The sequence below is a fragment of the Callospermophilus lateralis genome, chromosome 9, assembly GCF_048772815.1.
Source record: "Callospermophilus lateralis isolate mCalLat2 chromosome 9, mCalLat2.hap1, whole genome shotgun sequence".
In the NCBI taxonomy this organism is placed as follows: Eukaryota; Metazoa; Chordata; class Mammalia; order Rodentia; family Sciuridae; genus Callospermophilus; species Callospermophilus lateralis.
The window spans coordinates 3,656,403-3,728,327 of record NC_135313.1 but is presented as its reverse complement, the minus strand read 5'-3'; positions in this window follow the sequence as shown (position 1 = coordinate 3,728,327).

The window sequence follows — 71,925 nt, the reverse complement described above, 5'->3', positions numbered from 1 at the left end:
GGCTGCAGGAGGGCGTAGTAAGTAGCACACATTTGAGAGCGTCCTCATAGTCTCCAGAAGACCAACAGCAGAGACTCCCCATGAAGGGGGAATTGAGGGGGCCCACACTACAGAACTTCCCCACTTCCACCATAAGAAAAGATTGTCAGAAAGCTTTTCCTGAGATTACTAAACCTCTTCTGGCTAAATAAGCAAGAACTTTGAACTTTGGCCATTGATAATTAATTTCTAAAGCACAGCTTAAGTGCCAGGATTCAAAGTATATTTTTCAATGTCAGTTCTATGAGAGTGAGGAAATAGTGATTTATACCTGCCCAATAACATTCTTTTCTCCAAACTGAAAAGCCCCAAGTCCTTCACTCACTCAACAAGGGAAAACACGATTGCCCCATTTATCTTATTTTCCAAACAGTGAGCCATTTTGTTAGCCTCTCCATGAACTGGTTTTTCCACTCTGAGCACTAAAGGTTGATGTGATTTTTTAATGAGAGCCAAATTGATAGCAGTGTATTTAAATGTGTTTATGTTAGTACATGGTGACACTTAAGGCCTCTTCCCATAGCACCAGTCCACTGTTGACTCATACTTACTGCTGCTCCGGAACAGACTGGGTCTTTTCCTGTGATGAGCCTATTTGACAGGCACATCTCTTGATCCCTACTATTTTAGTGATTCAGACTATGCCCATGTCCCTGTTGCTTTGCTTTATGGTTTGTTTTTGTTTTTGTTTTGGTGTGTATGTGAATATGTCATAGAGAAATCACAGCACAGTAGCCCAGTCTGAAAAGACATTTCCTTTTTTTTTTTTTTTTAAAACTGACATTTGTTTACATGCTGCTCACCAGTATGTGCACCAGGTGCTGTAGGAGGTGTGCTGAGCCTGGTGTTCCCAGGAAGCTGAGGGACTGTGAAGAAGGTGTAAAGAAACCCTGGAGTTGGTGTCAGTCGCAGAATACAGTGCAGGAGACCTACTTGCTTCACTGGCTCCCTGTCTCCTCCCCAGGTTGCTTCCCACCAGAGCAGGCCCTTGCAGTCAGCCTTTGTAAGTGGAGGTCTCCAGACATGTACAGGGTAAGGACAGCAATATACTCCTCCAGCAGTCTTCAACTTGCTGTCACTGTGAGATGGCAAATTCCATATTGTGCATGGGGATGTGGGAGCAAAAAAACTTGTTTACCCAGAGAAGACCCTGCCCTCGTCCAGGTTATGTTTGGCTGCGTGTGTCTACTCATTCTCTCATTCCTCCAACACACTTGTGGAGGCTCCTACTGAATGTAAAATCTTGTGCTTGTTTCTAGGCAGGAAAGTCTCCTACTTTCAGAAGCTAACAGGCAGCAAGTTCTTCAGCAAACTCTTTGCCCAGTCTTTCTGTGGACTCTCGCAGAGGAAGCTGGTGCATCTCTAGCAGATTTCCCCATGGAAGCCACTATCTGCCCCCTACAGCCAGGACATAGGTTTGCTCCAAGAAGCAGATGGACACAGCAGCCATGTCGCAGTACAGGCCTAACCCTGTAACTGACTAGCGAAGTAGACATGGGCAAGTTATTTGACCTTTTAAACTGCACAATAGAGCTAGAGACAGAACTCCTCCCAAAGGACTGTTTTGACAGTTAATGCAAAATATGAAGTACTTTGTATAATTGCATTCAGGAAGGAATTACCTGATTGTGTCCCTTATTGTAAAAAAAAAACATAAAAAACAAAACCCTTTACCTATTTAATCTGAAATCACAAATGACACTTTTATGATTGTTTGCTTAATTACTACTTTGAGCCAGAACTAGCTAGCTACAATGTCTGCAGAGGAAACACAGGTCCTGTCCCAGTGACTCCACAAGCTTAGGATTCCCTGTGGCTTTGTGCATCCAGATCAGTGGGCAGAGGCTGCAGTGTTGTTTGGATTATGCTAATAAGAGACAGAGGCAAATAGGGCAGGATCAACAAGGGCCACGTCACAAAAGGACGGGCGATTTCTCCCTGAGTCAACATCTAAGTCCGAGGTCTTGCTCACTGCTCATGAAGTCATGCTGACAGCCATGCGCAGGGGTGAAGTCATTGCAGATGTGTGTGGACACAGCTGTGAAGGATCTGGGCGTGAAAAAGAAAACATTGACGCACCGTGTACCTGAGATCAGTCAAGACCCACGGGACGGCCCACCTCCCTCAGATTGGGTGGCTGGCCAGCACGGGTGTCCAGGAGCCTCTGGCCGCTGCTGGTGGACCAGGGTGAAATGGGATCCAAGGCCCGGCACGTCCAGGGAACAGGTGCCCATGCAGCTCATATGAACTGCGTTTTTCGAGGGGCCTGTAATCCCTTTAGAGAGATGAAATGACTCTGAGCTCTCTGAAGCAACTTCATTAATCCACATGACCACTGAGTCCTCTCGTCTCTCTTCCTCCCCTCCCTCCCTCCTTCCCTCCCTCCCTCCTTCCCTCCCTCCCTCCTTCCTCTCCTCCCTCCTTCCCTCCCTCCTTCCTTCCTCCCCTCCCTCCTTCCCTCCCTCCCTCCTTCCTTCCTCCTGTTTCCTTTCTTTTGCTTTCAATCTCACTCATTCTTCCCAATCTTTCACCACGTCATTGGAAGAACAGCCTTGGAGGAAATCTTGGTTGGCATGAGATATTGGAAGAGAATAACCTTTTTAGATTGGTTCAGAGCAAAGATAAAAGGCTCCGAGTTTGAGATTGGTAATGTGATATTAAAATCAGTACAAAAGTAAAGAGCCTTGGCTACAGGCTGGCTTCTGCCTTCCTCCTCAAGAGAAAGATCAGACCCGGTTTCTGCAGTGTGCAGGCAGAGCTCTCGTTTCCATTCTTGGCTGTTTGTTCTCCATCGTAGGCTGACCTGCAGAGCCAGAGTTTCCCTTCTGCCATCCCTTTAGATATGTGTATAACAAAGTTTCCAAATAGCTTGAGCCCATTTTTCGAATGCTGTAGGGGCTGCCCCTGCCCTGACTGGCCCAGAGCAGTCCTGTAAGAGTGGCTGTAGCCATTTCCAATGCCCTCGAAAGCTCCAGAAGCTTTGGCCATCACCAGTGGACCTTACTGAAGGTCTTGGAGTGCAGTGCCTGCTCTTCATCAGGAGCCAGTTTGCTGCGGATAATGAAAGTTTTCAGGCTTTTTGTCCTCCTCTGCCTTAACCTCAGGTCATGGTCCTCCATATTTTTCACACCAACTTTACCATCTTCTGAAATATGTCAGATGGAAATAAGAGCCTGTGCATCACTCCTTACAGCTCCCCAAAGCGGCCTAACCCTTGGTCTGGGCTCAGCAGCGGGGGGTCACATGTGGCCAAATGCAATTGAAAGCTCTGGTTACATAAACAGCTCAGAGTGGAGACTGGTGACAGCCACTGGCGAGAGACCCTTAAATTAGCCAAGTTCAATTCCACCCCCATTTTCTGAGAACTCACTGAATGCCAGGAAGAGGAATGTCTTTACAGCTAATAGAAGGTGACCTGCCCTGCCTCTTCAAACAAACAGGCCTCCCTCTGTCACTCGCATGGTCCCCAGTCCTGTCCTTCCAACCCCTCACCGGGCCCCTTAGTCCCAGCGGATGTCAGCCAGGTTCCACATTCTGCTCATGTGCTCTGGCTCTACCTGGTGTGGCTGAAAATGCAAATGTCGAGACTCTTGGGGGCTAAGCAGGAGACGGGGAGGGCCTGGTGTCCCTGAGGTGAAGATAGTGAGGGTGAACCGTGAGATGTCACCGTCACATGGCGCCTGCTGGCTGCAGAGGCCACCTCCTGCAGGAGTCCATGTGTGGCACCCTTCAATGGGGAAAGGAGGCAGGGTGGGCCACCCCCACGCTGCCATTGGAGGCAGGGGCTTCCGGCAATGCTGTGTTGGTCAGCCCGGGAAGGGATTAGCACAGGACACTGATGAAGAGGGCTGCGTCATCAACAGGAGACAGCGCTGTTCGTCTCACGGTTGCTGCCCTGTGACTAAGCAGGAAGACCTCAGGCCTAGGAACATGCCACCACCTTCTGAGATGGCCCAGAGACCAGGGGAATCAAGGGGCAGGATAGGCCCTGGGGACCTCAGGGTAGGAGAAGGCAGAGAAAGGCCAGGGGAGAACCCCAGGATCCACCTGGCAGAGACCCATGAGCAAGGCCAAGTGTGAGCACGATCCACGGGAGCAGAGCAAGACTTTGTTTCCATTTGTAGAGATTCCCCACGCAGCTGCCCAGGCTCCAGGCCCGGCTGAGCAGTGCAGAGACCCGCCTCTGATGGAGCCCGAGGGGCTATTGGAGTGAGGAGTACCACATCTCTCCTAACTGCCCCCGAAAGCTCAGGGGTCAGAAGGAACCTTCCAATAGGGTTTTAGAGAACAGAGCTGGGCAAGCCCTGGGCTGGGCAGGCTCCATTCTCCCTAGTCAGGCAAAATGCTTCCAGGGCCTGAGTGAGGGCCTGCCAACCCCCGCCTGCCACTGTAGAGGGCTCAGAGGAGTGGGTGGGGACGTCAGGTGGAAGCAGGCAAGGCCCTCTGCACGCCAACAAGGAGGTCTCATGCCACCCAGGAGGAAAGCAGATCTGCTGTCCTGTCTCTAGATACCTGCCAGTCACCTGTGAGGAAGGGGACAGCGGTGGGGAGGGGACAGGGTGTCTGGATGGGCCTGCAGCGTCACTGGCTGAAGAGCAGGGCTGCCTGGCTGGCTTTCCTGAGGGGGCTGCCAGGTGAGCGAGGTCCCCTGAGCCAGCTCATGGTCTGAGCTGTGCGAGGCTGCCCTGGACAGGCTGCCCTCCCCTGCCTCTTCCTTCTGTCCACGCAAGTCCAGTTCGCCTGGCCACTGTGCGGCCCAGGCGGCTCTCTGCCACCTTGCCCTCTGGTCTGAGGACCTCACAGGCCAGGGGCCTCCCTTCAGCCTCCAGCACTGAGGACAGCGAGTTCTGAGCTGGGCTCTGCAGACAGCAGAACCAGATGTTTCCTTAATTTCGTGCAAAAGAAATGAGTGATGCCCATCTTTTCCTTCATGCAGATCAAACACGCAGCTTGCTCGTCGGTCTTGGTGGAAATCCACACAATGCGAAGCTGTAGACGTGTTTTCTGGGTGGGTGCAGCTGCTCCGGCTGTAGGCCTCCTAGGTCATCAAAGGCTGTTTGCAGAGTCTGACAAAGTGATAAATTTTGCTTATTTTAATCCTTTCCCTTTCCCCCCAGCAGGTTAATTGCTTGGTGTTCTTTGTTAAACTAACACTTTGGATGGGTTAAGAGCCACCACAACCACTTGAATAAACAGACTATTCAGGTAGGAGCAGAAACACCACCAGACACAAGCTATGAACTTGCCTGCTTGGCCTGGCAGGTGGGTTGATTGACATTTGCAGGGACATGGGGATTCGCTCAGGGATTTAAAAATACCCGTTAATTGCCAAGTGTTCACTCTGTTTTTTAGGTAGGAAAAATAGATCCCTTGTTATTTAAGGTTTCTGAATTGCCAAAATCAGCCTCTGAAGCACTCTGGCCTTGTCTGAGTGCTCTGCTGGCTTGCTCACTGCTCTCTTCAGTTCAGTTTCTCACATGAGCAAGGTGCATCTGTCCTCTGCACTCATCTTGCCCCATTTTCATTCACCTGTCTTAGCTTCTATGTTTTTTAACTTTCATAAAATGATTCAAGGAGTTGTTGCATTCTTCCTGTGCTCCAGCTGAGTCATCTTGCCATGGAATGATGTGTTTGACCAATGATTTTACATTAAGTAAGTCAAATAATAATCTACGTGAAAGGCTGTGGGCTTGGTAGCAACATGGAGAGTAATGTGGATCAGGGATTGTCATGTCCACGGTCCAGTTGTGCCCGGACAGTGGGACAGGTTGCAGACAGGCCAAAGAAAGTGCCTTGAAACAGCGTGAGACACATAGTTTACTAGAGAAAAGGGGGACCAGTGGCTATTCCAGGAAGAGCTCGTGGGGACAGGCCAGAGAGATGGCACTTCTGTCCCTCAGGGAGCAGCGCCTCCTCTCCCACACAGAGCTTGGTCCAGCGGCAGCTGCAGGATGAGTGACGCGTGTCCTTTCCACAGGCCCTCAGTCCTGCCCACTCCCTGCAGGAGCAGCGACACCCTGAGCGTGGGCTTGCCTGGTGGCTTGTCTGACCAGCCTCCCAAGGAGCTGGGGTCCTTCAGATGACCTGGACCTGGACCTTCCACCCCGGCTGCGCTCACTCCTCCCTCAACTGGGCTACATTTTGGGAACAGAAAGGAGGCACCAGGGACATAGTGTTTTTCTGTCCCTTTCCTCTAAGAACACTACAGGAGGACACTCACTGTGTCGGGCTCTGCAGAGGCTGACCTCCAGCAGAACTGGAGCGCGAGTAGCTCGTTAGGGGGAACAGAGGAAGGTGGTGGCGGACCCCAAAACCTTGGCCAACTAATGGTCTATTTTCCTCTAGTGAGTCTCAAAGTTAATCATGATAAGTTCTAACTTTCCTCTTTTCTAAAATATTTTGGCTAACTCTGCACAGATTTTAGCATAACCCATAAATTTGTACCAAAAATGTCCCCTGATAATTTAATGTGGATTGTTTTAGAGCAACAGAGTAGTAAGAGAGAGTAGGCATCTTCACTCCATGGAGTCTAACAATTCAAAACGTTCTAGGACCTTCCACGTGCTTGTCTTTAATTTCTGTCAGCAATAGTAGGTAATTTTTCCTGTATAGCTCTTCCACACCCTTTGCCAAATTTGAAGTGCTTTGTATTTTTGATGCCACTGTGATTGTTATCATTTTCAAAATTTTAATTTCTAGTTGTTTGTTGGTAGTATGCAGAAATACAAATGACTTTTTTATATTGTGTTAAGCCACTGGCTAAACTTATACATTAGTTCTGATGTGTGTGTGTGTGTGTGTGTGTGTGTGTGTGTGTGTGTGTGTGTATGTGTGTGGATCATGGACTATACATCTAACACTGTGATCCAAAATGACCCTTTGGCTTTATAAGTTGGTTTATCTCAGTTATTTGTTATAGTGATGGACATCTGACTGACAAAATCCTTTAGGATTTGCCACATACCTGGTTGCAGTTTACTTCTTCCTTTGTAATCTGAATTGTTTTTACCTTGTCTTGTCACACCAGCTGAGACCTTCAGTATAAGACTGTGAGAGGGATGTTCCTGTGTTGTTCTTCATTGCAGAACACACATCTGGAACCTCACCGCCAAGTGTAAGTTAGCTGCAGTTCCATGGTAGGTTTTCTTTAGCAGGATGAGGACATTTTATTCCCAGTGTTCCCAGTGATTTAAAAAATGAAGGGATCTAAGTGTTGACACCTGTTTTATTTTTTCCTTGTAGTTACTGAAATTGCAATGTTGTTCTTTTTAATTTCTGTTAATATAGCAAATTTTTTTGATTTTCTTCTATTCCTGGAACAAATCAACTTGTCAAGATGCTTCATCTCATTGTGCTTTAAGAATGTTACTTCCTCGTAGGTTTTAAGGGTTTAGCATCCTTGTATATGACTCGGATTGATCTACAATTTTCTTTTTTTTTTTCATTTATTTGTCTGCTATTTTTATTTTATTTTATTTTATTTATTGGTTGTTCAAAACATTTCAAAGCTCTTGACATATCATATTTCATACATTTGATTCAAGTGGGTTATGAACTCCCATGTTTACCCCGTATACAGGGAGGGGGGATAGTAGAGGATAGGAAAGGCAGCAGAATACAGCAGTCACTAGTATGGCAATATGTAAAAACGTGGATGTGTAACCGATGTGATTCTGATTCTACAATTTTCTTTTACTGTGGTACTTTCATTGAGTTTGGGCATGAAGTTAAGGCTGGCCTCATACAGTGAGCTTGGAAGTGTTCCCTCCCACTGTGCTTTCCTGAAAGAGTTTGCGTGGGGTTGGTGTTATCCCTGTTTCATTTTATTTTTGATTAAAGCGTGATGGTCCACACTCTGGGGATAGAGTGTGATGTTGCCGTACATAGCCAGGTCATGGGAGGATCATCTCAGGGCAATCCCCACCGTCTCAGAATAGAACGGTGGTCACCAGAGATCGCACTATGGTCTGGATACTTTAAACTTTATGGAGACATTTTGCAGGGACAGAGGGGACAGAAGAGGCAGCGAGACAAGGAGAAGCCGCTTGGCAGGTGTGAAGTTTCTCTTCGTGAGGAGGACCAAGCCGTGGTGCTCCAATGCACAACTGAGTAGCTACAGTCAACCCTAACGCCTGCCTCGTTTAAAACTGCTCAAAGAGAGGATCACTGTGAGTTCTTTCTAGTATATTTCATATAATCTATCTGTGGGATCATCTGGAAACCATTTGAATCACAGATCTGATTCCTTATGTGATGAGGACCGTCGAGAGTTCCCGTTTCTTCAAGCACACGTTGTGTCAGTCACACCTTCTGTGGGATCGATCCTTTTCACCTAGGGCATCGTATTGACAAAACATCATTCCATTTCCCTACTTAATGTCTGAAGGGTTTGCAATGAAGTCCCTTCTTTTATTTCTGACGTTGAGAGCTTATGTCTTCTTCTAAACAAATGTCATCAGTCATGCGAGAGATAGTCTGGTTGTGGGACCTCTGTGTTCTTTAGAAGAGTTTCCTTTCATTTCCAAATATTTGGGGACATTTCCAGATATATTTCTGTATCGATTTCTAATTTAATTCCATTGTGGTTAAACCAATAAACAAAACAAGCACTATGATTTAGGTATTCTAAACTTTATGGAGACATTTACAGCCACATGCACTGTCTACTGTGGAGATGGTCTCCGGAACCTGACCTGCATGACCTCTGCGGTTTGGGAATGCAGGTTCCATGAAGCTCAGTTAGGTCAACTCCAAGTCCAAGGTCTCCTGATTTTCTGTTTGTTCTACTGTTTGCTAAGAGAGAAGAATTCTAAAATCTTCAAATATGATTTAAAGATGTCTATTTATTCTCTTAGTTCTGACAGTCTTTGATTGAGGTGTTTTAAGTTCTGTCATTAGTCCAAGAACAGGTGGCCTGTCATGAAGTAAGTCCTTTATCATCATGAATCTAGCCCTTTTGTCCCTGGTACCCGTTCTTGTTTGAAGTCTCCACCTAACAACCTGTGTCTTTATGTTTAAAGCTGCTTTTATTTTTTACTTTATTACTTTTCTTTCTTTCTTTTTCCTTCCTAGGCAGCATTGATCTGCCTGGGTCTTGTTTTCCCACTCAGTCTGGCCGTCTGTTTATTGGTCAATGTCTGGACCCACACTCTGTGTACGTGGACACCATGTACAAAGCTCTGGTAGAGCTTTCTGTGCCCAGGGACTCTCCTCACTGCCCTGCCAAGATGGCGGCCACCAGCACACTGGACTGCTGAGCACTGGACTCAAATTTGCCTGAGGATTAATTTAAAAAAAAAAAAACTGAAATTAATCAAGTTTAAATTTGAATAGTCACATTCAAATAAGGATGCCTAGTGATTAGGCAGCCTTAGATGATTTACATCCAACATGCTTGATATATTTGGGTTTAAAAATTTCACATTTATGTTTGTTTTCTGTTTGTTAATCTGATACATGGTTCCTTTTTATCCACCTTTTAAAAATAATATATGATTTCATTTTGCATCCAATATTGTATCACTATTTATTCCACTTTGTTTTGTTTTGATTCCTTAGGGTTTAAAATGCATTTTAAATATTTCTGCATTTAGAGGCTATTACATCTTTCAAATAAAATACAAAAACTTAGATGTAGCTCTCCTTATTTTTACTCTTATTGTCATACATTTTGTCTATACATATTATGGACCACACCAACAAATATTATTTTGCTAATGTTCAGTTGTTGGTGAAATAAATTGGAAAAGTGAGAAATAAACCATAATAAAATAATAAATAATAAAATAATAAGCCATAATAAAAATGAGAAATGAATCTCTGCACATGTTCACAGTTTCTGATGATCTTCATCCCTTGGGTAAGTTCCACCTGGAGTGATTTTCCTTTGGCTTGGAGAATCTTCTTTAACATTTCTTGTGGTTAAGGTAAGCTAGTGATAAACCCTCTCCTTAGTAGTCTGAGAAAGCTTTAACACACAATCTATAAAACTGGAACTTGTTAAGGTTTTACCTCCTCCCACCTTTAGAGATGGGATACAGTTGTCTTCTGCCTCACATCATTTTTAATGGGCCCTTCCTTCTGGCTACTTTTAAGATTTTCTCTTTGTTGCTACTTTTTTTAATCAATGTAATCGTGATGTTCCAGGTGGGCTTTATTTGAGTTGACTCAGATCAGGGCTTATTAGGCTACTGAGATCTGGGGATACAGTTTTAATTAAATTTGAAATACTGCTGGCATTTCCTCAAATACCACCTCTTTGTCCTCTTCTAACCCCACTTACACACACGTTAGTGGATGGATATTGTCCAACAGGTCACTCAGAATCTGGTCAGTATTTTTTGCTTTGTGATTTTGGATAGTTTCTGTTGTGTGTCCATGTACTCTGGTCTTTAGCAGTTTCTAGTATTCTTTTAACCCAATTCAATATAACCTTATATTTTATGGATAATTTTCTCTGAAATATTTGTTTGGTTCTTATTTGCATCTTTTTTGTGTCTTATTTGTATCTTCTCTTTATATTCATGTTTTTCTTTTAGTCTTTGATACTATGAAGCACATGTATTATAGCCATTTTAAAGGTCCTTATTGTAATTTTATCATCTTAATCATATCTAGTTCTGTTTTTATTGACTCAGATGTATGTACAATAACTTTCTGTTTACTAGTGTGTCTAGTACTTTTTAATTAGGATCAGACGTTGTCCTTTCTTAGTGTTGGATTTTTAGACTTCATCCTACCTGGTATTTTTACTTCCTGTTTTTCAATGTCTGGAAATTGTTGTTTCATATATCGTGTCCAGTTTCCTACCTGTTTGATGTAGAACAAATCTCACCTTTCTTTTAACTCCCCCATAGCCAGAGTTGTATTTGATTTCTAATATAAAATCCTAATAATCATTCACCCAATTTTATGCCTCATTTTAAAAACTCAGCTAATCTCTTACATGGTTTATATGCTATGTAGGCTTCTGGATCAGAATTTGAGTGACATTTTAATAGGACGCCATCTATTTTTCTAAAGGACATTAAGAGATGACTTTGATTGTTTTCAGACTTGCCATAAACATTTGGGGCTAGCTGTCCTATTTCTTTGCCCTCTCTTTATCTAACAACTCACTCCACATTTCCACAGTATGGACGCTGCGAAAGAGAAGTCATCTTTTTCCGGTCACACCTCTGGCACGTGGACGAGTACTTTTAGGTAGCTATCTCTTTTTCTCCTAACATATCCTGTCCTGGTGAATCAACCTTATCTGGGCAGCACTTGCCTATGAGCAAGGCTCCGCGTTTGACCTCCAGCACAGAGGAAGGAAGGAAGACGGAGACCGCATGTGTCTTTTTGTTGTGACCATTATTTTTGGGAAAGTTTTACATGATTTTTATTGTTAGGAGGGCGACTCTTCAGTTTCAGCTGTCAGGCCTGGAAGCGTCTGCTCCTCCGTTGAGGCCTGAACGGGGTCCTGGGCTCGGGGGATGGTGCCTGACGTTGGCCCTCCCTCAGGAACTTCAGTCCCAGGAGAGCACTCACACTCCAGGGCAGGGACCCAGATTCCACTGGGGTTGGCGAGTCTGAGACCCTGGAGCTGGGGGCCTTTGGGGAAAAGCAGCCTGGTATGGGGATCCCCGCCAGAACGTCCCATGGAGGCCCAAGGGCCCTGAGAAGGAGGCCTACTGGGAAAGACCATGGTCAGAGTTCCCCAACCTGGTGTTTCCATGAGCCCCGGGGCAGGTGGTGGTGGGGAGCACGGGCTGAGCACAGGGTCTCAGCCTGACCCACTGGAATTGTGGAGGATGGCATGTAGCTGCAGCCTCTGGTCTCCCAGGTCCCCTCTGTGGTGGCCCCTGTGTGCTGACTCCTCTGCACCAGTCCTGAAGGTCAGCTCAGGTGAGAAGATGGCACACGCACCTCAGGAAGGAGGCCCTAGAGGCACCCATGCTGGACGCTGGTTCAGGCTGCACTGTGGGGCTGCACCTTTCCACTGCTGGACACTCCAGACCAGGCCACTCTCTACGGGTCCCACAGTTCTAACAGTGCAGCATGAAGACATCTTTTAGTCACCGCCTCTCGCGAGAACTGCAGCCCCTGTCCTAGAACTAGAGAGTCAGTGTCAGGATGAATTTGCCCCAGAGGAAAAGTTACCGCATGGGATTTTGTGCCCACAAAGTGAAGGGTCTGGTCAGTAGGGATCCTGTCTACCACTGTCACCTGCAGGGCTGCTTATCCTTGCTGCTGTGACGTCCAGTCCAACTGTCCCACCAGGTGAGGACCAAGAGGAGCTACTCCTGTCCTTGCTCAGGAGGTGGGACACAGGTGGGAGAGAGCTGAGCTGTCACATTCTCTCCGCTGAGTGAGGGCAGAACCAAGCCCGGGCACACGGAGAAAGCAAGACTGGAGGGTCTGTGAGCACAGCTCCGCACCCCTGCATCTGTCAACCTCTGCTTCCTCCAGGTGCCCTCCCCTGGGCTTCAATAAACTGTTTGCTGCTCACCAAGAGCCCGGGCCTCCCCAGTTCCCGCCTTGCCTGACGCCACTCCATCTGCCTGGGGTCGCCTGTCCTTTGTTCACTTGCCGAATGCCCTCTGCTTCCCACCCACTGCCCACCAGGCGGGGGGGGACCTCTCCTGACCTCTTCTGTGGTGTCCCTCAGAGGCTTCAAACTCACCTGGGCCTTCTGTTTCTTGGCCAATGGACATTTTCCAAGTCAGTGAATGAAATCAAAGGAGTAAGTGGATTCTTTGTGGCAGGGCCAGCAACCCACGTCTTTGCAGTGACTGTGCCTGGCCATGTCTAGGGTGGCCTGATGGTGAGTGACCTTCCTTCATGATCCTGTGTGTGCCCCTTCTGCTGCCGGACCTGGTTCTGTCTGTGATGTCTTGTGTGGGTAAAGCTCACAGAAGGCACCTGGCAGGTGTTGCTCAAGTGACATGGTGAGGGCAGACAGACATGCACCCACTAGTTTGGAGACTGATGGTGATGGATTGGCCACCTGGAGATGGGTCGTGACGGGCGACCTGGGCCTTGGCCTCTCCTCTGCAGGTAGCTGGGATGGTCTGTGGGCCAGAGTAGCATTTCCCTCCTTCCGCCCTTTCCTGCGTGGAGGGCAGGCGGAGGGCTGTTGGTGAAGGACCCCTGGGAGGCAGGCAGCCACACTCCCGGGGCTCTGGCTGGCAGCGCCTGCCCGGTCCTCTCCCCTCTGCCACCTGGAAGATGCCTGGGTCGCGAGGCTCAGACTTTACTAGGCCATGAGCGTTTTCCAAACCAGTGAGGAGAGGCACCTGAGGAAATGGTGTCTATCAGGCAGGATGGGGCCTCGGCGGTGGGGGTCACAGAGAGCAGGTACCTGCAGGGGCACCTGTGCCGCACGCCCAGACACTGCCTGGCTGGACCTTTCAGTCGGGCAGGCATTTTTTTTTTAATATTTTTTTTAGTTGAAGATGAACACAATATCTTTATTTTTATTTATATATTTTTATGTGATGCTGGGAACCGAACCCAGGGTCTCATGCATGCGAGGCAAGTGCTCTACCCCTGAGCTACAGCCCCAGCCCCAGGCAGGCTTTTTGACTGTTTTTTTGTTTTCCCACAGAATTTTTAAGCTGCTTGCGGGAACTGGCTGCATTAATCAAACAGTTGTTTTCAGAGACATGGTTTACGTTTGCCGGAGCCACCGAGGTTTCTATAGGCGTTATTTTAACTTGCTGAAAGTAAACTGTGGGCCAGAAATCGAGATGCCATTGGTCTCATTTCATGGCCAAGACCGAGGACAAATTCTTGGCCCCGCACATTTATATTTGGTCTTGTGACAAAGTAGGAGGAAGAAACGTGAGGGAATTTCAGGACACGAGAGGAAGAGAGGAGAAGTCCTGAGTCTCTGAGACCCAGGAAGAGTCAGGAGAACAGCGGGCGTCTCCTACAGACCCGGAGGCTCGGCTTCCAGTGACTCCTGGCCTCTGCAGGACACCAGGGCAGGGAGGGGCAGCAGCTGCCCTCAGGTGCGCAGGACACTGGTAGCTGCTTGTCTGTAGGTTCCTAAGTACCAGGTTCAGCCCGAATCAGGGAACCCATGGTCTATCACTGAGTGTGCTCATTTCATCCCAAGACGTCATTCATGATTTCCCCAGAAAGTAAAGTAATATGTGAATCTGTAAAAAAATGATGAGAAAATAGAATAAGCTTAAAATGAAAATGAAGTCATCTGTAAGCATACAATTCAGACAATTTCTAGAAATATCGTGATAGTGTGATAATATAATTTTTATGGATTCAAAATGCTCCACATTTTGGTTGTGCTGTAATTTTTTTTGGCTATTTAAGATTTTGTTTGTTGGAGCCTTTTCATTATTGTAAAGAAAACTGCATTAAACATCCCTGCACACAAATCTCAGGCTGGGTGTGTGTGTGTGTGTGTGTGTGTGTGTGTGTGTAAATATATGTTATGTATATGTTGAGTGTGTTAATTCTAGTTTCTAGAGGTGAAGCTGTGGGAATCCAAGAATATTAATTCTTTCAGGGATTTTGATACATAATACCAAACATATGTCTGCACATTACCCAACCAACCTGTTAATTTACCAAGAAAAATAAGCAAACTCATTGGGTAGGCCTCTAGGTTCTGGCTGTTTGATGTATGTTTTTTTAAAACTTTCAACCAAATTCTGGCTTAAAATAGGAATGAAGTGAAATAAAATGTTTTGACACCCGTGTGTAAGAGAGTCATCGCTCCTACATTTTATATCTTATGAAGCAGCATTTTTAGCTTGCTAAGCATCACAGTGCGAGACCCTGTGACAAGAAAGCCATTTAAAAGAGCTGCATATTGTGAGGTCCTTGGTCACCGGACTGGGCAGGTCTCCTCTGCGTGGTGGCCACACAGACATCTGGACAGCACACAGCTCCTGGAGGCCTCTGCATCACCCAGCCCTGGGCTTGCTTTCCAGCGTCAGGCGCACAAAGGTTCATTCAGTTGCGATGGATAAAATAACGTGCACAGTTTATATTATGCTAACCCGAGGTTATCATCGACTGCAGGGCTGCCATTTCCCCTTTGGTCCTTTCTTCTAGATAAATCAGACTGCACCATCAGCAATGAACTTGTTAGCTTCCACTGAATAGATCTTTTTTCTCGGTCTTGAAATTCCTACGACTTTATGTAACTTCCCTGTTAACAAAGACGAAAATAAATAAATACATTCTGCATGTGAAGAAAGAGAGAAAGACGAGTAGAGAGATGACGTGCCCCCTCAGAGGGCTCTTGATTAAACACAGGAAGGACGGGAACAAGTCTCCCCAGGATACCAGGGCGTATGGCAGCCCCTCCGCCCTGTTTTTCTGAAAGGGGCCCTTTCCACATGTGTAAGTGCTGGTAACTGCTTCAGAGTCACAGCCCCTGGCTGCGGGGCCCACGAGGAGCCAGAACGTTTGGACTCAGGGCAGTGGGACCACGCTCTGGGGCTCCCCTTCAGGCTGGTGCCGTCCCCGTAAGTCATGGAGAGCGCCTGTGGTTTACACACACACACACACGCACACACACACACACGCACACACGCACACACGCACACACGCACACACGCGAGCATCACAGAGCTGAGGCCGTCTTTCTGTTCGGGCCTGGAATTTGTCAGAGGTGGTGGAGTCGGTGAGTCGGCCCCAGCCCTTATTTATAGGTCTGGCCTCCGCAGGAGGCATCATGGTGAGAAGGAGGGCCTTGGACTCGCCCCGAGATGTGGGAGCCAACGACACAAAAGCCCTTTGCAGGACCTCAAGGCTACTCAGCAGTGGCCTCCAGTCCCGCCGCGGTGACCTCAGTGTGCCTGAGCCCCTGGCTGCTGGAATCCACTCCTGAGCCAGGGGCCCCACATCCCCGGGGGGCCGGTCCCACTCATGGGGAGGGCAGAGGTGCTGGGACTCTGTGGCTGGTAGGTTCAAGCCCTGCAGCCTGGCTCAAGCCTAAGCCAGCGTTGGCTCACAGTGGGGACATGGCAGGTCATGTCCGGGTATGCCTGGCGGTCCCTGCCGTCTGCTGAAGCTTGGCAGCTGCCTGGAATAAAGCAACAGACGTCACCAGCGTCCAGATTCAAAATTACATTCCCTACCCACGAGCTGGTCTTCCCGTGAAAGGGCGCAAGGAACCTGTTTTCCTCCAGATTGCTTTCGACAGTTCTCTGGCGCATCAGGCCTTTTATCTCCAACAGGACTGTGGACGGAGTATGACCTGATTCACATCTCCAGATAAATCTCTTCCCAGCAAACATCCCCCAGGACAGAGACAAGCAGGGCCCACACTGTCACTCCTGCGCTTCCCTTGGCTTGTAGAAGGCGTCCTCTGGTTCCGTCTGAGCTCCTGGCCTGGGTAGCGGCCACCCCTGCACGGAAAGGCCTTGCCTTGGGCTTCCTGGGTAGGTCAGCAGGGTCAGCGAGCTAATGAACCTACTTATCAGACGCCCGAGTCTGGTTCCCCCCGTGCCTCACGACTGCGGTCGTTCTTTCTGGCTCTCGGCGTTTCCTTAGAGATGATTTCCTCAGAGCTGATTTCCTCATCTCCTCCTGTTTCCTGAAGCCAGGCCACAGGAGCAGAGCAGCCAGCTGGGTTCAGGGCCAAGGGCTACCGCGGCTCATTTCCATCTCGGGGTAGGGAAGGTCAGTCTGGAGGAAAATGCTCCAACAGCCAGGATTTTAGGAGGTCCAGGGGCAGCCTCTGCTTGCTTTTCTTCTGGGGCTGGGCAGGTCAGAAGGGCTGTGGCCCGACTGCCCCTACCCGCTGCCCACCAGGCAGGGGAGGGACCTGCTCCTGACCTCTTCCAGGCTCCAGAGTCTTCCTGAAAACTGAAGCCATCTCTTTTGAACTCTACACTCATAAATGAGCTACACTCATGTGCGGAAGCATTTTTTTTAATGACAATAAAAATACAGAAAAAACGTAAGGCAGGATTTGAGTTCACTTGAGTGCTGTTGTCTGCTTCCGCAGCGTGCAGAGAGACGGGGACTGGGGCCAAAGAGCCAGGCTGGCCCTTATTAGTGATGATGCATTTATCAAGGTTCTGACTGTCAGCTTGGAAGGGACAGGGTCTGACCCTGAAATAATTAAATGGAGGGGAATCGAGGACCCTACCTCTGAGCGGGATAGGGGTGCAGCCCAGAGGGGAGTGGCCTGGGGATGGTCAGGATGCAGAGCTCCCAGCACAGGCTTCTGGGCTTTGAAGTGGCCTCGTGGACAATTCCCCCAGAACCAGTCTTCTTCCTCAACGGGATGATTGGAATCTAGCAGATCATCTGAGCCTCACGGTGACGGCCTTGGACTCTGTGTTGACTCACCTAATTTTCAAACTTTGGCCAAAGAGGTTTTGTACCTATGTACAGTGCACAGGTGAGCGAGAGAGAGAGAGAGAGAGAGAGGATTGAGTCGTTTTAAAAAACCCAGCATGACATCAGGGATGACTTACCTGCTGCTCTCTCTTAAAGAGGCTGTGGAATGACCCACGACATGGCCCTGGGAAGCATGAGGGTACTCAGCCACAGAACCTGAGCAGAGAGGATGGGTGAAGGGAGTCCACTCTGGCTGTGGCCTCCTCACAGCACCCAATGCACAGGGGAGGGAGAGCACCCCACGGAGACCTAGGACCAGACTCCAACCCAGTGATGGGGGCGTAAAGAGGGAAAGGGCAGGCAGGATGTCTAGGCTGGGCCACTCCAAGTAGAGCAGCCTCTGAGGTCTCTGCACTTGGTGGCTGTGGCAGGAAAGTCAAGCAAGCAAACGTTGGTGCCACCGCCAAGACACAGACAGCTGACCCCTGGCTCCACCTGTATGCACCTCAGCACCCCACACACACCCTTTTAGTCCCAATAATGGGCACTAGCTTGCAGAGGAGAGCCACATGGCATTTAAAATGCCCCCTTCCCCACCCAGACCTTCAGAGAACTGCCCTGAGACCTAAGCCTTAGCTTCAGAATTGTCTCCACCCTGGTCCTGCCCAGGCTCAGGCCTCGCTCCACCACAGTGAGGAACTATCACTTGAACCCAGCTAACCAGCATGGGAATCGGTAACTAATTCAGCACTCAATAAGTCAAAGGGAGAAAATAATCCAATAAACCAAACCAATAAGCAAACAAATCCAATAAACACCCAAGAACTCATCTGCTGAAATCCAACATACCTTAATTTCACACACACACACACACACACACAACACACACACACACACACACACACACACACCTCTACGGAGAATTGGTATTACATAAGAATTCAAGAATCCACTGTAGCTCTTTAAAATCTCAAAGCAAAAATCATTGTTATGCTGACACAATAAAGCCATTCAAATTAACGTCTGACCATGCCTGTGTTCACTGTATTTTTTAAAATATTGTTTTGGGAACACCAGCCAACATAATTAGGTAAGAGATAACTTGAAGAGAGTATAATTATCTGTCTGGAAATACCAAATAATCAACTGAAAAAAAATTGTTGGAATTGGTGGAATTCAGGGCATCACATGGTCTTCAAATTAATATGCAAAAATCAGCAGTTTTCCTATAATTGAAAAATAAATATTTGCAAAATAGAGCAGAAGGAGCAAAGCCGTTTGAATGACCATGACACTCGAAGAGAAGGAATAAATTTCCTAAGACACAGCAGGACCTGGACAAGGAGAATATTTTATTCTGTTGAGAGATGTAAGTGCTACTGAGGGACACTTTCTGTGGGTAAATGAGATAACATATCTTATCCTCGGAAGCGTAGACTCAATTGTGGAAGGAGATAAATCACCCCAGATGAGGCGATGCAGTCCATGAATTATTAAGTAGGACACCAACAGGATGCCTTGGACTCCCACCCAACGGCACTAAATCACATGGGAACCTCAGAGTCTGAGAGGGTCAGGAGGACTGCGGAAGAGAAGAGTGTTGAAGGCTTTTATCCTTCCCGGGTATAAAAATTCCAGAAACACCGAGCACTCTGCACTGGAGCTCCAGGGCCCAGAACCACTGGGTGCAGGCAGGAGCCGGAGGGGACTGGGGTGAGCCTACAGAGGCAGAGGGCAGCGTTAAGGTGAAAAGCCACAGCAGGGGAGAGAAGTCACAGAGCAGAGTGTGCATGCCAGGCCACTGTGCAGGGGAACCGCCGGAGTGCCGGGTTTGGGAAGGAGAGATGAAAAAACCACAACAATAATTAAATCTCTGCTGCAGGGGTAGCTCACAGCAAGGAGAGCAAAGGTGTCTGGGGAAAAGCAACGTGGTGTTTTGGAAACAAAGATGTCCGTTTTTATACAGGTGATCCACACCACTAAAAAGGAAAAACAAAAAGGTTCGTTGAGCAGAATCCCAGAAGTGTCTTGACAGATCAATACACGAGTGGATGGGTAGAAATAGCTTTAGTAAAAATCACATCACACGACACATTTATCAAAAATGCATTCGATTGGGTTCTAAGGAACTGCTGAATTTCAGGTAAGTTCTTTATTGCTTCTTTACTCTGAGAAAACCAATTGATTTCTGAAAGACCCCTGGAAATTAAGAGGAAAATGATGGTGATAAGCATTCAATAATTAATAAGTACAATCACCACCCCTCGTCTCCATCCTCACAGCTCCTGTCCAGTGGCTACTGTAAAAGATGGTGAAAGGAGCGTCCGTTGTCCTCCACCCCGGCTCTGACCCCCAGGTTTTAGTGACACCCCCAGGTTTTAGCACCACTGTCTGTAAGTTTTATAGCATCTGTGATCTATGGTGTCACAATATTCCCCAGAACGATTTAGTCCTGACCCCTTTTGGGCACAAGCTCTGTTTGCCCAAAGGTGACACCCTTTGCTTGAGCCGCCTGTGTGGACCCACTGTTTGGGCAGCCAGGGTGTTCAGGAGAGCCTCTGGAGGCAGGAGCTCCCCAATCCCTTCAGTTCAGGAATCTCTGTGTGTGGCCTTTATTTTTGGAGGGTAATATGAGTTCATGAAAAGAACTAGGTGGCACTTCTCATTTTCCTTCACGGTCCTGTAGGCTCCCCACCATGGGCATGTCCAGGGGAAGGAGGAAGCCCAGGTGAGCACTTCCTTTGGATAACAGCACTTAGGCCTGGACACTCATGTGATTCCCACGTGGCTCTTTGTCATTATGTGAAATGCATCACACACACACACACACACACACACACACACACTGTATAGTCTATAATAAGACGATTACGATTATCTCCCTTATTTTCTCGATTCTTGAAGCCCAGGGACTCCAGCAGGCTATCCTACTAATCTCTTACCATCAACTATTCCTGAAACATGGGGCTGCCATCTGCTCTGCAGACTCCAGAGTACTTTTATTTCAGGTAAGTTTTTAAAAATGTACTTGAATACTTTGAATATTTTTGCATTTGTTCTTTTCTTTTATTCACACTCACCCCTTTTATTAGTCAGCCTTCCATTTCTGTGACTGAATACTGATAAGAACAAGTTAAAGAGGAAGGATTTATTTTGGTTCATGGTTTCAGTTCACGGTCACTTGACTGCGAGGTTTCGGGCCTGTTTGGGGCAGATGATCATGGTGGACGGGCGTGGCTGCTCAGCTAGAGGCAGTCAGAAAACAGAGAGAAAGACAGAGGGGCTGGGGACAAGATGCCCCTTCCAGCACCTGCATCCTCCGGCTGCAGCCCCTCCTGCCATCTCCACCGCCCCCAGTAGTCCACTCAGTTGTGAGCCCACCAGTGGATTAGAGCCCTCACGATCCAACCTCTTCCCAAGGCTCCACCTCTGAGACTGCTGACCTGGGGACCAAGCTTCCACCATGAGCCCTGGGGGACATTCCATCCGAACCAGGACACCCCATTTTTTTGTTCTATCTGGTGTGTTTTATTTTGTGTACGGCTTCAAGCTGGTCTGCCATGTCCTTGACGGAGCCTTCAGTGATTATTCTTTCACGTCCTCTAGAGGACTTGTAATTAGTTGTGATTACTTCCTCAATTTGGAGGAGTTATGCATGTAATAAGTGCACAAACACCGCCTAAAGGAAGAGAAATCGTTCTCCAGTGACTGGACTTCCCAACACAGCTCCGACACAGAGGCAAATTCCACGGCATTTTAGGTGAAAGTATGAACCGTAAATTTTGAAACCAATGAAGTTGTTCTTCACATAGAAATTCAGCAGAAAGTCATTATGAACCTTGCAATGAGCCCTTGTGAAAAGACCTGGTAAGTCAAACTTGAAATGACTGAAGCGAAAGGACTCCGATGAAGGGAAGACGTCATGGAATCTAGAAAGGTCAAATTCACCAAAGTGAAGGGTGGAAGAGTGGATACCGGTGGCTAGGCAGGGAATGGGAGGGGAGCAGGGGAGATACTGGTCCAAAGACACAGAATTTCAGTTGAGCAGGAGGAAGAGGTGAGGAGGCCCCATTGTACCGTGTGGCCACTCTCGTTAGTAATGATGTATGCACAATTAAAGGTTGCTGGGAGAGTCGGTTTCAAGTGTTCTTTCCATAAAAAATAATAACCATGTGAGGCAATGGATATGCTAATTAGTGTTTAGTATTCCTCAAAGTACACACATTGCATAACATCATGTTCCACACCTTAAACATATAGGATTTGTATTCATCAATTTAAAATTTTAATTAAAAAAGAGAAGATTAGTGGTAAGCATTGAAATGTAGGATTAAAGGTAACTACGTAACTCTGTATGAAGCACTGTGAAAATCAGTTCACGAGACAAGATTATGAAGTGAGACTTTAGACTGAGATTCCTTTCACTTATTGGGAGGAAGAGTCTGATAAGCATCAGCAGATGGTATCCTGGTCTTCCCATCACTGGTTTGGCATAGATCTTTGGGAGAATTTTGTCTTTTAAAAATGTTGCTTCTGGGATAGAAAAAAGGAAATGTTGTCTCTCCATGTTATCAGAAGCCATGCACTTAGAGAAAATAAGGACAAATTATATAGCTCTAAAATTATCACAAGACAAAAAAGTGCCAAACTTGAAATGAAGGGATGAGAAAGCATTTTGTTCTGACCAAAAAGGACAAGAAACGGAGATAATGTATAAAACTCTGTTACGATAACTCACTAGGTGCCAGGTCTATGAAGAAAACAGGGTCCTCTCAGCAGATGCAGGAAGGCATCGAGTTTGACCCCTGTCCGTGATCAAGTAGAACTCTTGGCAAGCTGGTAAGAGAGGGAGCCTTCATAACTCGTAAGGATGAGCACAGGAGAGAGGTCATCTTGTTCCAGGAGGGAAACATTAGAAGCACTTATGTTGAACTGAAAAACAAGAAAACATCATCTATTATCAGGCTTCTAATTGGTATTTATTGAAACCATAAAATGTATAAGGAAAGGAAAAAAGATCCCCCAATCCCAAATCACATAAAATACAAAGAGAAAAGAGTGGGAAAGAAAGAAGCTCTATTATTATGTTCAGCAAAGATGAATTTAAAATGTAACCATAAAATAATATGATGACACAGCAAAATTTACAAGGGCCTGGGAATAAATCTAACAAAATATGAGCGTGGCTTTTATTGAGACAACTGTCACAGCAGTAAGAAGCCCTACTAAGGGGAAACATGTTCTGGGGTCACAGTGGGAAGACAGCCTCATAGAGATATCAAGTCTCTCTAAATTGACTTATGAAGTCCATGAAATCCCAATCAAAACGCCCCAGGGTTCTTAATAAAACTTATTAGCTTTTATCATAAAATCCATATGGAAGAAAAAGAGGGCTAATAGCCAGGCCTGACTCTGGAGAAGGAAGAGAGGGGGCCCGCCTGCCTATTCACCCCAATTTGATAAAAGCATAGTAATTAGAACAGGATGAGATCCACAAAGATGAACAGAGAGGCCCAGAAAACACTGAGAACTTGGAGTTTGGTCCATGTACTTATTCTGCCAGAATCTCCCAAAGCATCGTGTCGACACAGAGGCAGAAAGACTGAGAGATGCAGTATTTATGCAGGACTTTAACTACCTCATAGGGACAATGGATGCATTCCTGACATCTTACCAGTGATAAATTCTAGGTATGTCAAATGAGCAAGTTGGAAAAGCAGAACTTTAAGGTTCACAGAATCAAAAATAGGGACAATGGCCACCACTGGCAACAAAATGGACAGACGGGGCCCTTCCACCCTTTGTAAGTGGGGGGAATGAAAATGCAACCATTTCTCTGAGAGACCCATAAAGGGTGAGCCCTGCATTCCTGCCTTCGTTAATGCGGGATGGATCCCATGGAAAAGTCTTACGTGGAAGGATGTGGGTTAGAACATTATTTGTAAAAAGAAATATCAGCAAAACCCCAAATGGCTATTCATGGGCAAATGGACAATTATGCCACGTCCATACAATAAGCTGGTACAAAACAATGATTGTGAAAGTTTTAGAGCTAAACATTCCCCTATGGCATAGAACAGGATGGGGCATGTTTGGCTTGGATCTTTAATACCCCAAAACACTCTTGTGAAAGGTTATGAGAACTGGAACCCCACTGGTGGATTAATCCACTTGAATGGACTCCAGGGTGGTAGCTCTAGACAGGTGGGGCATGGCTGGAGGAGGTGGGCCACTGGGGACACGTCCTTGGGGATTACACCTGTCATTGGGTCCTAGCTTGCTCTCTCTCTCTCTCTCTCTCTCTCCCTCTCTCTCCTTCTGACTGCGGTGAGATGAGTAGCTTTCCTCCACCACACCTTTCCACCATGATGTTCTGCTTCTCCTCAGACCCAGAGCCATAGAGTTAGGCAAACCTCTGAAATCATGAGCTCAAAATAGACTTCTCCTCCTCTAAGTTGTCCTCATGGGTCTTTTGGACAGCGATGGAAAGCTGAGTGACACAGGGCAGCAACGTGTGAACAGCATTAAATCTTTGAAAACAGTTGTACCTGAAACAAAAATAGAAAATGCAGCTGAATGACAATAAATTACGATGTTGACAACTGGTACCAGGTTCCTCCTGGCGAGAAATTTGTCTCTGTGTAGGAAAAATGCCTGAACTCCCTTTAGATCCAGAGGCAAAACCCAGACGGTGCAGGCTGGAGCAAAGCAGAGCATCCTGGCCCTGAAACCAGGATTAAGTCAGCGGCTCCGAATCACAGAGTTCACGCAGCTAAAAGCCGAGTATTTCCGGCCAAAGGCTTTAATGTTTGCACCCTTCACTATTATTAGGTATCACTTTTGCAATTAAGAAAATAATTGTCAAGAAGTTTCAACCTTCATGCTAAGTGAAATAAGCCAATCCCAAAGAACCAAACGTTGAATGTTTTCTCTGATGTGCGGATGCTAATTCACAATGCGGCAGGGGTGGGGGTGGGGAAGAAGAGAGTTTCTTTGGATTAGACAGAGGGGAGTGAAGAAGGGGAGGGAGCACGGGGGAGCAAGGACAGGAGAAGGAATCGGACATTATCACCCTATGTGTGTGTATGACTATACGACCTGTGTAACTCTACATCACCTACAACCAGAAGAATGAGACCTTGTACTCCATTTACGTATAATGTGTCAAAATGTGTTCTGTATAACTAATTAGAACAAATAAAAATACATTTATTGCTTGATTATAAATATGTACAAATAATAAATTGATAATTGAAATTTAAAAAAAAAGAAGTTTCAACTATTAAAAAGAAAGGAATGTAAATCACAACAATGAAACACCATTTTACACAAATCAGACTGTGAAGGTGTCATTAAAATGACAAGACCCCTTATGGAGAGAGCTAGGGCAATAGATGTTCTCCTTGCTGCTGGCAGAACTCAAAGGAGCACAGATTTCATGGAGGGAAGTGAAGCCCTAGAACATAGTCAGACTCTTCACGTCGAAGTTGCACTTTGAGTACATTGTGTTCTGCAAAGATCAGAGAGGTGTAAAAACAGTTATGTGCAAAGAAGAATGCTGTTTCTTAAGTTAGTAAAGTGGATAGCGAAGATCATTGTGTGCCCAAAGATAGACATGGATTCAAACAAAACACATACACCATATGGCGGGATACCACTCAAATGTCAAAATGAAATTTTTCAAAAATAGTCCACTTTATGGGAAAATGTTGAGGATATATTACTAGGCTTTAAAAGTGAATTTCAAGATAGCATTATAGCTCAACTCTTTCGTGTGTGTGTTCTTGAGTACAGAGTACACATATGGAAGAAGAGAAAGAGGAGAGGAAAGAGAGAGAGAGTGAGAATTAATAAATAGGAAAAAACTCGCCCAAGATGTCAAATACACTGATTATTTCTGGATAGCTAACATCATTCCTGGATTCTCCCCTCTTTGTGTGGTGCATAGATATTAGTTTGACGGTGATTTTTTGATGTAAGGCAAACATTTGGGGAGAGGGGAGATGTGGCTCTGCAGACCTCCTGTGACTCTGGGAGCACCGTCCTGTTTGGAGAGCCAGAGCAGCCAGCACCGTGCTGGACACCTGTGACCTGTGCACAGCCAGTGAGCCCTCCCGGTCCAGCCTCCTTCCTTCACTCAGATGCCAGACAGCAGAAGTAATTTAGAATCCACCCGTCTGACTCCATCCTTTGTGCTGCCAGGGAATTTAGAAGAGAGGAAGGGAAAATGTGTGTGTGTGTGTGTGTGTGTGTGTGTGTGTGCAGGCAAACCAAGGAATCAGAAACACTGAAACGTAACTGTCAACTTCTTCTCCAGGAACACACATGGCCCAGATAAATAACTGCAAACACATCACATGATGTTCAGATTCATCACGACTAAGAAGTAAACTAGAATCCCACCAGGGCTTGAACTACAAATGAACTACTGGGGAGGAATACCATTTTTGCTGTGAAAATAAAGGCACTAATTTGATAAGGAGATTAAGGGAGGGGAGGGAAGGAAAGGGAGGTTTCCTTGTTAAAAATTTACCATCGTTAATGGAATCCATTCATCACTCCCATCTGCTGCTGGCTATGAGAACAGCCAAACAAGGAGACCCGTGCACACCTCACCCCACAGAATGTTCTCACCCTTCTTAGTGATGATGGCTAACTCGAGTTTATACTTAGCACAGAGCAAAGATTTACAAAAATACCAAATTTGGTGCCCATTTGCATAAATACTTACACAAGGACGTTTCTGGAAGTGAAGTGGTCACAGTGGAAAGGCAGGACCCCCAGGAGGCCAGCGCTGCTGCATCCTGTCGAGGGCTTTCTCACCCTCACGGTCCTGTTGGCCAGTCACCTGCCTGCCCTGTCAGGACTTCCACCTACTGGTCTTCGGCCACCTGTGTGGCTGGGAGCCATGAGTCATCCTTAGCCGTCCTGTGATTCCTGGAGTCCTGACCATTTCAGAAGGGATGTCCATTTCTTCAAGAAACGAAGGAGAAGAAGGACTAATTTATTTGAGGCTATCCATATGCATTGTAAAAGTATCAGATTAGGAAAAGTTTGAGTAGGTAAAAACAAAACTTATTTTTCAGCACATTTGAGCGCCTGCTCTCTCCTGCCCTCTTGGACTTGCTAGGACCTGCAGTCAGGGATGCAGTTAATACTCACTCTGACCTAGGATGTGGCATCCAGGGAGACCTCCAATGGCAAAATCCAGCCTGGCCGTGTTGCCGGCCATGATGATTACCAGCACCTCTTGCAGCGGGCTGATTCTGTCCAAGGGTCCTGCCCAGGACATTGTCATCCTCCTGAGAACATGGCAGGGCCACTCTTGTCTGCTCCCACTCTAGGTGGGCATGCACAAGGGATTTGCCTTGCCATGGGGTCAAGGTGGACCTCACTTCACCTAGGTCCTGGGAGGTACACAATCCCCCTATGGCCGGGCAACCTGCAGCAAGAGTGAGACACACTCCTTTGCTGTGTGAGCCACTGAGACCTGGGGTGGGGGCCTGCTTGTGGCTGAAGCCCAGCCCAGCCTGCTGGTTAACTGGGAGAGCCACATGCGGGCTGGGGCTTGGAGGGGTCAACCAGGACAGGGCACAGGAAGGAAGGAACAGAGCAGAGCGTCCAGTTGCAGAGCGTTTCCACCTGATTGTCCCTCTGCAAGGCCCACTGCTCATCTCGTCCAGGCTGCTGGCTACACCTGGTGGAGTGGCCACAACCATCAAACCCTCACCTGTCCAATCTATCCCAGAATGCCAGTTGGGGGTCGAGAAAAGTGTGACCTTGGCAATAAAAATAGTAGAGATCAGGAAAACTCAAAAGACAAGAAATTTCAAGATAATTTGGGAGCAGGAAAAGATGGAGACTAAAGGAACTCAGAGAAGCAGCCCTCAAGAGGCTCAGCGCCCAGGCAGTGGTGGTGGGAACTCATAGGACTGAAATGAGGGGCCCTAGGAAGAGGAGACAGAGGAGGACCTCTGCGATCAAGCACGCTGCCCCTCCCCCTCCAGGAGGGTGGAGGGGCTGTGGTCTGGGGGCATTGAAAACGGAGAATGTCATAGAGGAAAATCGGAATTGAAAGAAAAAGCTCAACCCTTGGCATCAGGACTCTCCATTTGTCTTTCCCAGTTTTGTTTCCAAAACATTCTGTGTCATGTTTCTGTCCCCAAAAGGAAGGCCTAGATATGGCCACTGGGACCCTCGACACAAGCAATCAACTTGCCTCTCTCAACCCACGGAGAGACCCACCTCGGCATGCTCCGCAGGCACCTCGGACTTCCCATCAGTGTGCTGGTGTCCCACGTTGGACATGGAGGTGGACAAGGACTCTGACCCCTGGGGTGGCTCCAGTGCTGAAGCATGAAATCCCTTTAGACCAGGGAATGCACCCAAGGGAGCTGAAGGACACAGATGGGGCAGGGCCAGAGGACACTTCCAAAAAGCAAATTTGAGGTATTTGTGCGACATAAGGGAAGCCCGACTGTCAGAGGCAACCCAAGTCACCGACAGCTGCTCATGGTAGCTAACTCTTATTTCTAGCTTATTTGCTTTAACTGTCACAGTTTTGCTCACCATATAGCAGAATGGGGAGCATTTGCATGGACGCTGTCTGTCCTTCCTCGTAGGCCGATGTTTGGGAATTCCAGAACCAACGATGGAGAACTGTTGATGTCTAAGTTTTCCCCATGTCTCCCACTTACGTTTCTTCTTTCCCTTCACAGAAAGCCTCGGGGTGCATCTCCCTCGGGGTGCCTTCCTCTCCCCAGGAGCAGGACCCACCCAGGGCATCCCAAGCACCCTTCTCCAGTGACCGGTTCTCCAGGGACCAGTGCTGCCACCCAACCAGGTCCCAGGGCTGTGCTCCCCAAGGATGGGTCACCTTCTTTGCACGAAACCATTTGTGTTCAGTCCTCACCAGGTCCTCTATTCACCTGTCCACTGGGGTGTGTCGCACGGCCTTGTGTCCGGGTAAAGCTGTGGGTGTGAGTTATGTAGTTTTATCTACGGTCCTCATTGATCCATCTAGGTGTTTTGGGGATACAGGAATATTTAGATTTAGGTGAGCACTGCTATCTTATAGGGCCACAGAATTCCAGAAAATAACACGGAGGGATATCTTCTTGGGGTGGGCAAAGACATCTCAGGCAGGAGAGAGGTTAATTTAAGGGGGAGCCTGCCAAGCGCTGGCCGTGCGGTGGCGAGCCCTGTCACCCACTGCTGGAGGGGGAAGCTGACCAGCCACTCTGCAAAACTGGCAGCATCTGTCAAAGCTGAGCACAGAGCTCCTGTGCCCAGCGGCCGATTTCAGTCTCGCTGCCTCCTCACGACATGGAACACCTGTGTCCACTCTTCGTGGCTTTTGGAAACTGGGAATCCAAATATCCTTGAGTAGTACAGATGCCTGAAGTCCAGTGCACAGACACACGCCCACGACACACCAAGGGCCCTGCTGACAGGAAGAAATGGCCCACTGCCACACGCAGCCACGTGGAGTCACAGACAGGGAGTGGGGGGATCGGAGAAGCCGGGCTGTGGGCTCCATGTCAACGCAGGCAGCAGGCAGCTCCGGAGCCCGCAGCAGGCTGAGGAGTGGAGCGGCCTCCTCTGGGAGCCGTGGGCCTGGGGGCTCTCTGCTGCTCCTGTCAGGTGGTGGGGAGTGCGCGCTCACTGTGTGAGAACGTGTCCTGCCGGACCCTTCGGACCTGCTTGCTATTCTGGATGAATTGTTTCCTGCAGTTAAGTTTTATTAAAATGAATCCTTCCTAAGAATTTTTGACTTGAAATAGAAAGATATTCTAATGGGACATGATCTAGAACCACGGCTAAGCTTTTCATTAGCTGGAGCCTGGTTTTGACTCTTGCCCATCAAATGAGACGCCTTCATTGGTACTTCTCCTGTGGACGCTCACCTGGGTATTGGGTCTCTGTGGTGGGAGGAGGTGGCTCCCTGTGGTGCTGCGGAAGGCCCTGGACTCAGGAGCCTGGGACCCCAAGCTCCTCACTGGCTCTGAGAACCTCAAAGCACCTAACATTTCAGAATCATCCCAATTTCTTGCTCTGCAAAATGGAGTCGCTGTGCATCACCCTGAATTGATGGGCAGGTCACATGACCTGATGTGCAGGGTGGCATTTTAGGGGTCATGGCCATCTACACAAAAACCACGATCAGAAAAAGGCTGCCGGGACTGAGGCCTCGAGATCTGCGCTTTTCCTTCCTCTGGTCACATCTGACCTTGAACATCTGCCTCCCTTTTTGAATAAAGGCGAATAAGGTGCCCACCCAAAGAAGCGGGAACAGAGACAAGAGCACTGGTAAGAAGCAAGGACAATGACAGGGTTGGAGTCCAGGGAAGGAGGGCAGGGCAGGTGTCCAGAGGCCTTGCTGCAGCCTTGGTTGCTATGGTGACATTTAGATTCTCCAATCGGCTGTTCTTAACTAGTTGTATAAATTCAGGTTCTGTTTCTGTTTTCCCAACACAAAAATAGAATTCTTGGGTAGTGTTTTTTTCCGGTGAAGAAACAGGTTGAGTGTTCTCACTCTGGTACCCAGGCAAGCTCTCCCCAAGGGGGTCCCGGGCTGGATAGAGATCTTGCTGACGTAGCTCCCCACCTTCAGAGAGGTAGGGGCTTCTGGGTTGCTTGCATCCATTCCACAGTGTGTGAAGGAAGACGTGAGGACCATTTGGAAAGGCACATATGACCCCCGTGAGCCCCTCCCCGCAATAAGCAGCTGGGTCATGTCCCAAGTGCACTTGGGGCTCCATGTACCCCCTGCTGTGACATTTCACCCAGTGATGATTGTGCACAGGTGGAATTATATCTGGATTTTTACAGAATGGTAATTATGTCTGATTCTATCATGGTACATAGAATTAATATATTTCAATGTACTAGGATAATAAGTTATAAAAGTTCTCCAGGGGGTTCTGAAGATACGAACAGATCGCCCAAGGCCTTGGCTGAGCGTCTCATTCCCCTCCTAAAAGCCTGCAGTAGGAACAGCCACGATGCCGTCCTAGGGGACAGGATACACAGTGCTTCACCTACAGAGTGGGACGGTGTTCAGCACCAGGAAGAAATGAGCTCCTGATCAGAGACGGGCACCTCACACACAGCTTGCAAAGTGGAAGACACCCACTGAACAGGCTCCACGGCGCCATTCCACTGTGTGGTGTTCCAAGGGGCAGAGCTGTGAGGCGTAAAGAGGATTGGGGTTGCCAGGGCTGAGGGGCGGGCGGCTGGTTAAACAGAGCACAGGGGGCTTGCAGGGTGGGGGCGCCACTGTGTAGGACACAGGAAGGGTGGATGCGTGTCATTGCACATTGTCCAAACCCACAGAGTACAACACCCGTAGTGAGCCCCCGTGCAAGCCACAGAGTGTAGCGGCAGTGCCACGCCAAGGCGGTTCACCTGTTGCAGCAAACGTAGCGCCCTGGAGGAGGCACACTGGAGAGGCTGTGCATGGGGCGGGGTGTGGGGACTCTCTATGTCTCCGCCCAGTGTGGCTTGATCCCAAGCTACTCACCCACACTACTCCTGCGGCCTTAGCTGGGCCCCGTGGCTCCTCCCTTGGACCACAGAAGGCACCTGCTCCTCTGAGCTCCAATATCCCTCCTTCAAGGGAGGGATCCTGGACTCCCACCCACACGGGGTTGGAGCCTCTAGGAAAGTCTGGACTCCCCCCTTTGCATGTGTCCCAGAGGGGACTCCAGAGCCGTGGTGGAACCATCAGCTTCATGCTTTCTCCACTAGTGACTCATGAGCCACGTGACACGGATCCCCACACCGTGCTTGATTCTGGAAAACACCCAACCCAAGTGTGTGGAGCTGCAGACGTCAGCCCAGCACCCCACCATGAGGACAAGCTCTGAGGGTGCCAGACTGCGGCACCATCCCCTCTGGGTCTTGGTCCACGTGCCTGTCTAATTTGTACAAACCTGCAATTGTCATGGTCATCATTTATGTTAAGGTGCCTTTTACAAATAACCCCCATCATTTGCTGGTAAGTGGACGGAAATAGAGACTGTCATGCTAAGTGAAATAAGTCGTCCCCCAAACCAAGGCCCAAATGTCCTCTCTGACGTGTGGATGCCGACTCACAGTGTGCAGGGAGGGAGAATAGAAGTTCATTGGATTAGACAAAGGGAATGAAGGGGAGGAAGGGGGATGGGACTGGGAAAGACAGTGGAAGGACCTGGACATGACTTTCCTGAGTTCACGGATGAACACAAGACCAGGAAACTCCACATCCTGTACAGCCTCGAGAATGGGAAGTGACATCCACGTACGTATGACATGTCAAACACATTCTACTGTCATGTATGTCTAAAAAGAACAAATTTTAAAAAGTAAAATAAAATAATTAAGTAGGGAAAAAATAAGCCTAGGAGTGTGGGGAGTGTGGCCATCACTCTTTTGCCTCCCCTGATAAGACGCTGCTGAGGCCACGTCCCTCAACACCACAGGACTGTTGCCAGCGAAGGTGGGAGGCTGAGCAGGGCAGCGCAGGGCTCTCGCTCGGTCCCCAGATGTGCCACAGCCGGCAGCCTGCTCAGGGCCCTCCCGGGTCGTGCCCCTGATGGTGGGGTGGCAGAGGACGGAGGTCCTTTCCCAGTCCCCATTGGCCTTACATCTTAGAGTCTGGGGCACAGTCTCTCTGGTCCAACCAGTTTCACTCAAACAAAACCACAGGACACTTTTGGTCGAACCTGGTGATACATTGTGCATCTCTTCCCCAGCCTCTCCTTTGGAGAGGCTGAATGTGAGGCTGGCCTTCACTTAGAGTGGGGTAGACGACAAACACGGTCCAAGGACAGGTAGACTTGGAACACGGGAACTTGAGACCTGGAAGATCATGGTGCTGGTTTAAAGCCACCGAGTGTGGGCCCTGCCTCTCCCAGTGCCTCGGCTCCTTCCCCTTCCTGCTCTGCTTCCCATCCTTTACCCCCCCACCACCGTCTTACAGAGACGAGGGGTGGAGCCTGGCGCCTGTTAGTCACCTGTCATCATCATGACTTTGGACCTGCTGGAAACCCCAGGGGCCCTCGCGGACAGCGTGGTCTCCCAGGGAAGTTTCCAGCTGAACCAAAGCCTCTCCACCCCCAGGGTGCTGGGGACAGAGCTGCTGCTGGCCCCGTTGGCGGGAACACCGTTTGGCACCAAGAGGAGGCTGCGGTCAGAGACCCTCTGCTCTGGATTCCACACTGTGGTTTTGCCCTCCAGTGGCCGGCTTCAAATTGTCCTCCAGACCCTCAGGGAGGGCAGCATGACCTTTCCTTGCTTCCTACCAGTGCTCTCGTCTCTGTTCCCACAGGAAGGAGCGTGACAGACAGAAATCAGATCTTGGTCCTGTGGGTAAGATGTGCCAGGACAGTAGGGCCACACTGAGCCCTTGACTCGGGGCCTTGGCACTCCCGGTGTCCACACAGCTAATGAAGATGGGAGTCGTGTAAGTTCGAGGCGGTCCGAGCGCTCCACAGCAGGTAGCATGTTTAATGGCAATTTTCTCGGCTGCCGCGGGCTGAGTGAGACAGCGGCCTGGTTGACTTGGCAGTGTGCAGTCCTGGAAATCAGGTTCAGCTTGTGTCAGGGACAAATGACCATGTCACCCTCCTCCCTCTCCACAGGGCCATTCTTCTCCCTGTTCTTCACTCCACTCCAAGTGGGAGGGGATGTCATGGCCAGAACGGGAGTGCTGGCCTCAGAGAGCCCTGGGCCAGTTCCAGCGGGAAGATTCTGAGGGCCATGGCCTGGGCAAGGGGCAGCCCCAGGAGCGCAGCGGAGTTGGCGTCTGCCCTGACACCACTCAAGGGTTCCGAGAAGCAGAGTGCGGGCGTTGGAGACCCTGAAAAGCAGAAGCTGCAGTCCACCTCGGGGAGACTGCAGAGGCATCCTGAAGTTTCTGTCCTTCCCACCTCGACATCTCAAAGCAGTAAGAAGTCTTTTAGGCAGGGAGCTAAATCTCGTTCGTCTTTGACCCTGAAACACAAATAACGTATGAACTCATCCCAGCCCTTCACACAGCCAGTCCTGCGTGTGTGTCCTTCTTTATTTGCTTGCTTGTTTAGCATCCTCCCCCTACTCCCAGGTAGACTATACAGTCCCTAGAAAAGTGTTTGGAACACAGCGGCCACCCAGGGGCTACTCCTGGATCAAGTAGCTGGCAAAGCCTTTCAAGTTCAATTCATAGTTCAGAACAGGTTCAAGGCCTTCGCCAACACCATGTGCAGAGCAGGCTTTAGTGACAGTCGTCTGTCAGAGGTGGTCACTGGCAGCCAGCTTGGGAGGGGTGTGCCTGGCAGAGATGGCATCTTCCTGAGCAATGGCTCCGTGACCCACATTCCTAACTTCTGAAAGAGCAGCTCCCTCTTCAATCTATGGCATTAACCAAGCCCCTTCCTTGAATTTGCCCTGGACAAACGTTCTCCAGATACAAACTGGCATCTGCCAAAGCGTGTTAAAGCTTGGGACAATTAAACATCTTTTCTTTTATCTGTCTGGCAAAGGCCATAAGGCCATGAGCTGAGGGTCAGCCAAGCAGAAGGAACCCTCATGGCTCGCAGATGAGGGGAGTGTTAGTTGGTTTCGGGCTCTGAGGGCAATTTGACCATTTGTAGCACGATTCATTTAAAACTGTGTACGTTTGATTCCAAAGTTCTGCTTTTAGATGCTCATTACAAGAATTCAGCAAGTATGTGCCAGAGTGTCCCTGAAGAGAAGGCTGTGGTGACTGTGGAAGGAGGGCAGACGCAGCCAGCTGCCGAGTCAGCGTGCTGGGTTTCTTGTAAAACTACATTTTGGACCTGTTGCCTTCTGTTGAATGGTCTTCAGAGGTTTTCCAACAGTGTGATTGTGGATGCTGTTTTTGTTTACTTATTTACAGTTTTTGTGTTTCCTACAATAAACACCTAACATGGGAAAAATTAAAATAAGAGTATAAAAGGAGCGGGATCGTCCAATACATTAAACAGCCTTTGCCACAGGGGCTTTTGACAAACTCTGCACAGTTCGTAATGCTTAGAATGGCGTAGGAAGCATCGTGGCAGATACCAAGTACAGAATCTGAAATACTCACGGGCTGCGGCCAGTGGGTGGCACATGTGACGGGGACACAGGGGCCTGGGAGGAGCTGTGGCCCTGCACAGGGTGCAGTTGGGGGAAATAGTTCAGGAAGATGGAGAAACAAGAGGAAAAAATATTTGATTTGGAAAGGGTTGTATTGGGAGGTCAGAGGGAGCCGGCTTCTTGTGTGGATTTACTAAGGCCTCTCTTCCCCGCTGCTTTCTCCTTAGGATGGAAATGTCCCCAGGACTTAGCAAATGCCTTCCTTAGCTTCTCCCTTAACGTCAGCAAAATCTGAAATGAGCAGTCAGGAGGGAGGTGCTCTGTGGCAAGTCATCAAACCTGAAGCCCGTGTTGCTGCCCTGGGGTGTGACCCAGCAGTCAGCTCAGAAGGGCAGCTGGTCCCAGGCACCCGCAGGTTCACATCTTTGGATTCAAACAACGGTGGATGGAAAACATTTTTTAACGTGCTTCAGTCTTAAACATCTGCAGACTCTTTTCTTGTCCTTACCCCCAAACAACACAGTAGAACTATCTGCATCCACTTAAACTGCTGTAGGTCCCATAAGTCATCCAGAGATGATTTTAAAGTACACAGGGGGACGTGTGCAGGTTACATGCAGATAGTGAGTACATCATTTTACATAGGGATGGGAGGATATGCAGATTCTCATATTGTGGGGCGGTCTAGAGCCAACCCTCCAGGGACACAGAAGGACACTGTATAACCAGAGGTCACTGAGAAATTAGATACAGGAAACAGTGGTGGAAAATATGGTTAACTTGCGAAAGTAGGAAAAGCTTCCTTAGTATTTCTGTTGAGTTAAAAAAGTCCCCTTCTTGTCAGAAATGTCCTGCATGTGTTGCTATAAACATAGGGATGGATGCCCAAGAGATATTTGTGCAATGGAAACGTGAACAGTGTGTGAGTCAGGGAGGGTGGGTAGAAAGAGTCCTCGGTGTTCTACAGACTGCACTCATGTCCACAAAGCAAAGTGCAGGCCACTACCTCGTGGCCTCTGAAAACAGACCCTGCACCCTCTGAGGCCCAGTCTGTGGTTACCTGACGGTAGAAATGAGAACTTGGGGGCTGTTTTTGTCAGCTTTTTTCTTTTCTGTGACTAAAAGTTCTGACAAGAGCAACTGTAGAGAAGGAAAAGTCCATCTTAGGGCTCGCGGTTTCAGAGGTCTCAGTCCCTAGACAGCTCCATTCCCTGGGGCTGAGGCCAGGCAGGACATCATGGAGGAAGAGTGTGGTGGAGGGAAGGGCTCACACCATCAGGAAAGAGAGAGAAAGACTCCACTGGCCAAATACAAAATATGCACCCCAAGGCACGCCCCAGGGACCCTCCTCCTCCAGCCACGCCCCACCTGCCTCAGTCACGGTCAGTCCCATCAGGTGAGTGATTCACCGACTAAGGCTCCCACAACCCAGCGACTTCTCCTCTGAACCCTCTTCATTGCCTCACACCCTAGGTTTTGGGGGACACCTAGCATCCAAGCCATCACGGAGTGAACATGGAGAGTTGGGGGTTGACATCAAGGTGCTGGGGTCAAGGGCTGGAGGGTTAGTGAGGGGGGAGCTGCAGAGAAGGTCTGAAGAGGAGGCGACCTTGAGGTAGGCCTGGAGACAGCTGGAGGAAAGGGAGGGCAGCAGGGGGCCACCTGGAGGCAGGAAGGGGGCACCTGTCAGGGACAGGTGACACAGGCCCCTTGCTGAGAGGAGGGGAGCTGAATCTGCCCCTGACAGGGGCCGGGCACGTCACATTTGTTTGTTTTTCTAAATCAGATGAGTCCCTGGTCCTGGAGTTGGCAGGAATGTGGTCCTCTGCCATCCCTAACACAGGTTCAAGAGCCACTTTCACGGCCACTGCCGGGGGCTTGCGTCCCAGAGGAGGATCCATCGAGAATGGGGCTGCCTCCTTCCAGGCTCTGAGCAGCTGGCTCTCAGCCGCCCTCTCCAGCCCAGCACACTCAAGCTGGCCCCACGGTGTCCACCCACAGACACCTGGGGTGGCCAGAGCCGAGCTGCTAGGGGGCTGCTGGCCCTCTGCCCTCTCACTCACGGCCTCACCCCCGTCCTCCCCTTCATTCTGGAACCTCCCAGAGCTCTGGGCTCTGGCCTGTGCACCTAGGCCTCCGCTCTGGGAAGGGCCCTCTGGGTCGGAGCCCTTTCTGGTTGGCTGTCCTGTTTCTGCCGCTCTCCCTGGTAGGTTGGACAAGGCTCACTGCCCTCTGTCTCCTTCCTCACCTATGGTCAGCCGTCAGAACTGCAGTTGATTCGCCCCCAATGCGTCCCAAGCACCTGAGCCCGAATGGAGTATGGGTCGGCCCCAGCATGGCTGCTTGGCAGGCAGAGCGCCTGGCCCAGGGCTGTGCAGAGGAGGAAGAGCGCTCCAGCACAGGGCTCCCTGCCGGAGGTGCTGGGGTGGCTGGTGTCTATGGAGCTCCTGCAGCAAGCAGAGCACCCAGGCCAATCCTTAACACGTCTGAGCTGCAACCATGGTGTCACTCCACAAGGGAGGGCCCAGCATCCCGCTTTGCGACTTAGGGTGAGACACAGGTTAACTAAAGGCCTGGGCCATCATCTTGTGAGTAGCCAAGGCTTCTCTTGGCTCTAGACCCTTCTGCCTCCAACATCCTCAACTGGACAAGGCTGGCAGCGATCAGCAGGAGGTGACAGTGATGGTGAGGGAGGTGGGACAGGCAGGAGGAGAAATCCCTCCCACAGGGCAGAGGGAAGGCTGGTAGGCATGGGCAGAGGTCAGGACCCTTGGCAATGGTGGCTTCTGTTTTATCCTGAAAGCAGGGACAGTGCTGCCTGCTCAGGTGAGTGGGATGAGGCTGGGTGACCAGGAGGTTGTAGAACAATGATGGTGATAATGGTGATGGTGGTGATGGTGGTGATGGTGGTGATAATGGTGATGGTGGTGATGGTGGTGATGATGGTGATGGTGGTGATGATGGTGATGGTGGTGATGGTGATGGTGGTGATGGTGGTGATGATGGTGATGGTGGTGATGGTGGTGATGGTGGTGATGGTGGTGATGGTGGTGATATGGTGATGGTGGTGATATGGTGATGGTGGTGATATGGTGATGGTGGTGATGGTGGTGATGGTGGTGATATGGTGATGGTCGTGATATGGTGATGGTGGTGATGGTGGTGATATGGTGATGGTGGTGATGGTGGTGATATGGTGATGGTGGTGATGGTGGTGATGGTGGTGATATGGTGATGGTCGTGATATGGTGATGGTGGTGATGATGGTGGTGATGGTGGTGATGGTGGTGATGATGGTGATGGTGGTGATGGTGGTGATGGTGGTGATGGTGATGATGGTGATGGTGGTGATGATGGTGATGGTGGTGATGGTGGTGATGGTAATGGTGGTGATGGTGGTGATGGTGGTGATGGTGGTGATGGTGATGGTGGTGATGGTGGTGATGGTGGTGATATGGTGATGGTGGTGATGGTGGTGATATGGTGATGGTGGTGATGGTGGTGATATGGTGATGGTGGTGATGGTGGTGATGGTGGTGATGGTGGTGATGGTGGTGGTGATGGTAGTGATGGTGGTGATGGTGGTGATATGGTGATGGTGGTGATATGGTGATGGTGGTGATGGTGGTGGTGACGGTGATGATGGTGGTGATGGTGGTGATGGTGGTGATGGTGGTGATGGTGGTAATATGGTGATGGTGGTTAAGGATGGTGATGGTGGTGGTGGTGGTGATGGTGGTGATGGTGGTGATATGGTGATGGTGGTGATGGTGGTGATGGTGATGGTGATGGTGATGATGGTGGTGATGGTGGTGATGGTGGTGATGGTGGTGATGGTGGTGATATGGTGATGGTGGTGATGGTGGTGATATGGTGATGGTGGTGGTGGTGGTGATGGTGGTGATGGTGGTGATGGTGGTGATGGTGGTGATATGGTGATGGTGGTGATGGTGGTGATGGTGGTGATGGTGGTGATGGTGATGGTGGTGATGGTGGTGGTGGTGGTGATGGTGGTGGTGGTGGTGATGGTGGTGATGGTGGTGGTGGTGATGGTGATGGTGATGGTGATGATGGTGGTGATGGTGATGATGGTGGTGATGGTGGTGATGGTGGTGATATGGTGATGGTGGTGATGGTGGTGATATGGTGATGGTGGTGGTGGTGGTGATGGTGGTGATGGTGGTGATGGTGGTGATGGTGGTGATGCTGATGGTGATGATGGTGATGATGGTGGTGATAGTGGTGATGGTGATGGTGATGGTGATGGTGATGATGGTGGTGATGATGGTGATGGTGGTGAAAGGATAAAAGAAACTGAAGTTAAAATGTAAAGGACCAAGTATTGTAAAGTTTCTGAACTGCACTCAGAACCTGAAATTCCTGTGGCAGTTAAGACAATTCCCGGACCTGCCCATTAGATATGTGTTGAAATCCCCCCTTGACCACTTAGTTGCTTGACAACCTGGACCCTGTGCAGCTCAGCACGTAGGCACCTCAGGGCCTAAACCCATCGATTTGAATGTATACCCCGCTTTAGGACTGAACTATCACCCCTGCCCGACCTGTTCCCGCCAATGAATGTACTAATCAGGTTTGAGAGTTGTTGTTTGATTTTCCCGCAGCCTGTGATGATTTGTTGAAGGGGACTATGGTGTATGTAAAGCCCCTGCCCTCTCTAAAAAATGTATATAAACCCTGCTCAAGTTGTTTTCGGGGCTCTGGGCCGCTCTCCCTTCTTGAGTGAGCACAGAGCCCCAGCACGCTGGATCTTCAATAAACCCCCTTTTGCTGTTGCATGAGTCGGTCTCTTGGTGGTCTCTTCCTCCGTCATTCGCTGGTCCCTTACAGTGGTAATGGTGATGGTGGTGATGGTGATGGTGATGATGGTGATGGTGGTGATGGTGATGGTGATGATGGTGATGTTGGTGATTATGGTGATGATGGTGGTGATGCTGATGATGGTGATGATGGTGACGATAGTGATAACACTCTAGTAACAGCTAACAGCTGTGTGGAAAGAGACCACAGGTCCCATCTGCCAGAGACCCCATCTACCCCTGTACTCTGAGTCATTATTAAGGGTGCCCCTTCCCCTAGTTGTTCCCTGGCACACACAGTGTCCACTTGGTCTGCCAGGTCCTGCTCATTCCAGGTCACCTTGCATATAGACCCCAAGCTATTGGTGCCATGGCCTGAGAGCCACAGGATGGGTCAGTGAGCCTTGGTAAAGACCTTCTCTAGGTTGCTGCCCCTGAGTCCACAGTGACCCTCAGTGCCACAGCCACAGGGAAGGCTTCCCACTCCCCAGCCTGTGCATGGACTGCGGTGAGGGCGGAAGGTTCCAGAGTAGGAAGAAGCCCCAAAGGATAAGGACAGAGAATCCAAGAGTAATCTAGAAAAATCTCTGGCCCCCTTAAAGCCAGATTTAAAGTTAGGTAGTCAGTGTAGTGAGGTAAATCGGGTCTAATATCGAGTGAGATCTAAAATGGAGGCCATGTTGAGAATGAATTCCAGGAACAGTTGAACAACTCTTGGAATGTTAATGAAGTCCGGGAAAAGCCCAAGGCCAGAGCCCATCCCAAAGAAGTGTTAAAGAACAGCCCCCAGCAAATGTGAAGGTGCTGACTCAGAAGTCCTTCCTGCCCAGATTACTTCTTTGGCCCACCTGTGTCCCACCCCTCGGGCCTTCCCACCTATATTCCATCTCCCCACCTATATTCCATCTCTGAAAGAACTATAAAAAGGGGAGACAACCGCACTTCCACGGATTCCACCTCTTGGGTCCCCTGCTTCCCCTGGGAGAAGTCTTTTCTGCTGTCCTTTAATAAACTTCTATTTTCCACTCTGACTTTGCCTCGACTGCTTCTCTGGTGTTATTCTTCAACATTGGGGAAGCAAGGACCCATCACTGGTCAGCAGCGGTAACACCCTGCCCACCAGGCACCTGTGGCGACTGGTCAGACTGGACCAGCAAACAGAACCGCTGTGGCCGCGGCTCCGTGTTCAGATGGTCCCAGCTCTGGTAAAACCCAGCGCTGCGAAGCCACGGCAGGCTTGACGGTCGGACTCCCAGACGCCTGACAGAAGGTGATCATTTCACGTTACAGCAGTTTGCTGGACCCACCGAGCTTCATACTTCTTCTCCCTGAAGAGCAAAGACCGAAGGGGATGAGGTTGAGTAAACATTTATTTATCTCCTGCTTTCCTAGGACAGATGGAGAAGTCATTTAATGCTCAGGGAAGAGAGCTCATTTTAAAAGCTCAAGTCTGGGAATATTGTTACCAAGCCCTGCGCGGTGCTGTGTGATTAACCAGATGGGAAATGTCTCGTTAGAATTTCCTTTATGGAACATCTGGGGAAACCGTTTCCGAGCCGCATCCGTCCGCAGCGCTGCGCTGGGGTGAGTGTGTTCCGGGGGCTTTTCTCCTGACCCACGGTGTTCCAAGCCAGCTCCTGCCTGCACAGACCCGCTACGTGGTTAGTCCAGGGCTGCCCGCGGGAAGGAGTGGCAGTCTGTGACAAATGTCCTTCCAGGTGGCAGAGGCCCGAATGTTCATATCATATTCATTCTGGGGGCAGAAGAGAACATTAGCATTGTGCAACAGAGTGAGCTGCACACACACTGCCTGCTAAGTCACCCGTGCCTCTGGGACAGGGCATGATTGTGTTATTCTCTTTTTAAAATATTTTCTTTAGTTGTAATTGGGCATTTATTTATGTATTTATTTTTATGTGATGCTGAGGATTGAACCCAGTGCCTTGTATTTGCTAGACAAGTGCTCTACCTCTGAGCCAGAAACCCAGCCCCATGATTTTGTTGTTCTTAGAATTTTCTTATGTCACTTACAGTAAAATATTGCAGCATTATCCTCCATAGTGAAGATATGGCATCCATGTAAATGTCCATCCACAGATCAGTGGGTAAAGAAGATGTGACTTGTGCACACCATGGAATACTATGCAGCTATAAAAAGAATGAAATCTTGGTATGTGCTACAGGATGGACAGAACTGGAGATCATTACATCAAGTGAAGTCAGTCAGGCCCAGAAAGACAAATCCACACGATCTTGCTTATTTGTGGACTCTAAAGAGCTGATCTCACAGAAGCACAGAGCAGAGTAGTAGCTACCAGAGGCCAGGAGGGAAGGGGGTAAGCAGGACAGGAAGAGTTTGGCCAGTGAGTAGCAGTTACATTTAGGTAGAGGGATGATTCCCAGTGTTCCTCTGCACAGTACGGTGACTACAGTTAACTAGGTGTTTGAAAATATCGAGAAGAGAGGATTTTTATGTCCTCACCAAAAATTAATGCTAGATGTTTGGGTGCTGGATATGCTAAACACTCTGACTCTCTCATTCGACACTGTACATGTGTATCGAAACAGCCTACTATGCTCCCAAGCATGTGTGATGATGACGATTAAAATTCAACTAGAAAAGGAGGCAGTTTGCATTAGGGTGGAATCCACATTAGTCGCTGGGATGGAGTCCCCTCTCCGACGTGTCCCTGGAGGTGGCCCAGGTGTGCTGGAATGGGAGTCCCCTCCCCGACGTGTCCCTGGAGGTGGCCACACCTCCTTTCTGGAGGCTGGCACCTGAGCTGGGCTTCATGCTTTCCCGGGTTGGAGTGTGCAGCCAGGTTCTGAGTCCACTGCTGCTGCTCACTGTCACCCCTCCAGGTGCCTCGGCCACCTTCCGTCGGCTGTGCCCATGAGGAGGACTCCCGCAGGAGGGCAGACAGATCTGGGAACCTCAGGGCAGAAGCTCAGCCTGCCGGGCACCCTGGAGACAGAGCCCTCTGCGCAGAGAGGTTCCTGCCAGGAAGCCACTCTTGCTGGCTGTCACTTCTTATCCTGGTGGGGACTGAAGGAAGAGGAGGTGGCCCTCTGAGTCTGTTTTATGTTCCTCGTGACCCACTGAACTCCTTCCTTCCAGCGTCTGCTCTCCCTCTTGTCCCTGGAAGAGGTTTCAACCCATGGTGCCTCGGCTGATGAGCCTGGAACCCTCCTCCCTGCTTGCCTGGTCCCTCCAAGGGATGGCCTCCCCCGGGGGCATGGTCTGCCTCCAGCTGACCAGTCCTCCTGCAGGGGCTGTGCTGAAATCATTCTGGAAGGGCTGCTGCACCCTGCGAAGCTCAGGCTTAACCATGCAGAGCCACTCATTCCTAGCCTGGACTCGTCATCGTGTTCCTGAGCACCCCCAGGGCCGACGGGCCTGACCTGGGGCTGTGCCAGAAGCTGGAGCCCATCCCTGCGTGCTGACACTGGGGTTCCCGGCCCCAGGGCCGTCCTCTGCTCTGCACCTGTGTTCACGTCAGGAATTCCAGCAGGGCCTCCTCCACCTTCCTCTCCTGACACCCTCTGGCCCACACCTCTTTGAACTCCTACGGAATTTGCATCTGCAACAAATTACTTGGTATTTAATTATGTTCTGTCATATTATTCCTGTTGAACTTGGCAGAGAACCACGCACTCCTTGAAGGCTTAAACTGTCTTTATTGTTCTGTGCCCTGGTTCAGCCTGCGAGGCCAAGAGAACTGCAGAAAGGTCACTGGAGCCCCGCTGTCTGCGCACCGTGGAGCCTGTTTGTCCAAGCCAATCTTTTCTTTTTAACTTAACTGAATTCATTGTTGAGGAACTTTTTATCACCTCCAGAAGCGGAGCACTGGTATCACTGGCCATCAGTAGAAGTTGGCTGTAAAAACAAATTCCATTGTAAACAGGGCCCTGCCGTTGCCTCCCACCTCCCCACATCTGAGACCTGCTGTCCTTGCTTGGACGTGGAGACTCCAAGTTTTAGGGACACGTCAAAGACGTTTCAGAAACAAAGTAAACTCTGGTTGTGTCCAGGAGGACTGAAGGAGAACTGGAGACCAGCTTCCACACTCTTTTGATTCAGGGTTTTTGAATCTAATGTCCAGGTACAAAAACCACCCTCTGGCCCATGTGACAGCACCCGCTGATGCAGACTGCTGTAACTGCCACTGGCCGCGAGACTTCCAAGCAACAGTCTCTGAGCATCATCTCAGGAAAGCCACCCAAACACCTCCAAGGCAGAGACTTTCCACCTCCACCTCCCGGTGAGAAAACCCCAGGGTTTCAGGATCTGCCTGGGGACACACGGTGGCTACACAGCCGGCTGGGAGCCACCAGGGAGGAAAACCGAGCTCTCATTCCAAGTTTTAAAGCAGAGAAATGTAATTCTGAGGACGCCCCAGATGTTGGAGGAGCCAGGAGGTCACCCAGGGATGCGGAGGCGACCCTGGCAGCAACAGCATTCGCAGGCAGCTGCCTCCTCGGGGGCGGGAGGAAGGGGTGCCAGAGCCCACAGTCAGGTCACCGGTGGAAGCGGGCACCAGGAGTGCCAGGGAGCAGCTGGCATGTGGAAGGAAGGAAGGAGACTGATCCCTCTGGCTGACCTGGGCTCCTCCCACATACCAGCTCCTGCCTGGCTGCCCACTGGTCAGAGCTGTGGGCCAGCAGAGAGCAGGGGCCAGACCCTGTGCGTGATGCAGAGCAGGCAGGGGTGGGTGGAGAGGGGGACCTCGGAGACCCCCAGACGCAGGCTGCCCTGACGTCCTCTTACTTCATGCCACCGCTGCTCTGGATGTCACAGGGGACATTCATCTTGCTGCTATCCCCACCCCAACAAGAGGCCGGTGCTATGGAAACGGTGCTGGAGCTACCTGGACACCATCTTGCCTCCTCTCTTTCAAGGTCATTGAAAAGAAAGGGCAAAGCATTTGGGTGGAGAACAGGCCTGAGGCCCTTGGACCTGTGTGCTGGACATCCTGCAGAGCACCCCCACCCACCTCCCAGGAAGAGGCCTGCGCAGCTGGGGGCTGACGGGACACTTCAGAGGCTGAGGTCCCAGACCCTCCCTCCCGCCCCACAGGAGCCCAGGGACAGCTGCAGACCACACACGCGACCCACTGGATATCAGAGGCCCTTTAGGGCCGAGGGAGGAGGACACGTAAGCCCGGTAGGAAGGCGGGCGGACAGCAGTGAGGCCCCTGTCCCTCCAGCCCGGTGGATGGGACTCATGGAGCCAGAAGTGTATGCCGGCTGTTTCTTGCACGTCTGAGCGTGTGGACTAAGTTCTCAGACTGGAGAAAGAAGCGATGGCCAGACGTCCACCCCATCTCTGCCACCCCGAGGGGCTTAGTTGATCCCATGGCCCGAAGCTGATAGGCATGTGTCCAGGGATCACTCTGAGACCTGGGGCTAAGAGCTGACCACCACCTCGGTCACCCAAGCGCTGCCAGGCTGGACATGGGCCACCCTGCGCTTCAGAGTGGGGGGTAGCAGCCGCGGCCCTGGCCCGGTGCAGGAGCAGGAGAGGGTGGGCTGCCTGGCCACAGGGAGCTGCCCCGCAGAGGGAGGAGCCGCAGGGCCAGGGCACCTCCTTCCTGGAGCACAGGGAATAGTGAGATGTGTGGTCGGTCCCATTGGGGGAGGGCAGGACATGTGGGGTCACTCACGTCATACAAAACCGAATACCCATGCCTCTTCATGACCCCTTCAGGCTGAGGGCAGGCCCCACACCTGCGTCTCCATCTACTCAGCCTTACTGACGGTCAGCAAGCCAGGGACACAGGGATCTCATGCACTGAGAATCCAAGCTGGTGCATTTCCAGAGGAGAGGTCCTTAGGAAAGAACAGGGCCTCCTGGGCCCTCACTTCCTGCCCCACAGAAAAATGGCCTGTGGTCGCTCCTGGCGTGACCTTGACGAGGTGCCTTTGGCCACAGACTGCTCCCTTCTTCTGGAAGGCGGTGGCCAGGGGTAGAGCAGCACCTATCTCAGGAGCGGGGGCAAGGCCCAGGGCAGGCCCCCAAGTCCCAGCACGTGGGGTGCTGCTGCCCTCCAGCATGGCCACTGTCATTGCCCCAGCTCTGTGTCACTTGGCCTGGCTTGGGCTTGCCCAGCCCTGGGTCTTTCCTCCTTGGGGAAGGAGAAGGGCTGGGGGCTTGATCTTCAGGTTGAGGTTTCAACGTCGTCCGGTACCATCTGGCATCGCTCTGTGACTCACTGGTAAATTTCTTGGAAATGTCCAAATTCTTGGAAACCCTGGGCCATTTACTCAGAGCGGAAGCAGAGGAATGAAGGGGACTCTGGGGCCCGTGAGGGAAAGCAGGCGGAGGAGGACGGCCGGTGCCCCCCAGGACGGTCACAGCAGGGAAACCCCGGGAAACCCCTCTGTCCACCTTACCCTCCTGAGGGCCCCTGAAGAAAATCAGTGCTTTGCCCTTTAAGTCCCCACTTCAGCGTCAGGAGGAGGAAAGCCACTTGCTGGGGGTCATTCAGAGCTGAGGCCCAGGCCAGGAGGAACAAGGGAGCAGCCACAGGAAGGTCTCTGGGGCCAGATGTGAGGCCCCTCCGTTGCACTTTAATTGCCTTTTCAGGGAGGCCACTGTGGGCAGGAAGGCCGCTGCCCTTCCTTGTGCACACTGCGGGGGCAGCTGGACACCCTGGCCACTGAGGGCAGGTGCTTCTGGGGACACAGCCTCTCAAGGCGCTCACTGGCTTCAGTGTCTTTGGGTGGGCCTGCGCCCGCTTTTCCTTTGAAAGAACTCCGAATGGTTTCAGTCCTGAGGGAGGAAGTGGAATCCCACCGAACACCGGTGACCAGGACCTGGATGGGGGGACCTGCGCTATTGCACCCGCAGGGCAACGGGGTAACTGAGGCCTGGGGAGGGGGCAGCGCCTCACAGCGAGGCTTCGCAGGTGCTCCGGGACGTTGGCTACCGCTGTTGTCTTATCCTGGCCCGAGGGTCATGGAGCCCATCCCCAGTGCCCCGAGTCTCCAGGGCCGACTCAGGCATCCATCCCACGGCAGTCAAGTTCCACTGGTCACACGGAAAACCCCACATCATCTGTCCTCACAAAAGCCACGTTAAGAACAATATCCAAAATTTAAGGGGAAAAGAAAGTCGCTGCAGGTCTTTCAACGTCACCTTAAGACCACGTCTGACAATCTAGCAGGCCATATGGGGTCGAACAACGTAGAAGAGAGACAGCCGCCCACTCTTTCTGTCCAGGAGAGAAGAGAAACAGACCCGAATGTTCTAATTAACTGAATTCTAGCCTGCGGACCCCTTCAGGTTTGGCTTCTAGGATCTCGACTCATTTGGCTTTTCCCCATGGATCACAGGTGCTCAGTCCTCTAACCAGCGTCCTCCTCCCAGTTCCCTAGAAATGAGCGGATACACCTTCCGAACAGGCACTCGCGTATTTATATGAGCTTTGTAAACTTCAGAAAATCCTACTCCAACGGCTGTCTGGAAACGGTTTCAGAAAACAGATATTCTGTGTGCTCCACGTACAGCAAACGAGAACGGGGTTTCACATCTATGCCAACGGCCCTGTGGCGTAGAAAACAGGTGGGGGTGTGAAGTTGGCCCAGCCTCCGCCCAGGGAATAGGGAAGGCCACCAGCACTGGCCCGCAGTCCCCCTGAATGCTGTGCACACAGGATGAGCAGGCTTTGTGGGCAGCGGCTGAGAGAAATGTCACTTCCACCTCTGGGACAGGAGTGGAGTCCTAGCTGGTCCTCTGTGTCCTTCACCCAGGGATTGGTCAGTCAAGTTCTTATAAAGTTGTGCTTCTAGAAGGAAGCCCAGGCAGAAAGGAGGAAGTGGATGCAATACGGGACCTACGTCAGATGCTCTCTCTGTGAACCATGGACATTTTTCCCAGGAAAACTCAACTTGTTTATAGGCACAGATATCAACAAAACGGCTCCCGGGCAAAATTGCTTTCATAAAGGGGCCGTGCTGCCCTGTGTCCTTTCTGGCCTCCACAGCTGGCCTTGGGAACTTCTCAGGGCCACGTGGTGTGTCTGCCACGGCCATATCATCTTTAGGGCCAGAGAACACGCCTGCCCCTCGGCTTGGTGGGTCGTGGAGCGTCCCAAACACGGATTCCTTAAGGTCTCTTGAGAGACCTGGGCTGCTCCCTGCTCAGGACACGTCTGAGCCAAACACGCCTCTCCCTCCCAGAAGACAGGGAGGAGGGGAGTGAGCGACCCCTCCCGAGAGACCCAGATCTCTCCCTCCAGCTCTGTGCGGTGGGTGGCGGAGATGGGGTAGAACAGACCCGAGGGCCACGCGGCGGGGGACACCTGACCTCCAGGTGACGGCTGTGCACGGGGCATGGCATCTCCAGAAAGCCCTCGCTGAGGTGGGGCGTGCCCTTTGGGAGGGACTGTTTATTAGTGATTAATGCTTACGGATTTCCTATTTAGAATTTAGAGAATTCAACGCACCACACACACTCTAGGTGACCTTACAGCCGTAAGTCAAGTCGGGAAGAGAGTTCCAGCCGGCTTTGCTTTTTCTCTTTTTGGGGGAGTGGACGGGGGTAGAGACAGCCCCAGGCCAGGGCAGGTGGAGGGAGGGAAGAGAGTCTTTTTCCCGGTGTTTCCAGAGACCCCAGTTTACATAGATTCCGGCCAAGGAGGCCATATAATTTTATAATGGTCATCACAAGAGGCACTTGGAAGTCAACAAGTCCAGGTTCAGACCCAGGCTTTGCCTCTTCCCTGCTGTGAGAGCTCAGAAAATTTACCAACCATCTTGAATCTCAGTGTCAGCATGTCACAGGGAGCCAGTAGTGTTGAGGGCCACAGCCGAGTCAGGATGACACATGGCATTTTTGCCAGAAGTAGTGGTTGAGAGGTGACGCCAGCCAGCCATTAAGATGATGACTTTTGAGTTCTCGCGGAGTTCCCGTTGAGTTGCGGTTGAGCTCTGGCGGGGATTCCTGAAGAGTTCGCGTTGGTTGGGGAAGTGCCGGTGGTGGGAGTTCCAGTTGGTGTGTGGTGGTTCCTGGAGGAGCCGCGTGGGTGGCGTTAGGGAGAGTTTCCGGGGAGTGTGCTGGTGGAGTTTGGAAATAAAGTTTGTTCCTGCTTGAGTGGCTCGTGACTTGTGCCCAGCCAGGCTGCGGCACAGTAGCCCTTGGTCCATGGGGCCATGAGGATATCAGGTGCCTGGCACGTGGCGCTCGATAAACGTTGGCAACTGGCATTCGATGACATTGGCCCGCTGCCAAAAAAAAAAAAAAAAAATCAAGCTATTTATCGAGAGATTCGACCTCGCATTTCAGGCGGCTCAGACGTTCGTGTTATGAGGTGTCATATACCAAGGCTCTTGGTCTCCCGGAGCCCGCCTGGCAGGAGCGCGTGCTTGCCCTTGCAGTGGGCAGTGGGCAGTTTGCAGAGAAGCACAGCTGCTGGCTCCGGGGCTGCACACGGGGAGCTCAGGCTGCTTGCCTGCCCTTCAGCACGCGGCTTCACCCCTCCGCCACCCCTCCTGCCGCGGACACTCAGAACCTCGGAGGATCTGAGCCACCTGAAGCACCCACACAAGCCTCGTGGTGCCCAGGCAGAGACCTGGCCAGGCTTCTGAAGGCTGGCTGGGTGAGTCGGGGCAGCTTCCTGAGCAGAGCTCGGACGTGGAACTCAGTCCAGCAGGTGCAGCGGAGGTGGGAAGAGCTTCCTTGCGGCCATGGCGAACGTCGTTTTTTCCCTTCTTCTTCCCCCTCTAACGACCCTGCAGCTATTAATTCGACACAGCACGCACGCTCTAGGTGACCTTAAGCTCACACAAGCATATAGAAGGGTGAGCATGAGAGGATCTCAGGTGTTGTTAAGTGTAGCCGTGTAGACCCTCACCTCGCTGGTCTTTGCTTATAATTGTCTATACAGGAGGTGAGAGAAGCAATGAATTTGCACACTCCTGGTGCCACGTCCTTGGTCCCCCTTGCGTTGGGGCTGGGGAAATAAGTAAGATCCCGAGGAAACAACGTTCTCAGGGGCACCTAGGACAGGGTCCCTGCTGGCCCAGAGCTTGTTGCTTGGGAAACTGGAGCGTGGAAGTGATCTATGGCCTTGGATGGGGATACTGCCTCTCCTTGGTCACCTCTTCTCCCAAAGAGCCATTGCTCCCCAGGCACTTGTTTCCTGGCCAGGTCTCTTCAGACGCTGTTTTCTCTGCAACAGTTTCCAAGTTTCCAAGCTATTTCCACAAGGACTGCTCTCACCCTGGCCCTGTGGGTGTCATCGGGGGTGATCTGGGCATTCCACTGCCTTCAAAGCAACTGTCCATGTCGTTCTTTGCCAGGGGGCTGGGGAGGAAGAATGATGAGACCTTTGCCTTGTATTAGTTGGTTTTCCTCACTGTAACAAAATATCCCAGGCTGGGTACTTGTAAAGAGAAAAGTTCATGTGCTCACAGCTCTGGGGGCTCGAGGTGTGGCCCCAGCTCTGGTGGGGACCTCGTGGTGGGTCACTGTGGCGGGGATGCCTGCGAGAGGAGGAACACATCACCAGGCAGGAAGCTGGAGAGAGGCCTTCGGGGATCAGGCCACTCTGGGGAGAGCTCAGGGTCCCCTCAGATAGACTTTACTCCCTCTGAGGGCAGTGCCCCTGACCTAAAGACCTCCCACCAGGCCCCACTCACACCACCTCGCCAGGGACCAAGTCCCCACCAAAAGAACCCTGAGTGACAACCACAGCACGTCCCTCCTGGCTTTATGTGTCGCCCACCCCGCGGTGCAGCAGGGTCCCCAGGTGAAGAAGCTGCATCAGAATCCTGAGTGCGTGGGAGTGTGGAACCGTTCCTTCAGCACGGCGGAAGGTGGCCACAGTCTGCATCTCCCTGGTCACTCTGTCCCCATCCACCTGGGGCTGTGGTTGCCTGAGGAGGATGGGGGACTTGGGTCCAAACTTGGAGAAGATTCCACAACTCAAGACTTGCTAAGGAGGCCAAGAGAACCAGCGACCTCCATGAACCAGCCTGACCTGCAGGCGGCACGCCACGACTTGCTGCCTCCCTGCAGGGAAGGCCAGCCACTCCCACTGCACACCCTCAACAATGTGGGGAGGCACCTGCAGAGAGGCTCTGTCCTTGCACACTTATTAGACTGCCATATGACACTGCAGAGGGGAGTGAAAATTCACCATTTGGGATGAAATTGAGGAAATACTTGGGAATTTCTGGGCGATTTTTCCTCCTCCTCTGTCATTGTCATCAGGTTGGGTAGACAGCTCCGTGACAGGCAGGTGGAAACCAGCGTGACTCTACCAGGGCCACCAACAGTTCATCTTAACGATTTCGATTCTATTTGCCTAGTGTGTTATTTTTTTTTTCTGTTTTAGTAACCATAATGTTTAAACCCACTGGTAGGACTTCCTCTGGTTCAGGAGGGACAGCTCTCCCACCCCTACCTCTCCCAAGGTCTGCATGGAATCTGTGATTCCCGCAGCCGCGCGTCTGGCGAGGGATGCAGGAACCCCAGACCTCATGCTTTGGAAGGACTGTTGCCATGCGGGGGATACCATAAATACTTTAAGTAAAATGAACAATGGCATTTCACCATGAATGGCTTTAAATACATTGTTGAGAAGTTATTCAACAAAGTGCATATTTAATTAAAACAAACATTAGACAATTAGGGAAAGCATTCAGGTGGGGAGAGCGGTGCACTCAGTATCACCTGTTGTTAATTTGGAGTCTGTGGCTCCATCGCCTGGAAACGTGCTGATAGTTAATAAATAATATTAACAAGTGCAGGGGTTGCTTTAGTTTCTAAAATTTTATAATGTGTTTTAATTCCTCCCACAGAAAGACTAGAGCAATTACCCCAATACAAATAGCCATTTCTCTCGTAAAACATTCAGCAGGTTTTCATCATTAGTGTGAATCTGGAATTAAAAGGTCTAATTTGAGCTTAGTGTAAAAATAGAAAATTATGTATAAAAATACTTTGAGGCAAAGGTAACACAATTCTTTGTTATACTTGGTTTTGAGGTGGGAAGGGTGTGTTTGGGCTCTTCATAAGCTTTCATTTTAACACTTGTGTAAGTTAGATTTGTAAATTAGATAGAAAAGTAGGAGCCTCCAAGACGGGTCCTGGTGAATGAGGGAGGTGTAGTTCTTGACCTTCCGCCACCTCGGTGACAGGAGACAGGGAATTGTCAACTGAAGCAGCAGCGAACTTTAAGACGAGGCTGACGCCTGGCTACTCTGGTGCCGACAGCCGCGAGTGCTTGCAGAGCATCAGTTGCGGCTCCGAGCCCCTGCACACCTGGAGACGGACCCTGGCCCTGGGCAGACACGTGGTCACCATCGTCACCGACATCAACACCCTATCATCTCATGGTGAGGTAAGGGGGCCTAGGCACCCTGAGTTTAAGTACCGGGCTAAGGTTCCCTCCTCACGGGAAGGAGCCCATGTGGAGTCGGCCCTGAAGGGACCCACCCTTGGCCTTCTGCCATGGAGCATGTGGCAGGAATCCTTGTTTCTAGAGTCAGCCCTCCATTTCCACGGATTCCACAGCAGAGGATCCAACAAACCATGGCACAAAAGTATTTGAAAAAAGGCCAGGTGAAGAGGCTCACGTCTGTCACCCCCACAGCTCAGGAGGCTGAGGCAGGAGGATCAGGAGTTCAAGCCGGCCTCAGCAAAAGCAACTCAGTGAGACCCTGTCTCTAAATAAAATACAAAATAGGGCTGGGGATAGGGCTCAGTGGTTGAGTGCCCCCGAGTTCAATCCCAGTACTCCCCACCAATTTTTTTTAATTTTTCAGAAATTTACAAAAAACAAAACTTGAATTTTGCATGTGCTGAGAACTGTCTGATCCACACTCCTGCAGGGAGGGGCGGCCACTGCCCTGGGTGTTGACAAGTGGGAGGGCAGGTGGGAGATGTGCAGATGCTGTGGCTCTTGGCACCAGGGCTCGAGTGTCCCTGGGTTTTGGTGTTCTCAGAGGTCCTAGCCAATCCTCCCCAGTACCCAGGGACAGCTGTGTCTCTCCAACTTTGGCACGTCCTTTTGGCCCCGGAGAAGATCCCTGCCCAGTGCCACCGGTGGGCACCTGTGGTGGCTGCCATTGATTTCCCTGGGCGTCCCCCTTACTAGGACAGATGACAGCACTGCTCACATGGAGAGGCGTTGGAGTTTTAAAAACAGGGATGTGAATTTGCCTGCAGGATGCTGGGTATTTTGGGTGGCTGCACTGCCAGACGAGACGCTCATCCGCACGCATCAGCTTCTACTTAGGCTCTCAAATTGCAGGGTTCATGCGGCCACAGGACCACTCCCTGCTTCAGGGTCAAGTTTGCAATTAAGCCTTCTGAAAATAGATGCTAAAATTGGTTTGGTCCTGAGTATTTCAGAAGTGTTTTCTTCCCTCCCTTTGTTTTCTGTTTGGTTTGTTTTAGGGTGACAACGGGACCGTGAGTGGCAGGCCAAGGCACCATCTCCCTCTCAGTGTCTCAGCTTTCTCAGTTCCTTCTTTCCTCTGTGTGTGTGTGTGTGTGTGTGTGTGTGTGTGCGTGCACGCGCTCAGGCACGTGCGTGCAAGTGCTTATTTAATCACATTTCCTTTTTTCAGCTAAACATTATTTTGTGGCCCACTTTGGGTTTTCAAATGCTCACAGACTCCTGATATTCCAATCTTTTTTTTTTTTTTTTTTTGACCTAGAGGCAGACAATTCTCAAGCCACAATTCTTTGTCCCAGTTTAAACAATGGGTTATAAGGTTTATCAGTCAATTAATCCTACTGTGATGAGCACACAGGACAGTAGGACTAGTAAGAGAGGTTACCAAGGGTCATCCAGAGCTCTCAAGCTGCCCCATATTTCACACATATATTTACAAATCACAAACTCCATTCTGCAATCAGTTATTCAGATTGACACTATAACAAATGTCCCTGAAACAGTGATAATCTAAGGCACCCCCACATGTCAACGAGTATCCTAGGCATTCTGCATCCAGCAGCCCTGGCAGGATTGCTGTTTTCAGAAGCCCAGAGTGGGTAGGTCACCTGCCCCGGTTACATGGCTATGAACGTTAGGGCCCAGAGAAACCTACAGATATTTCCATCATTTTCATTTTTATTATATCTTTTTTTGAGAACCTTCTATTTTTAGGTATCCCAAATATCCTGTGTGTGATTTACCACAGGCACTGCTCTGCTGTGTGGAGGGGAAGTTGGTACAGTCAGCACATGGACCATCAGAGACCTGAGGCGGAGCTGGAAGTCCAGCGGCTGATGCAGGCCATGCTGTCACAGCTACACAGTGAACAATAGAAAAGCTTCTTCTAGTTAAAATAAAACATTCTTGTGAATGAAAGATGATTGTTGTAGTCCTGAGCAGATGAACTAATAGTAACTTTTCATAAAACAAAGCATGAAAACTTTTTAGGGTGAGATAAAACATTCTTGGCAGGAAAAAATATTCCGAGGAGGTTCAGTTTGATAGGCCTGGTCTGGACTTCCTGGGGCCCTGCGTGGTCTAGAAAGGCCTGAAGAACTAGGTCCTGGGGTGCTCAGCATGCTCCTGTGCCCATCCACCCTCTCTTGCCCCGTTTGTCTTGGCTGGATGCGTGACAAGGTTGGTCCAGCAGAACACACACAAGTGTCAATCTTGGCTGCTACCTTCATTGTCACCGTGGGTGGGGTGGAGTCTGCATTGATCCAAGTTCCTGTTGAGGATCAATCGTATTCCTTCTGCCTCAAAAATTCCCTTCAGTATTCCAAGGAGTACAGGTCTGATGGTGAACAGATTTTCTCACTTCTAATTTTCTGAAAAAGCCTCCAATTAATTTTTATTTTTGAATCACCCCCCCCTCCACACACACACACACACACACACACTGGATATAGAACTCTGAACTAACAGTTTTGTTTCTTTTAGCACTTTAAAGATATCACTGCGGACCTCTGGCTCGCGTTGTCTTGTTGAGAAGTGGGCTGTAGTCCATATCTTTATTTTTCTGTCTGCTATATTCCCCTTTTCTCTGGCTGCTGCAAAGGCTTTCACTTTTTAAAGTGTGATTGTGATAAATCTAAGTGGTGTTTGCGCGTGCATGTGTGTGTGCTGAAAATCATCCTGCTCAGTGGTCTCTAATCTTCTCTGATCTGTGGTTTGATGAATTTTATTGTTTTTGGAAAATTCTTGGCTACTATCTGGACAAGTATTTCTCCTCCTCGTCTTCCTTCTCTTCCTGGGATATGAGTCATACTTAAGTTAAAACAATGTTATTCCAGGGGCCTTAGGCTCCCCCCGCCCCCCCCCTCCGTTCCCAGGGTCTCAGTCAGTTTTCATGGGCCTATCTTGAAGTTCACTCATTTTTTTTTTTCTGTTTTATCAAGTTGACTAATCAGCTTGTGAAAAACATTATTTCACTTCAAATTTTATGTTTTGTTTTTGGGGTGTGTGTGTGTGTGTGTGTGTGTGTGTGTGTGTGTGGTTCTTTTTGGGGGGGATTTTTGTTATTGTTTTCCTTTTAACTCATAGCATTTCCATGAAACCCTCTCTTGTTTTCATCTTTCTGGTAGAATTCCCACCTGTGCATGCTCATACTCTGACTTTGCTCTAACTTTCCAACATGTTAGTGAACTAGTCTGACGTCCTTATTCCACAGTCCTGACTCCAATCTGTGATTCCTTTTTCTCTCTACAGTGCTTATCTTTTCTTGCCACAGTTTGAGCTTCCTTTTATTTTTAAATTAAAGCTAGACACTGTGTCTAGACCATAAGTATCATTTATAATTAAAAGCCTTGAGCGATACATCAAGAGGACACTAATAATCCTTCATTCTATGTGTCGGCCAGGTTGCCCTGGGTGCACCGGGGTAACACTCTGCTCCCAGCCTGCCGTGACTGGCAGCCGGACACTCTGACAGCTCAGGTGAGGACTGGAAGCCGTCCATCCTCAGGCCCATTCCTGACCCAGTTCCGTAGAGAAGGAGCTGCGCCGGCCTGGTCTCCCTGTGCTCTCCACGTCCTGGGTGTGAGGGAAGTAGTGGGTGGGTGGTCACAGGCGGCTCTTCCAGCAGGCTTCTAGAGCAGGTTTTAAAGAGGTCCCTCAAGCCTCAGCTGCAAAAGCAAAAATCAACAACAACAACAAATCACAGGAAGAAACAGAGAAAATACAACCTAGAGCACTAGTGAACGTTCTCTAGCTCCAAGTCCAAACAGGGTGGAAACACACTGGTTTAAACAGAGGCAGAATTAAAAATTGGTAAGCAAGGTAAGTATGTATTCATTAAATAGCTGGTTCTTGGGCTATTGGCTAAACTTTTGAAAAGACTTGTGACCCTGGAGGAGGGACACTTCCGGCTAGGTGGCCTCTGCCAACCAGCTGGGGCTGGCCTCAACTGGGCTTACTTTTCACCCCTTTTAGTACCTAACTTCTAATGCCTTAGAGACGAGTAGTCATCTCAAAGAAGATAATCCTCAACTCTGACCTCCAGATACTCAAAGACTACGCCAGGTGGCAAAGATTCTGAATGAATCATTAAAGGAACACACCAATGAATGAATACATGAAAATTTGAAATAGTGTAATTAAATAAAAATCCTAACTTATAATACAAAATATATTTATAGATAGAGTTTTGAACAAATATGACATCAAAGAATTCTATGTATGGGACAGTGACCTGGAGCCCAACTTTCATGTCCAGCATGACGTGAAGCATGTTGTCTCCATATGCCTCAGTTTCCTCATCTTTAAAAGGGATAGATTGATAATTTTCACCCCACGGGATTTGTATGAGGCTTAAAAAATGAGCGTTGTATGGTAAACCACTATTGCTATCAAGCAAGTTTGTTCATTGGCTCAGTGAATATTTAAAAGTGGTTGGTAGTTAGTTTATTACCATAAAAGATATGTGCAATCAATGAGGTTTTTAATTAAAAAATTTAAAAACAATTAAAATCATCCAAAATTATAAATAACAAGGCCTTTCTGGAATCTTCTAGCTGGCTGTATGTGTTCTTTTGAATACAAATGTGGATTTTACTGTATCAAATGCTTTCCATTTTATTGTTTATATTTGTTGTAACTTGAATGCTACCTATATCAGTAAATGCCTTTAAAAGTCTAATTTTTGCCACTGAATTTAACCACTGCATTTGAGGGCATTTCGGCAGGCTGATGACTTTCATTCTGATAAGTGACCCTGTGTTAAGCCTCACTGTGGGACGTGTCTCGACTTGTTCCCAGGAATAGTGATGATGGTAGAACATGCTCGTTTGGATGGAGAGGTAGTGAGTGGGTGAACAGGAAAAGGAGCTGAACAAATGTCCATCACTGGAACAGAAAGACTGGAATAAAACACGAAGGCCCAACCGTACCCATCGACAAGTGAGAGTCTCGAGCGGGTTTACAGATTGAGTAAAGAGTTAACAGTCAAGAGTGGACACCAAGGATGGGGTGGGCACAGCTGGGGATGCAGACCCCCGGGAACAAGAGAGCGAGCCCAGAACCAGGTGGAGGTGGCTCCTTCCTAGAAGTCAGCTCCCCCTGTGTCCTGGGGAGAAGGAAGCAGGGAGGCAGCTGGGTGGAGGAGAAGAGGAAGCTGAGAGACTCCCTGGGCTTCTGTCGCCCCTCTTAGGGAATCCAGGATGGTCTTTCCAACAAGGAGAGTGAAAGGAGATGGGATGGGAGCTTGGGAAAATGGGAAAGGGTGAGAGAGCTGCCCCAGCCCTCTGCAGAATGAGGGAAGGGGCTGGCAGAGACCGCCCAGGGAAGGCAGGCTTGGAGTGCTGGCCAGGCTGAAACACCCCAGCACTACTCTGAAGGAGGGCCTCGCCACTGGGCTTGCTGGGAGACAGAGAGAAGGACAGGAATGGCGTAAGGATCTGGGAAAGAGCATAAATGGAGTGGCCGCGAACAGCAGAGGGACTGGGGAGGAGAGCCCATGAGTGGAGAGAAGGCCAAAGGATCGACTTCTGGATTTTGCTGAGTCTCAGAAAGATGGAGGAAGTTAGAGAACGAGGGAGCTGGAGTGAGGGGAGGCTGGGGTCAGAGAGCTCCTGGGGTGAGGAATTCAAGATTTCAGAAGTCGAGGCCCTCTAGGATAAGTCCAGGTTGTGGCCTGAGACCAAATGCCCAAGTGAGGAAGATGAGTATGCCATTGAGTCAAGAAGCATAAAGCCCAGAGGCCACCGGTCAAACCAGTGCACACCTGCAGAGTCCAGACGAAGATGGGCCCTGGAGTGGAGAGGGAGACGGCGTCCTGTGCAGATGACCTCTACAGCCACGGAACATCGACGCAGCTGGATCTATGGCGGAGAGAGGGCAGGGAGGAAGAGGCAACAGGGGGCGGAATCTTGACACCCGAGAGCTCCTGCGGTAGCCCGCGTGGCCTGGCGGAAGGAGTCTGGGGAGAGAAGGGTGGGCGACAAAGGAAAGGGAGGCCACTGAAGCAGAAGCTGTTCCTTGAGCAGAGGAGTCGGGGTTCCCAGACCCTTGGGGAGCCGTGAGAAGAGTGGTGAGTCCTTGTGGCCAAGAGGCCCTCCATCCTCCTGCACAACACGCCAGGGCTCTGCACCAATGAGACGTATGGAGTCGTGAGCAAAGGAAAGTGTGCCTCAGCTGTCAAAATAAATGGGTAAAATACATTTTATAGGGTGTTGTTTTTGGTTTTATAAGGCCAGATGTTCCAGCTGTGCTTTTCCTCATGTGCCTGTATTTCCTACACACGTCACGGTCTCCACTTTCCTTACAACCTGGAAATACCAAGTGTGGCCTCTGTTATCCAGAGTCAGGTTTCCTATAACCTCACTTATTTGGACTTTGGGGAAAAAAATGGAGGGAGGACAGCAGGGCTTGGAACAGCCCATGGACTTCATCCACTGGACATCAGTCACAGCCTATTTTTTATAAGGCAAACCTTTAACAAAGTTCAGTTGTTTGGTTTCCTAACCCAGAGCAGCATGTCCAGCTCTGCTGCTACCCACTGAAGGGCAGCGAGGGGATAATAAATCACAAGGATCAGGTCTCAAAGAACCAGGCAGCAGAACAAGAGAGGCCGCCATGTTTCAGGATCATCAAAAACAGCTGAGGAGGACCCGGGAAAGCAGGAAGTGGAGCACCAAGTGCCTGAGGCTGTTACTCTGTTAAAACCTTGTAGAACTAGGCTGTAATAGAACAGTGCATTTCCTCCCGATTGGGGACCTCCAAGGTCTGGTCCCCTGGGCCTCCGAGCCCTCTCCCTCCTTGGCCATCCTGGATTCCCCTGGGTCTCTCCCCCAGAGTCCAGGAACTGCGCTGTGTTCACAGCTGCTGCCTTGTGGTCCTCGCCTCCTAGGGCAGCGGCAAACCCTGAGGACTTTTTCTTTTCAAGGTTTTATGAGGATTTGAAGTCAGTTCCTTTGGGTGAGAGAGAGGAACAGTGAGAAAGAGAAAGGCTGAAGGAGGGGGAGGGGGTAGTTTCAAAGTCCAAGAAGTTCTCCAAGTAGCTATCTTCTGGTCAATAAATATTTGTTGGACAAATTAATGATCTGTTTAGGAATAAGCTTCAACATCAGCCCAGCTCTCACGGCCCCTCCCTGAACCAGGGGTCCCCTAAACTCAGGACATCTGGGTGGAGGAACAGGCTCTCGGTTCAAGTGTAAGTAGACTCCTGGGTGAAGGCTGGAAGCTCTGGGCTCCCACGTGTGGAATTCCCCAGGCACTACCTTTGTTCCTCAGGACCTTTCTCTAGCCCGTTCTTCCAGACTCCTCTGTGAGGGCGGATCAGTAGTCCATTCGTTGAGCGCACACCCCTTGCCTTGGCACCTTGTATGATCAGACTTGAGTTAAACATAGGGTTGCAGAGACAACGGAGTCCTCACGGTGAGATTCCTGCAGTCCAGGCCTGTGGACAACTTACAAACAGCTCTGCACAGTGAGTCGGGGTCCACACTGACCCCTGATTTCTGGCTGGGGTGACTCCAGGCATGGTGACACCTTACTGAGCCACAGAACAGGAGCGAGGCAGTTGGGGGAGAAGAGAAGGTGTCCTTCCTGGGGCATGGTGGGCGAGACGCGCCTGGACTAGAGACGCTGAACCCTTCCCCTCCAGCACTGTGCTGGGCTTTGAGAGCGGTGATGGTGGCGGTCCCTTCATTGTGATGGTCCCTCCCACAGTGAAGTCACTCGTGAGGGGCAGAGTGCGCCTGACACAGCTCAGTGCTATGGCCGAGTGGCGGCTCGCGCTTAGCCTGGAGTTGTTCATCATATGGGCTGGGACAACACGTGCAGTGGTCACACAGGTGTGCCCTACGCTCCGGCCCTGTGTCTGTGGGTCTCCCCTTTGCCTTTGGTCTTACAGACACTGCTCATTTCCAAATTCACTGTCTCTACACCCCTCGGAGATCACTCGCACAGTTGTGTGGTTGGACGTTTGGTCACAGGTCTGACGTGTCCTGGGATCCTGGAGCCTCGCTGAAGACTCCTGTGTCAGGTGTATCCTGCTTACGCTCCCTCTGGTGCCACGTAGGAAACGGGCTTCGGGGAGTCCAGAGACGAGGCAGGGGGTCAGACGCCTGCCCAGTGAGTGCCAGGATTTGGGCCTGGGTGGCAGTCTTGGAGATGAGGAGAAGCAGACATGATCGGTTCTGGACATGGGGCATGGATTGGAGACAGGTTTTGAGGTAACTGAAATGGGAAGCACATTTCCCCCATCACATTTCATCAGAAGCCAGCAGCCTCCACCGTCCTTGTTAGGGTTTGGATATGTGGTGTCCCCAAAAGCTCAGGTGTGTTCAGAGGTGAAATGATTAGATCAAGAAGCTGCGACCTGATGAGTGAGTTGGTTCACTTGAATGGATTAACTAAGTGGTAACTATAAGCAGGCAGGTTGTGGCTGGAGGAAAGTGGTCACTGGGGGTGTGGTTTGGAGTTTATACTTTGTCCCTGGTACCTTGCTCTCTCGCTTTCTCTCTCTGCTTTCTGGCTGCCATGAGCTGAGCAATTTTTCTCCACCATACCCTGCTGCCATGATGCTCTGCCTCTCCTTGGCGCAGAGCTATGGAGTTGCCATCCATGGCCTGAACCTCTGAGACCATGAGCCAAAGTGGGATGTTGAGAGCCACAGCCAAAGGGGCCCCAGCAAACTTCCAGCTGATTGGCTCACAGCGGCCCCAGCAAACTTCCAGCTGATTGGCTCACCATGGCCCCAGCAAACTTCCAGCTGCCAGCTGATTGGCTCCTCTGCGGTGATGCTCTTTGGGCTGTTTCCCCACCCTTTCAGACCACGGAGCTGCTCATTGGGGGACTCTTTTGGCTCCGCCCACATGACCCAGCCAATCAGCCTCAAGAGAGGAGGAGTGGGGGTTGAGAGGCTCGTGGGAAGCTGGTGGTGGCAGTTGGGCTCTGAGGGAATTCCTGAAGAGCTGTGTGTGGTGTGGTGTGTGTGTGTTCTAAAAATAAAGTTTGTTTCTGCTTGACAAGTGGCTCCTGAGTTGTGCCCAGCCAGACTGCGGCAGTGGAGCTCTCCTCCTCTAAGTTGTTCTTGTTGGTCTTTTGGCGGTAGAAAGAAAAAGCTGACTAAAACCCCCTTCCTCCTGTCCCTACTCTACTGGGTACAAATCTTTCAGAGTGACATAGCTGTGTCCAAAAGAGCTGTGGTCACTAGAAAAGGCACTCTCTCATTGTTCACGTGGACGCCCTCCATCGAGGCAATGCGTCTAGATCTAGTCATCGTGGGAGCCGTGGCAAGCACAGCTGGTGGCTGTCACACAGCCACACGGTCACTCAGGAGGCCACATGGTCAGCACCAGACTGCAGAGCTGAGTCCAGTCCCAGGACAATGAACACTCTCTGCTCCTTCGGGAAATTTGTTTGGGGAGAATGTTCCAGTGACTAACAAGCTACTTCCTCTTTAATGCCTGGCACAAATGACCGGTAACAACTTCCTCAGACAGCTTGGTGGCCCCTCCTCACCTATCCAGGGCAGTCGGGGAGAGCTGGTGACGGGAGGAGGTCAAGACCAGGGTAGACAGCCTGGGCAAGCCTTACTGTGTGCTGGTAGAGGGGCCAGCATGGCTGGAGCTGCTCCAACAGAAGGCCAGGGTGGCCAGGCTATAGGACCCTTCCATTCCTCCTGGTGGTCTTGCAAGCCCAAGACCCTTCTTCAAGGACAGGCCCATCCTCCTTCCACCTGCAATGGTAAACTTGCAAGTCCCTGCTCGGTGGCTTTACTGGGGCTGTGGTGGGGACTGTCCTGTACTGGGAACAAGGAGAGAAGGGATCAACCTCCCTAAAGAGCATTGTCCACACACAGCACCAGACTCCCTCCTGGGACTGCCGGTGAAGAGAGTGTTCCCAAAGCCCCTGTTAGGACAACACCCAAAGAGACCTCTGATCCCTGTGAGACAGGGGTGGAATGGACAGAGCGTATCACTGATCTACTATTGACCTGTGAATATTCACGTTCAAGGTAAGAACTGTTCTAAATGCAGTCTGTGATACAAGTCCCGTACACTTTATGTTGCAAAATTCCACCAACCCATTGAGATATAAACTCATATCTAATGTGGCATGAGAAAAACCACTGTAATAAATGATGATGTGAAACCTACTAATTTTGTCCATAAATACCATAATTAAAATGTTTTGTATAGTTAAGTAAAAAAATAATAGATTGGTTGGTGATGATAGAAAGCACATGTGGTAGATAATCAAGCATAACTTTTAAAACTTTTTAAGACAAAAGCAGTCATAAAAATTTAACTAGCAATGCTAGAAGGAGAAGAGAGGTTAGGTGAATTATCACTCCAAGCTTTATAGAAGTGTTTGGGTACTGGGATTCATAAGAGTAAACACAATAATCTTAGTAACCATATTTAAAGTTCTCTTGTTTAATTCTATTTAGGCCACAAGTCTCTCAAGAAAAATCTCCTACTTGAGAATTCACATGTTAAAGCAAAATGCCCATTTTTTTTTTCCATCTCAAAAGTAATGAAAAGGCAAGATGCCAAAATCAAGATCCTGAGCCTGCACTGTGCACACCTGATCAACCACAGAGAGACGGGAGGGAAAGAGGGTCTCAGGCGTCACTATCAGCTGAGGTCAGTGGAGGAAGCAAGTCTCCGAGGGAGGCTCCCTCTTCTGTAGCTCACGGCAAACCCAGGGCAGGACAGCGGGACCAGGCTGATAGCACTGAGCATGCTCTTCCTGTGGCACAGCGTCAAGCTTCAAGATTTTAGTCTCAATAAATAAAAAGTCCAAATTGATTCCAAGAATTTCTTTGGGATGTTTTGATCTCGGTTTCAGTCAACTATTGGTTTTAACATTTGGTCACTTGGCATTTGGCCAATTCGTGTGTGCAGCATATCTCAAATACGCATGTCACATTCATTGTGTGCACATTCCAAGTGTGTTCACACGTGTGCACATTCATGAACTCAAATGTCTTTGTGTGTGTGTGCACCTGTGCCTTTGTGTGTGCATACTCATGTGTGCGCGTATGTGTGTATGGGCTTGCTCACATGTGGGGCACGGGTGGGGCATGTGCATGGATATCCTGACTCATAAGGTGCCAGTGTTCTGGGAATTTCATGACCACACTGGCTCCTGGGATTAAGGCAGATGCAGACTTAACTCCATGAGTGAAGAGACGCTGAACCATCTGCCCAGTCTCACTAGAGTTGGACCTAACCCAGCCCAGGTGGATGCTCTATTCTCAAGCCTTGTGCCATCCAAATCATCTTCTGCTCAGAGACGTCTAGGCCCTCAGTAGTTAATTAGGCCCCTGGCATTTGTTGAGAGCCTTGACCACCTTCAATGTGTCAACAGCATGCCAGGTTCAGTGCACGTAAAAGAACAAGATTCAGTCTCAACTATTGGATTCTAGTGGAAAGCTGACAGTTCCTGCAGCCAAGAATCAAGATGAGAGGCTCTTCAGGAGGTGGCTCAGGTGCACCAGGGACAGAGAGGAAGAAGCACCTGAGCTCGCTTGGGAGAGCAGGAAAAGGTGTCAGGTTAGAGGACACACTCTGGGGACACTGGGATGGACAGAGATGGCCAGAAGTCTGGGGTGAGGAGCAGTGCAGACAGAGCTGGCTTGATGGATGCAGCATGACGACTCCTGGCTATGGGGTGGACTTGCTGCCCCACCAGGAGCCATCACAGGGGGATGCGGACACCAGTCCTGTGCTTCATCACCTGACCTTCTGCAAGGCGTCACCCAGTGAGGCCTCTCCTCTGCCCTTCTTCCTGGGGCATGTGAACCCTGGGCAGAGCCCTGCGGCTCCTCCTGGCCAGGATTTTGCTTCCTTTATTTGGGGGAAGGAGGGCTTTGGAGAGGGCAAGGAGCTCTTTCTGCTCTCACAAGGCCACCTTGTCCACTACAGCCCACAGAGGTTCTCCTCGGGCCTCAGCCAGACTGACTGGGGCTGGATGTGAGGTTCTACCTCTCAGTAGTGAGTGGCCTGGACATGATGCCTCCACCTTTTTGAGTAATTTTCAGGGTGGCATTTAGGCATTTCTGTTGGATGCTCATGCTCATGTCATTAATGTGACAGTCTCGTAGACACAGGGCAGCCTTGGGAGGCTATTGTACAGCCAGCTGTATCGGTGGACCCTGGGGACAGGCTGGAGGACCCACAGTCCTGGAGATGGCTCCATATGCCAACACTGTTCAAAAGGAGTATTTAGGAGTTTCTGGAACACCTTGGAATCACGGCCTGCCATCTGGCAGTGTTTTAAGGGTGCTCACAGCTTCTACCATGTTTTAAAGGGGTCGCTGACCTAGAAATGGCTCCAAACCCACTTCTCTGGGAATTGAACCCACCTCTGATTCACCTGCCTATTTCCTGGATAGCTCTTAAAATAATTGCAGGAAAGTGCGATACCCACCCTGTGGCTGCAGCAGTGGCGGGAAAGATTGGCCACAGAAGACAGGGCTCCTGGTTGGGGGTCTGGGGAGGATGATCTCCTGGAAGGCAATTTGCCAATCTAGCTAAGATGAGCTTCTCCTGCCCAGGACAGTGGGGAAGCGAACAGTTCCCAGCCCAGCGCAGGAAGAGGGCACGTGGCTGGGACAGAGAGACAAATGACGGGCATTTGGCTCAGCCCTTGGAGACTTCCCCAGGAGGCATCCCTAGGAAAGGCCGAGGCACGTGGGAAATGGACTTTGTCTGTTGGAAGCCAGAGTGCCTTGTAAATGGTGGCTGCAGAGCTCCAGAGGGAAAGCTGGTCTGTGGGAATTTGTCATGCGGCTGCCCTGTGCTGGCCCCGGGAGGGCCCTGGAGGTCAGGAGCTCTGTGTGAAAGCACACCTCCTGGTCAGAGCGTGCATTTGTCCTTTGTTGCTGGGGCTATGTGCGCTCACAGCTGGACCAAGCAGAGCTGTCTAGTTCCTGGGGATTGAAGTGCAGGGTAGCACACCAGGGCCCGTGAAGGTGAAGTCCTCCTAACCCAGGCTACAAGGGGACTCCCATGGCTTGGAATAGGGAAATCCACACATCACCGTTTTCCTCTCCACCAACTCCTCTGTGACTCCAAGCTGTGCAATGGCAGACCACCAGCTTCCTGGGCCTTGCAGTTTGGGGACCCCTCAGCTCCAGGACCTTTCCATGCTAATGCAGCCTCTCTGCCCCACGAAAGAGCTCCATCTACAAGCCACCAAACAACTCCACGTCTGCTTCTTCATCCATTTGGAACCCAGTCTGCCCAGATTCCTTGTTGACCTACACTTCACTTCATCCTTACCTTCTCCCTTTGCTCCCCGCTCACTGACCCTCAGCTGGATTACCCAACCTGCCTGCTCAGTCTCAGGAGTGTTCAATCAGATTCTGTAGTTGAAATAACAGACATGGATTCCGACTAACAGTGGCAAAATAGTCCTATAAAGAAAAATATGGATCGCCTCACAAAATACGAAGAAAGTCAAGGCCAACTGGTGAGGAGCGCTGTGTAGAAGAATTGATGCGGCGCCTCCCTAGGGCTGTGTCCCACAACAAGCGAGCCCCAGCCCACTTCTGAACTGAGCCACTCAGCCTGAGGCTCCGTTCAAATGTCTGAGAGAATCTAATTGGGCAGGTTGAACCGTGCTCCCAATTTATAACCCTGGAGACATTTGGAGGGATGGAAACAGGACCGGTGGGTCCCCAAGGGAAGGTCCACTCCTCCAACACCAGGCTAAGGAAGTGCATCCTGGGCATGGGAAAGCCCACCTGTCCACCAGAATGCCCGTGCAGGTCACAGACTCAGTGAGAAGACAAAGTGCACTCCACAGGGCAAGGACGCTTCAGCATGTAACCTTGGTCCTGTTTGTCAGATGTCACAAACTCAGGTCAATAACAAAACTTGCCCAGAGTCAGCATGTGCAAACCCCTCACGGCGGGAGGAGCAAGGCTGATGGATTTTGTTTATGGAAACTGACCATTTGGTAATCTTGCAGCCACACTCCAGCTATTGTCCCACAGGATATGAGATAAGACTCACACGCATCAGGAAGGGTGAGTCTAAAACACTGTGTCATTTCAGCAAGGAATTAGATAGAGGGAGAATGGAATTTCTAACTGAAATCCCGGAGCTCAGCATCTCCTTTTCAAAGCCTAACTAAACAAAGCCCAAGGACAGATTTAAGCCGGGGCCCAGAGAGATGCAAGTGACCTGGTTCAAAAAGAACTAGCCCTGACACAGAGAGCTGCAGGTTGGCCCCGGGGCTGCTGACACGCAGCTTTCACAACCCACTTGATTTCTTGAGTCTTGTGTGCCTGCTTTAAAATGAGGCCAGTTGTTAAGGCAACAATCCTGCCAGAACTTCGCTAAAATACAACCCAAGGCCAAGGCTGGAGGTGTACAGTGCAGACTAGCTGCTCCCAAGGATGTGCGTATCACACCGCACTGACTGTGTGCCCCTGGTCCATGGTCCTTTCTGTGGCCAGGGTTTTCATTCATGTCTGTATCTAAGATGCCCAACAGTGGGGCTGACGCACAGAGCTCTTATTGGATAAGAAGAAATTGCTGAAAGAACTGAGGGTGACTCTGAGGTTGACCTCCTTATCTCAGAAGACGCCGTGATTACGAGGCACAAGTAGACAGCACCCCAGAGAGAAGAAACACCTGGCTCAGGAGGCTGTGGGGTGTATCTAGCACGACCACTAGAAGTTGCAGGAAACTTCTCTCTTTTCAGAACTCTCTGGAAAAACAAAAAATCAGGACATACAGAAAGGGGCTGGATCACCTGAAGCCCTCCCATTTCTGAAGGTAACTGAGGGAGAGAATTGGGATGCGCCTCTGGCAGCGGGAGGAGCCTCATGGCAGGTCAGAGGGACAGGCTCCTGCGCACCCCTGTGGGTGAGGGAGGAGGGCTTGTCCAGAGTGTGCAGTGGCAGCATCCCCGTGACCTGAGCTGGTGACATCCGACAGACAGGACCATGGTTACATGCTGAAGTGTCCTTGCCCTGTGGAATGCACTCTGTCTTCTCACTGAGTCAACCCCGAGCCCTCTGCTCCCTAGGGACACCTCCCAGCCCCAGTGTCCCAGCCTCTGCACGCATGGGCTCTGCACCTGAGTCTCAAGGAAAGCAAAGCCGTCTGGGGTGTCCCAGGTGTCCCGACAAGACACAACTCCCAGGAGAGACAAGGCCCATCATTGTAAGGAGATCCAGGGTCCTGAGAACCTGGGATGGACACCTCCTGGAGTTCCTCCCATGGGACCAAGCAGGGGCTGCAGTTCTGAGGGTTAGGATGCCAAGAAGGCTCTGGGGACAGCACTATTCACAATGTCCCCAAGGGGGAAGTAGCCCAAGTATGCACAGAAGGGTGAATGGATGAACTGGTGGTCCTGCTTAGTCCTACCACACATGGAATCATGTTCAGTCTTAGAAAGAAAGGAAATTCTGACCCATGCTGCAGCACGGATGAATCCTGAGGACATCGGTCTAAATGAAATAAGGTGATCACAAAAGGACGGGTACTGTATGAGTCCACCTATAAGAGGTCCCCAGAGGAGTCAAATTCACAGAGCCAGAAGTTAGAATGGCAGGTGCCAGGGCTGGGGGAGGGGAAGAGGGAGTTAGTGTTTCTGGACAGAGTTTAAGTTAAGCAAGAGTTCTGGAGATTGTGGCACAACAAGTGGACTTAACACTACCCAACCATCACTTAAAAATGGTTGTGATGGGGCCGGGGTTGTGGCTCAGTGGTACAGCCCTTGCCTAGCACATGTGAAGCACTGGGTTCAATCCTCAGAACCACATAAAAATAAATAAATAAAATAAAGCCTGAAGAAATGGTTATGATGGTAAAGAGAACATCAGAGGAGGAGAAGGGGACACAAGCACTTAGAGATCTAGACTCCCCAAAGAAGTGACCTGCAATGAAACTGGCAGCCCTGATGATAAAGGAAGAACCTAAATGAGCGGCTGAGCAAAACTGACCCATGGGTGACAGCTGGGGCCTCCTCAGTTAGCTCCACCTCCTGCCACGGCCGAGGCACAGCTGCCCGAGCCCTCTGCTCCCTAGGGACACCTCACAGTCCCAGCGTCCCAGCCTCTGCACGCATGGGCTCTGCACCTGAGTCTCAAGAAAGCAAAGCCCGTCTGAGGTCTGGGGAGCAGGAGTGGGACGGGAGGGTGTCCACAGCCAAAACCCAACAGTGACGTCCTGGGCACCCCTCTTGATGGTGGCCCCACTGAACACACACCACCCCGCCTCAACAATCCCCTGGCACCCCCAGGTGTCCGCCTGTTCCCCCTTCTCCGACTCTGCCTTTATGTAACAGTGACGATCAAGCTGACTATTCTCTGCAAACGGAATGAAAATAGCTAACAGAAAGTATTCCCACTCAGCTTAAGAGAAAACCCAATTCAACATCATCATGTGATTTACAGTCCACACAATTGTCAAGGGCTTTATCAGTACTCAATGCTGACAAATTGAGGTGCATCATGGGAATAAAGTAAAATTCTGGATTTAATGGAATTTTTTTTTAACAAACCTTCTGAAACTCATTTTGGCAATAATTATAGGAGGGTTTAAGATGTTCATTTGGGTCAGGCTTTCTAAGAGTGTGTCTGTCCTAGGTACGCACATTGAAATAGGTATAACTAGCTCTTTATTACAATTCTGTACATACAAAAATCTGGTGACAATTTGGATGTCTGATAGCATTTGATGGCTAAATAAATTGGTGAATTTGTGTAATATAACATAATGTAATACAGACACTGAAAGTTGTGTTTTGGTGAATTTAAATGGCAATTAGCATTAATTTAAAATGATATTTAAAATACTCCATATACATTAAGAAATTACTTCTTTAAAATGAACATACATATAGATTCACAAAATATTGTATAAAAATTTTCAATAAAAGAGTGGAAGTTTGTTGAGTCAACTGGATCTCCTGGAAAAAAAAAAAAACCATGCCATATAAAAATCACTTACAGATTTACTATAGACTTAAATGTTGAAGGAAAAACAAAGAAGAGAATAGAAAAGTAACTTTCTAGTGAACATGGAGTAGATAAAAGAATCCTTAAGCAAGGCACAAACATGTTAAATCATAAATAAATATTCAGATTAAGATTTAAACATTATGAAGATAGTAGAAACGAAAGCCACAGAGAAATTTATAATAGTTCATGTCTCAAATGGGTTCAAATCCAGAATAGACAAAGAACTTCTAACAAATCAAAAAGAAAAAAAATAACAGACTTGAAGAAATGGGCAGGATGGGAAGAGGCCCTTCACGAGAGACCGTCCAGATGGCAAGACACACAGGAGAAGATCGGCTGGGAAGAAGATCCGGGCAGAGGGCCCAGCCGCAGCCACCGACACCGCCGGCCATGTGCGCGCTGAAGCCACTGTCCTCTGATCAGCCACGTCCAGTCCTAGGTACACACCCTGATCACAGGGGCATGTGCCCCTCAAGAGATACTACCTGAGGGCTTACAGTGGCACTCTTTGTGGCAAAATACCGGAAACTTCCAAAAAAGCTATTAGTTATTGATCAGTGGGTAAATAAGCTGTGTCATGCCCACAAGATAGCTCTACACAGCTGTTAGAATGAGAAGCGGCCACTACAGGGGCCACTATGGGGCCACTATGGGTGAGTCACTACGACAGAACAGGAGTGCAAAGGGCAGGTCCCAAACAGCAGTGCACTGTGTGGCTCACCCTGTACTAAGAGGTGACTTTAAGTGCTGGTGCTGGGGGGCCGGGAGGGAGGGGCACTGGAGGGGACATGGGGACCCTGGGAGGGAGGGACACTAGAAGGGATATGAGGTCTTGTGAGGGAGGGGCATTGGGCTGGAGGGACACTGGAGGGGACAGGGGGACCCTGGGGCAATCCTGGAAGGACTGGAAGGACTTCCCGGCCGTCCCCACCCCACACAGGACTCCTGGAGTGAGTGAGCCTTGCCCGACCAGGCTGGAGTGCTCAGAATGGGCAGTGGTGCCTGGTGCCAGAGGAGGAGGGGAGGAGCTGCCAGGCCATCCGTACCTCTTTTGGTCCTCTCAGTTAAAGCCACTCTACTCCTTTCTTCTGCTCTGGGAAAGGCAGGTTGGAGTCATCAGGAGGGAAAGGAAGGAAGCTGCTTGCTTTGAGAAGGACCGTCTTGCAGGCTGTCTCTGGCTGACTTCCCTCTGAGTGACCTCTTCTTTGGAAAGCACTGGCCTTTTCCAAGTCCTGGGCAAAACAGCCAAGGAAGGCTTCCTCAGGGTGCAGCCCTCCTCCCTTTCATGTGGGAAGACCCCCCTGCGGGGCCCCCGTGTGCAAACCCTTTAATTGCATGGCTAATACAAACCAGAGCAGAAATGAGCCATCCAAGGATCCTTGTTTGGATTCATTACCATTTTCAAAGGGGACCCTGGATCCCTCTCCTATCTGGTCTTGGATCAGCCTTCGTACTTGTTTAAAGAGGACTTAGCAGAAGAGATAACACATTATCGCTGTTGCCACCCCGTGCAGTGGAAGGAGATTTACTATAAAGATCATTAAATCTCAACTCCCAGTGGGCGAGGACGCCCGGACTCGTGGGAAACAGCCCCTGCCTGAAGCAGGGACGCCCTGGAGGTCAGGAAGAGGGCTCTTCCCAGGCTTCACCCTGCAGGGAGGGAAGAGAGGGGCAAATGACCCAGCTCTGGTTCCACAGTGGAAGTAGACCCAGGATAGATACTGTGCTAAGAGGTTGGAATCTTCTTGCTAAAACTGCATCTACTCAGCTTGAAGTTCACGGAAAGCCAGGCACTATCTGTGTCCCACAGACTGCAAAGGAGCAGTCCACAGGTCATGTTGTGCATGGCAGACAGAGGCATGGAGCTCAGCTTACACTGTAAACTGTGGTCAGCTGACAGGGTGACAGTTAACAGGTTACCTTCACCTTTTGAGGCAGAATCATGCGCAGCTTCTTGGGTGGCCTTACCCAGGGACTAAGCAAGCCTTCCTGGCATTCCTACCCAACAGGAGACTCCTTGAAGGAGCAAGTTTGACTCCAGAGCTGGCTGTGACACAGGAAGGGACATGTGCTAAAATCCCCAGTATGCCAGTCCCTCCTGGCCAATCCTCCTGCTTCCCTTTCCTTTCACAGTCTTCATCCCCAATATTCCACTGCCCTCCTGACATGATTTCAGCACCTGCTGCCCCTGGGCGGCCCCTGGGCTGCAACAGAGACATTACGTGTCCAAATCCCCACCTGAGAGCTCCCCGGCATCCATTCCCCAATGTGCAGTCCCCACCCTGCAGGAGCTGCCGTGTGAGGACGGAGAAGCCCTGGGAGGTGCGTCTCAGGGTGGTGTAAGGAAGGGCAGGACTCATCTGGAGAGCCGGGGAAAGGACTTCTTGGAATCTGGACCTACCGAGATCTCCCTTCCACCATTGGAATTCCAAGGACCATTAACCAAGGAAAAGGGACATCCTTTGTTGACCAGGTGGCCAGGTGGGAATGTTCCCTTAAGGGAGAGGACATATGAAAACTGTCCCGGCCAGGCTCAGAGTCTGGTGTCTGTGACAAGCCATGCCAAGCCTGGTTCTCAGGGTGGAAATGCACCAAGTTTTCACAGAAATACCAGACTAAGCCAGGGACCCTGGACTAGGGCCTCATCAGACAAAGCTTTGGAGGATGAAAAAGATGCTTCAACATCACCCAGCTTTGCCTGATCTGGTTCCAAACACAACTCCAACATGTTCCACCAAGGATGAGAGAGGGCCCAGGCGTCTCTATCCCTGTCCTTGCAGGAGGCAGCTTGTACCTCTGTCTAGCAGCCTCCACAGCTACTCACCCTGGCTGAGGGCAAAGCCAGCAACGCTCCACCTTTGCTGGACAACCTGGGCACCTGCTCACTCTGTAGCTTATCACATAAAACAATCCAAGGCTGCCATTTTCTCCAAGTGGTATCCTAATAGTTTCTTTGTCTATGGATGTGAAGCATAAGTGTTTTGAGGATTTAGTAACTTAAGAGAATTGTTGCATGGAATTTTAGAGAGTTTTAAAATTGATGTTCAATATATGAGTAGATTTAAATTTGGTTTCCCTAACCTTGACCCTCACTGTAAATCTAACCCTAATGCTGAGACTAAGCTAGCCTATCCCTCCCTTGTGTCTCTTGAACTATTCCTCTGTCCATTAACATTTTTACAAAGCATCAGGGACTGTCTGTAATTTGGCATGTTACCCCATGGAAATGTCTCCAAACCAAGAAAATCATGGTTTTGCTTTATTTTTATAGTGAATGGGTTGTAGAAAGCCAGAGGAAATTTTGTCTTCTAGGCTGCTTATTTTACTT